Source organism: Rattus norvegicus, chromosome 18 (assembly GCF_021556685.1).
Source record: "Rattus norvegicus strain SHRSP/BbbUtx chromosome 18, alternate assembly SHRSP_T2T, whole genome shotgun sequence".
Lineage (NCBI taxonomy): Eukaryota > Metazoa > Chordata > Mammalia > Rodentia > Muridae > Rattus > Rattus norvegicus.
The window spans coordinates 36,625,936-36,698,024 of NC_141551.1; the positions used below are offsets into that span (position 1 = coordinate 36,625,936).

A 72,089-nucleotide genomic window follows, 5' to 3' on the forward strand; every position below is an offset into this window, starting at 1 on the left:
CATCTCATAGATGGATTTGAGGTTGACTAGATCACTTTTATCAATGTGATCACATTGAACATTTTTTCCTACTTTACACTTCTAGCCTTGTTAAGTAGCAGATAGGGGAACAATGACAGAGAACCCTGACTGTACATGCTAAAAGTCTGGTAACAATTTTAGCAGTCTTGGGACATTGTTATTCTTTATCAACAAATTTAAGCGAAGTCATTTGTTACATATTTAAGTCCTATTATGTAGGGTTCTGGGTCTCAAATCTGCTCTGCCACAGAGCATGGATAAGGGAAGTTTGACCGCACTTATGTGACGATATTGCCAGATAGGTGTTGGGCCATAGGGAATCCCTGGGACACCGCTCTGGAGGTGAAAAAGTCCAGTCTAAAGTGCAGGACAGCCAGAGCTGGCTTGGGAGTCCCTGGGCCTGCAAAGAGGCTGGAACCATGGAGTTCCCAAACATGTGGACACTCAGGAGCCCCTGGAAGTCAAGGAAGAGCTGAAAAGGAATCTGGGCCCCACAGGCTGAATCTAACCTGAGGCCTGGGTGGAAAGTGGGGAGTTCCTGCTGGTCCTGAGGGGTGAGTCCTTGGCTTGATGAGCAGCTGCTTAAGCTTGGTGGTGGTCATGGTAAGGAGTATAGAGAGGCCTTCTATGGGAGATTAGACTGTGGCTCTGTAGACAAAGGTCATCTTTGTGGCTCCCCACAGAGGATCCAGATGAAATAGAAAACAGACAGCCCATGGTTCTGAATTGTTTATTGTCGTGATGGAAAGTGGATGTGTAAAACCACACTCTACTTCTTAGAGTGTGCCTAAGATTAAATACTTTTTGCAGGGAAGAATGTCTTGGAAGGAAATTTTATTGGCTAAGCCCTCAAAGCCCCTAGGTATCTCATTAGAATGGCTCTGTCTTGAGCCTACATGACCAAAGGTCATGTCCTTTTCCTCATCTGAATGTGGAAGGGCTTTGAGTGTTTCCCTTATGTGACTAATGGCCACAAATCTAGGGGGATGGGGCTGTGGCTAGTGACAAGGGGCTGGTAACTGGGAGCAGGCAAAGCTCTTAACAGCCCTTCAGGGTCTCCTGGGCTTCTAGCCCAATGCCAGGACAATCCAATGGTCCATTGCACCACATCACTATTCTAAGCAGAACTCAGAGAATGCCCATTGTTTAAAAAAGTATTGACTTCCCATTTGGGCATCAAAGGTATCAAAGACAGAATAAAGTCTACTATCTCCACTTCCATGACTTATCTGTCTTCTCTTCCTTTTGGGACATTTTCTTACCTCTGTATGTAAGGTTAAGAATCTATAGTTGCTTCCCTCGGGGTTTCTTTGGCTATCAGAGATCTGAAGCATCCATGCTGTGATCTTAATACTATATCTTTCCCTAACAAAGCTACATTTTGGACCTGAAGACACTGCTCACAATGCACTTAAGCTTCCCACATCAATCATTATTTGAGGAAATGCCCACAGGCTTCCCTTTGGCTAAGTCTGATAGAGTCATTTCCTTTGTTCAGTTTTCCTCTTACTAAATGATTCAACTAGGCATTCCCCTTCCCTGGAACCTCAAGTCTCTTGAGGATTAGGTGCAGCTTCTCTCACTGAGGCTAGATGAGGTAGTCTTCTACTATATATGTGCCAGGGGCACGGGACCAGCCTGTGCATGTTGCCTGGTTGGTGCCTTGGTCTCTGGGAGTTCCCAGGGGTTCAGGTTAGTTGACATTAATGGTCTTCCTATTGGGTTGCTCTCCCCTTCAGCTCCTTCAATCCTTCTAATTCAACCATAGGGGTTCCCAACTTCAGACCAATGGTTGGATGTAAGCATCGGCATCTGTCTCAGTAAACTGCTGGTATGGCCTCTCAGAAGACAGCCATGCCAGTCTCCTGTTGGTTACCACATCGTAGTATCAGGAATACTGTCAGGCATTGGTTCCCCTCTATGAGATGGATCCCAAGTTTGACCCATCAGTGCAATGCCTTTTCTTCTGTCTTTTCTCCACTTTTGTCTCTGCAGTTCTTTTAAACAGGAACAATTCTGGGTAAGAAATTTTTACTGTGAATTGGTAACCCCTTCCCTCTACTTAAGGCCCTGTCTATCTATTGGAAGTGAGGTCTTTCAGTTTTCCTCTTCCCACTGTTGGGCCTTTTGATTCCTGAGAGGGACATTCTAGAAGGTCACCCTGCCTCCCACCCCAAAGGCTGCATATTTCAATTCATTCTTCTGGCCCTCTGATTTTCTCTCCTGTTTCCCCCACACACAAATTTTCCTTCTCCCCTTCCCTCCCTAACACCCAGGCCCCTCCCTCCCTTTACCTCCCATGATTGTATTATTCTCTTTCTAAGTGGGATTTAAGCATTAACTAATAATAATGCTGAATATAATATTTCAAGGGTTTGAAGCTGAATGAATAATTTTTATTGTGGCTCAACTATACAGCAAAGTATTATTTCCTTGAAATCAAAATTCATGTAACCCTGTCTGGCCACAACCTCAATACATTGCCAAAAAAGACCTCAAATTCCTGGTCTTCCTGTAACTATCTCTCAAGTACAGAGTATTACAGGCATGTACCATCAATTCTGTGTTAACACAGTACATTCTAGTGAATGACTTTGACATAAATTAATTCTAGGCAAGTATTTGATTAAGGAGGAACCACACGAATCACTATTTCAGATGATAAAATTTTTACTAATAAAGAAAATAAGCCTAAAATGTATATGTAACAGATTAGAAGTTATCATTTACTGTGAATATATTACTATTTCAGTAAGCTCAATTTTTTTGACATTTTTTCCTTTATTGGATATCTTTTTATTTATACTTCAAATGTTATTTCCTTTCCTGAGGTTCAGTTTCTTAACTAAAGATTTGGCAACCTGAGAAAATGCTTTTTTCTTCAATCAAAAAGCAACAACTTATGTGGAAAGAGCTCTGCTATCTCAAATAAAGCAGAGTTACCTGAATCTACAACTATTAGTACTTTCTATCTTCCTTGACTGATTCATAACAAATAAATAAAATGTAATTTTGTTTATGTAAGCTTTGAAGATGTTCTAGTGTTTTTGGAATAGGCAACACATCAATGAGAGACATTTGTTCCATATTTAGTCGTTATGATTCTTTACACTAAATTCCCAAAATTAACCCAGAGGTCTTTTCTAGAATTCAAGTTTCCAAATATCTTGCTACAGGTTCAGATTCTTAAGGGTGGAGAAGATCCCTACCATCATTTTAGTAAAAATTCAAGAATTTTATTTTATATTCATCATTTAAAATGCCTCAATTACAGCTATCAAAAGTATCAAATTGACCTTAATCAACAGCTCCCACAAGAAGGGATACTAAATAATATTGCAATTATTTAATATTTTATTGATTAGAAAATCTATGATTAAAATCACAGTTGATGTAATGTAAGACAAAAAACAAGAAAATAAGTATTCACATCATCATCATCATCAAATCATTGAAAATAAAATCATTCAATTCCAGGTTCACATTGGAAATATTCTTCAATCTTCTCTATTCCACATAATGAATCATATGAGACTTCATTTGTAGACTAAGAATTTAAGGCCCTGGTTGAGAACATTCCATTTGATTGGATGATCCACCATGAAACCATTATGTTGACTGACAAATACCATGATATTCATATTCAAGATCTTTCTCCCTGCAAACAAAAAAGTTAGAAGAAAAAATAAATATTTGAACTACCATTTCAATTTTATTGAGAATTATGTAATTACTTTTTAATGAAAAATTATTAATATGATTTGGTGTGGGGGTCTCTGGCCCTTCCGTATATGCAGCTGGGCCTCTCCTACTCCTGACATTGAAAGAAGTCCTTTGTCCAAAGTGGGAATAGTCAATAAATTCTATATGCTCAATCCTGATATAGACTTGTAATCTCCCTAATGTAAAGTGGAAAGAATTAGAAATTGCCTTAATTTTTCCTAGTAGAAAAATACAATTTGAAACTAACTGAACACAAATTGTTATAGATGGAAATACTTGACAGATAAAAAAAATGTGCAGGGTTGGGGATTTAGCTCAGTGGTAGAGCACTTGCCTAGGAAGCGCAAGGCCCTGGGTTCAGTCCCCAGCTCCGAAAAAAAGAATGTGCAGTGAGTAAAAATAAAGAGAATATATTTGTGATTTTGCTAGCATTAACAACACGATATTTAAACATATCCTATTTAATAAAAAGAGGATGCTATTGTCAGTGATGGAGAAGATAAGGATTTAGAAGGAAGGTGCCATAGACTGCTCTGGACTTGATGGCTTAGGTCTATCAACAAGTTGAACAGAAAAGGTAGATTAGCTACAGAAGTCCCTCCTTAGCTTTAAAGCCAATTGTAATAAATTTAAAAATTATTTACTTAAGTTTCTTGCTCAAGAGTGGGAATTAGCATTGAGCACCTATCTTAGCTATCTTCATGTGTCAACTTTCCTCAGCCGGAAATCACCTGATAGAGAAGTATCGATTTTTAAATGCACAAATCAGATGGATCTATGAACCTGTCTGGGGGGGAAATGTCTTGATTGTTATAGGATGTAGGAATCTGAAGCCCATTGTAGGTGGCATGATTCCCTGAGAAATTGAGCCTAGGATCTGTTACCCTAACATGAATCTGTGAATGATCCAGCAAGCTAGTTTTCTCTCTCGTTTCTGCTTCAAGGTCCTGCTTGATTTCCTGACTTGATTTCTCTCAATGATAGACTGTAACCTATTAACTAAAGTGGATCCTTCCTTTCTCTTAGTTATTTTTTTTATGACGATATTTGCCAGAGCAAAAGATGAAACTAGAATAGCTTCAAAGCTTGAACTTAAAGTATTACATTAGGTTAGTCTATTGGTTTCATCTCATAAAGATCAAGTAAAATTAATTGCTCAATACTGTGAAAGAGGATTCAGTAGAATAATGTTAATAAGTCAATGCAAAAACTACTCAACTCCAGAAGAACTATAAAGAAATTTACAAGTGGATGCTTGCGTTTTCTTTAGTGAAAGTGGTTATATTTTGGGTATGCTATATTTGTGTTATCAGAAATGGAATTTTTTCATCAGTTCCTGACAGTTTTCTCACTAATTTGAGAGAGTTAATACTAAATCATGTGTACTTACAGCACCATTTTGCAAAACTAACTGTCATTTGCATATGTAATTCTATCATTTGCACAAACTGGGTCCAGGGTTCTGGGGCATTCAAGATTTTTAAACATAGTGCAATTTGGCTGTGAAACATAAAAACAACATGAAACATATCAGATAATGATCTTTGAGAAAAATTCTACTTGATAAAATGATACAATATTAAGTATTGAAAATATGTATTGACTTACTACAATTCTACTTAAACATGCTATATTATGGTTATATATCTATAAGTCTGATATCCTGAGACAATGTAAATAAGTGTCTGTAATTCCATAGTTAAGCTATCATTCTTCAACTTCACCTTACACTCAGATAAAATCTTCTAAAATACTTTGAATTGAAAGAAATCATAAATCTTAGTGATTCATTTGTAATTTTCATATCCTTCTTATTAGCTTTACTGTATATGCTGTGACACACATGGGTGCTTTGCATATAACATACATATATATGTATACAGAGATAAAATTTATTATTGACAATTTTTTAGACACAGACAATATTGTGAAATTCAGATGAATTTGGCTTTTAAATTTTTATAAATATTATTTTTGGATTTTGTGAGAATGAAGGTTCTTAACTTTTATACAATATTTCAGTGTCCTACTTAATCAAAATTGATGTTTACACTAACTAGAAATGGATGTTTATTGCTTTCAGTCTTCTTTTCCAGAATGAATCATACTATTTTAAACATTTTAAAACACAAAATATAACTACGCACAATATGGACTTTGTTCATTAATATAATTTATGAATAATCAAATGTTTGACCTTGTCTATAACATTGAATAGTTTTACATTGTTTTCAAGACTATAGTCCAACCTTTTCTATAACAATTAAACAAATATTTTTGGTTCTTTTAATTGTTGCAGCATTGCCTTATACATTATGTTTGGTGACATTTCAAAATCCATGAGTTTACTTTTTACATTTTCATTTACCTTTGATTTAATATTGTGTGGACTTGACATGACAATCTCTGGAAACCCTGGATGGGGAAAAGAAAAGAAATCAGAAAAAATAGAGAAGTGTGATGATTTGGCTAAAAAGCCTGAGGACCTGAGTTCAGTGTCCCAATTCCCTCAAAGTGGAAAGAGAGAACCAACTCCCAAAAGTAGTTCTCTGACTTCACCATATACACTTTGGTATATGTGCACACATGCACACCTGCAAATTATATAAATAAACAACATAAAAATGTTTAAAGAGAAAATCAATAGACTATGGGAGAAAATATCCATAACACTTAGAAGTAAACTATGCCAATTTTTACTTTTGTTATATTGGAGGCAAGGAGGTGTTTGTCACAGTGCTAAAATAATAGATTCATAGAGAGACTTCAAGTATGGAAAGTGCAGTTATTGATTATTTATTATATCTGAACCCTACATTTAAAGACACCATAAACTTCTTTTCCTTTATATATCTGCTTGCTGGTACCTGAATGAACTTGCATTGGCTTGGCAGATATGTGAATATACAGGTAAAGAATATGAAAATAATCTGAATAAATTCCAAGAAACATTAATTAATTAATGACAGATTGAATTCAGAGTGCAAAAAGAGAAGTCTATAAAGACATCACTGAAAAAATAGACTTTAAACTAATATTTGTTTACATAGATTCTATTAAAGGTCACTTCTGATTAAGGGAAGTACTCATCAAGATAAAAACAAATCTCAGAAGTACACTAAATTGTAATTATTTTGTATACTCTGATTATAACTGATGAATCTAGAAATCAAGAACAAAGAAGCTACACACTAAAGAGAGGAGGCTTCCCTCTTGAGAAAGTACTTGTGACTCAAGAGGTCTGTTCTCTAGGGAAGGGAGGCTTGAATTTGAACAAGTATGAGATCATAAAAGTCAAATAAGGAGAAGTGCAGACAATCCTGACAGCACAGATGAAACCACCTCTTCTGCTCACATTCTTGGACAAAGAGGAACCAGCCTGGAGTCCTCTGGATGCGGGAACTGAGGATCAGGACAGGATCCTTTCAATTTCTGCCAGTGCCTGGAGCTGACCCTGTGACACACTTCAATGTACCCAGATCCTGCCAGGATCCTGAAAGCCAATTTCTAGGAGTGCTGATACACAGGTTTACAGGATGGTCCAGACACTTTCAGAGACAATAAGACCAGTTAACACCAGAGATAAGCAGATGGTAGGAGTCAAGGGCAAGAACCTAAGCAACAGAAACCAAGGCCACTTGGCATCATCAGAACCCAGTTCTCCCACCACAGCAAGCACTGAACAGCCCAAGACACCAAAAAAGCAAGATTAGGATTTAAAATCACAACACATGATAATGTTACAGGACTTTAAGAAGGCTATAATTAACACACTTAAAGAAATACAGGAAAACACGAGTAAACAGGGAGAAGTCCTAAATGAGGAAATACAAAAATCAATAATAGAATTACAGGAAAACACAACCCAATGGGTGAAGGAATTGAACAAAAGCATCCAGGATCTAAAAATGGAAATATAAACAATAAAGAAATCACAAAGGGAGACAATCCTGGAGATAGAAAACCTAGGAAACAGATCAGGAGTCACAAACACAAGCATTACCAACAGAGTACAAGAGATAGAAGAGAGGATCTCAAGGGCAGAAGATACCATAAAAAAAAATCGATACAACTGTCAAAGAAAATGCAAAATGCAAAAGGCTCCTAACCCAAAATATCCAGGAAATCCAGGACACAATGAGAAGATAAAACCTAAGGATAATAGGTATAGAAAAGAGCAAAGATCAAAAAGATAAAGCACCAATAAATATCTTCAAAAACTATAGAAGAAAACTTCCCTAGCCTATATAAAGAGGTGCTCATAATCATACAAGAAGTCTACAGAATTCCAAATAGATTGGATGAGAAAAGAAATTCCTCCCCTCACATAATAGTCAAAACACCAAATGCAAAAACAAAGAAAGAATATTAAAAGCAGTAAGAAAAAAGGTCAAATAACATATAAAGGCAGACCTATAAGAATTACACCAGACTTCTCACCAAAGACTATGAAAGCCAAAAGATCCTGGGCAGATGTCATTCAGACCCTAAGAAAACGCAAATGCCAGCCCAGGCTACTATATCCAACAAAACTCTCAATTAACATAGATAGAGAAACCAAATTTACACAATATTTTCCAGAAATTCAGCCCTACACAGGATAATAAATGGAAAACTCCAACACAAGAAGGAAAACTACACCCTGGAAAAAGCAAGAAAGTAATTTTAATGCAATAAACTGAAAAGATGAGTGCCACAAAACATAATTCCACCTCTAACAACAAAAATAACAGGAAAAAAACAATCACTGTTCCCTAATATCATCAAAATCAATGGACTCAATTCCCCACTAAAAAGACATAGACTAACAGATTAGATACATAAAGAGGACCCAGCATTTTGCTGCATACATGAAACACACCTCAGTGACAAAAACAGAAACTACCTCAGAGGAAAAAGTCTGGAAAACAATTTTCCAAGCAAATAGTCTCAAGAAACAAGCTGGAGTAGCCATTCTAATATCAAATAAAATCGACTTTGAACCAAAAGTTATCAAAAAAGATAAGGAAGGACACTTCATATTCATCACAGGAAAAATCCACCAAGATGAACTCTCAATCTGGAATATCTATGCTCCAAATGCAAGGGCACCTACATTCATAAAAGAAACCATACAAAAGGACAAAGCACATGTTGTACCTCACACAATAATATTGGATGAGACTTCACACCCCACTCTCATCAATGGACAGATCATGGAAAAACAAAACTAAACAGAGACACAGAGAAACTAACAAAAGTTATGAACCAAATGGATTTAACAGATATTCATAGAACATTTCAACCTAAAACAAAAAAAAAATATACCTTCTTCTCAGCAACTCATGGTATCTTCTAAAAAACTGACCATATAATCAGTCACAAAACAGGCCTCAACAAATACAAGAGGATTGAAATAATTCCATGCATCCCTATTAGATCACCAGGAACTAAGGCTGGTCTTCAATAACAACAGAAAGCCCATATACATATGGAAGCTGAACAATAATCTACTCAATGATAACTTAGTCAACGAAGAAAGAAAGAAATTAAAGACTTTTTAGAATTTAATGAAATTTAAATAACATACCCACACTTAATGGGACACAATGAAAGCAGTCCTAAGATGAAAACTCAGCTCTGAGTGTCTCCAAAAAGAAACTGGAGAGAGCATACACTAGCAGCTTGACAGGACACCTGAAAGCTCTAGAATAAAAGAAAGCAAATGCATCCAAAAGGAGTACATGGCAGGATATAATCAAACTCAGGGCTGAAATCAATGAAGCAGAAATAAAAAGAACTATACAAAGAATAAACAGAACCAGGTAATGGTTCTTTGAGAAAATGAACATGATTGATAAACCCTTAGCCAGACTAAGCATGAGGGCACAGAGACAGTATAAAAATTAACAAGATCAGAAAGAAAAGGGGAGACATAACAAGAAAACCTGAGGAAATTAAAAAAAATCATTAAATTCTACTAGAAAAGCCTATACTCAACAAAACTGGAAAATCTGGAGCAAATGGACAATTTTCTAGACAGATACGAGATACCAAAGTTAAACCAGGATCAGATAAACCATCTAAACAGTCCCATAACTTCTAAAGAAATAGAAGCAGTCATGAAAAGTCTCCCTACCAAAAAAAAGCTCAGGACAAGATGGATTCAATGAAGAATTCTATGAGACTTTCATAGAAGACCTAATACCACTACTGTCCAAACTGTTCCACAAAATAGAAACAGAAGGAGCAATACTCAATTCCTTTTATGAAGTCACAATTATGCTTATACCTAAACCACAAAAAGACCCAACAAAGAAAGAGAACTTCAGACCAATTTCCATTATGAATATTGACGCAAAAATAATCAATAAAATTTTTGCAAACTGAATCCAAGAACACATCAAAACTCTCATCCATCATGATCAAGTAGGCTTCATACCAGTGATTCAGGGATGGTTCAATATATACAAATCCATGAATATAATCCACTATATAAACAAAGTTAAAGAAAAATATCCCTTGACCATCTCATTAAATGCTGAGAAATCATTTGACAAAATTCAACACTGCTTCATGGTAAAGGTCAAGGAAAGTCAGGAATTCAAAGCCCATACCTAAAGATAGTAAAAACAATATACAACAAACCAGTAGACAACATTAAACTAAATGGAGAGAAACTTGAAGCAATCCTACTAAAATCAGGGACTAGACAAAGCTGTAAGACTAGACAAGTGATAGAAAATGTCTTTTAGAAAAATCATCTAGTTCTCACACTCAATAAAATAGATATATGCTCAATAATTAGTTTAAATTAATATCAAAAAGTAACTGGGAGTGTTTACTTATGAAAATGACGCCTTGTAATTCAATTGATTTGCCTAATTGAAAGTAATTCATGAAAATTAACACATTAATATTGTGAAGAGTATCTCAGGACTATCTAACACCTTGTAATTACTTTTTTTCACATTCACAGTATGTATTGAAGAGAATCAGTGAGCTATCTCTTTACAAAGAACTTGACATTAGAAGATTTAATTTGAAAACTATAAAGGAGATGGGGTCATAGAACAGAAGGGCTGAAAATTACTATTACTTATTGTTCATTACATTTAACCACTGCCTGAGCTGCAGCATGGGATGAGGAGAAAAATCTTCAATCTGTATAATAATGGCAACACTAATATCAAAATTCCATTGCATGTTTCTTTTTCATTTACTGTTTTAAGAGACTTCCTCTTACTACATTATATCAGCAGACTTTAACTTGTAAGCTCAAACAATCCTCATGGCTCAGTCTTTTAAGTAGGTAGCATTACAGTTACAGAACCTTGTGATGTTTATACCACCCATTCTAATTCAATTCTCATCCACAAGCTCCTTAAGAAAATGAACAGAGGCCATTAACTATGTAATTTTCACGGACTTTTGTACCAAGCTTTACTTCATTTAACTTCACAAATTTAATATTTAATATTCCCAACATCCATCCATTCTTAAATCTCAATGGATACTCTAATAAATTCCTATTTCAAATCTCATAGTAACCTAAGAGAAAATTTTACTATTCAAAATAAGGAAGTACCAAAGTCAGGATGAAAAGAAATTCGATCCACATTGAAGACATTTTATCAAATCTGTGGAATAAATATTTAAAACCATTTATAACACATTTCCAGTGAAAGCCTCTTATAGATAAATGAATGGCTCTCTGCCTTTTCCCAAGGTTGCTAACAGTGCTTGACTCTTCCCTTATTCTTCTTTGAATCCTCAGAATCAACAGGACACAATCTGAGCACAGAATGACTCTTAGAGAAAGGAAATGTTCATTGCACATCCGAGAACTTTTTCTCTCAACCCTTGCCTGATCCAGAGGGTATCAGATTTTTTGAGGGAAATATATATAATGGAATCTCAGATTTTTCTTTTAAAAATCATGAGTAGAGACTTCCTGTGTTTACCGGGAGTCCCACACCCGCGGATCCCGGCCCGCAGCAGCTCTCTGCTCCCAGACCCCGTGGGAGAGAGGCCTCACCTCCTGGTCAGGTGGGCACTCCTGAGGCTGCAGAGCGGAAGAGACCACCACACTGCCCACCCCTGCCCACATCCCTGGCCCAAGAGGAAACTGTATAAGGCCTCTGGGTTCCCGTGGGGGAGGGCCCAGGAGCGGCAGGACCCCTGCGCCTGAGACACCGCTGGAACCTGAAGGAATAGGCCGGATAAACAGTTCTCTGCATCCAAATCCCGTGGGAGGAAGAGCGAAAACTTCAGAGAGGCAGACACGCCTGGGAAACCAGAAGAGACTGCACTCTGCACACATCTCAGACGCCAGAGGAAAACACCAAATGCCATCTGGAACCCTGGGGCACTGAAGCTCCCGGAAACGGTTGCACAGATCTTCCTGGTTGCTGCGACCTCAGAGAGCTCGTGGTCAGCACCCTGCGAGCAAACTTGAGCCTCAGGTCCACAGGTAAGATCAACTTTTCTGCTGCAAGTGACCTGCCTGGTGAACTCAAGACACAGGCCCACAGGAACAGCTGAAGACCTGTAGAGAGGAAAAAATACACGCCCGAAAGCAGAACACTCTGTCCCCATAACTGGCTGAAAGAAAACAGGAAAACAGGTCTACAGCACTCCTGACACACAGGCTTATAGGACAGTCTAGCCACTGTCAGAAATAGCAGAACAAAGTAACACTAGAGATAATCTGATGGCGAGAGGCAAGTGCAGGACCCCAAGCAACAGAAACCAAGACTACATGGCATCATCGGAGCCCAATTCTCCCACCAAAGCAAACACGGAATATCCAAACACACCAGAAAAGCAAGATCTAGTTTCAAAATCATATTTGATCATGATGCTGGAGGACTTCAAGAAAGACGTGAAGAACTCCCTTAGGGAAACACAGGAAAACATTAATAAACAAGTAGAAGCCTACAGAGAGGAAACGCAAAAATCCCTGAAAGAATCGCAAAAATCCCTGAAAGAATTCCAGGAAAACACAATCAAACAGTTGAAGGAATTAAAAATGGAAATAGAAGAATCAAGAAAGAACACATGGAAACAACCCTGGATATAGAAAAACAAAAGAAGAGACAAGGAGCTGTAGATACAAGCTTCACCAACAGAATACAAGAGATGGAAGAGAGAATCTCAGGAGCAGAAGATTCCATAGAAATCATTGACTCAACTGTCAAAGATAATGTAAAGCGGAAAAAGCTACTGGTCCAAAACATACAGGAAATCCAGGACTCAATGAGAAGATCAAACCTAAGGATAATAGGTATAGAAGAGAATGAAGACTCCCAGCTCAAAGGACCAGTAAATATCTTCAACAAAATCATAGAAGAAAACTTCCCTAACCTAAAAAAAGAGATACCCATAGACATACAAGAAGCCTACAGAACTCCAAATACATTGGACCAGAAAAGAAACACCTCCCGTCACATAATTGTCAAAATACCAAACGCACAAAATAAAGAAAGAATATTAAAAGCAGTAAGGGAAAAAGGTCAAGTAACATATAAAGGCAGACGTATCAGAATCACACCAGACTTCTCGGCAGAAACTATGAAGGCTAGATCCTGGACTGATGTCATACAGACCCTAAGAGAACACAAATGCCAGCCCAGGTTACTGTATCCTGCAAAACTCTCAATTAACATAGATGGGGAAACCAAGATATTCCATGACAAAACCAAATTTACACAATATCTTTCTACAAATCCAGCACTACAAAGGATAATAAATGGTAAAGCCCAACATAAGGAGGCAAGCTATACCCTAGAAGAAGCAAGAAACTAATCGTCTTGGCAACAAAACAAAGAGAATGAAAGCACACAAACATAACCTCACATGCAAATATGAATATAACGGGAAGCAATAATCACTATTCCTTAATATCTCTCAACATCAATGGCCTCAACTCCCCAATAAAAAGACATAGATTAACAAACTGGATACGCAACGAGGACCCTGCATTCTGCTGCCTACAGGAAACACACCTCAGAGACAAAGACAGACACTACCTCAGAGTGAAAGGCTGGAAAACAACTTTCCAAGCAAATGGTTGGAAGAAGCAAGCAGGAGTAGCCATTTTAATATCAAATAAAATCAATTTTCAACTAAAAGTCATCAAAAAAGATAAGGAAGGACACTTCATATTCGTCAAAGGAAAAATCCACCAAGATGAACTCTCAATCCTAAATATCTATGCCCGAAATACAAGGGCAACTACATACGTAAAAGAAACCTTACTAAAGCTCAAAACACACATTGCACCTCACACAATAAGAGTGGGAGATTTCAACACCCCACTCTCATCAATGGACAGATCATGGAAACAGAAATTAAACAGTGATGTCGACAGACTAAGAGAAGTCATGAGCCAAATGGACTTAACGGATATTTATAGAACATTCTATCCTAAAGCAAAAGGATATACCTTCTTCTCAGCTCCTCATGGTACTTTCTCCAAAATTGACCATATAATTGGTCAAAAAACGGGCCTCAACAGGTACAGAAAGAAATAATCCCATGTGTGCTATCAGAACACCACGGCCTAAAACTGGTCTTCAATAACAATAAGGGAAGAATGACCACGTATACGTGGAAATTGAACAATGCTCTACTCAATGATAACCAGGTCAAGGAAGAAATAAAGAAAGAAATTAAAAACTTTTTAGAATTTAATGAAAATGAAGGTACAACATACCCAAACTTATGGGACACAATGAAAGCTGTGCTAAGAGGAAAACTCATAGCTCTGAGTGCCTGCAGAAAGAAACAGGAAAGAGCATATGTCAGCAGCTTGACAGCACACCTAAAAGCTCTAGAACAAAAAGAAGCAAATACACCCAGAAGGAGTAGAAGGCAGGAAATAATCAAACTCAGAGCTGAAATCAACCAAGTAGAAACAAAAAGGACCATAGAAAGAATCAACAGAGCCAAAAGTTGGTTCTTTGAGAAAATTAAAAAGATAGATAAACCCTTAGCCAGACTAATGAAAGGACATAGAGAGTGTGTCCAAATTAACAAAATCAGAAATGAAAACGGAGACATAACTACAGATTCTGAGGAAATTCAAAAAATCATCAGATCTTACTATAAAAGCCTATATTCAACAAAACCTGAAAATCTACCGGAAATGGACAATTTCCTAGACAGATACCAGGTACCGAAGTTAAATCAGGAACAGATAAACCAGTTAAACAACCCCATAACTCCTAAGGAAATAGAAGCAGTCATTAAAGGTCTCCCAACCAAAAGGAGCCCAGGTCCAGACGGATTAATGCAAAATTCTATCAGAACTTCATAGAAGACCTCATACCAATATTATCCAAACTATTCCACAAAATTGAAACAGATGGAGCACTACCGAATTCCTTCTATGAAGCCACAATTACTCTTATACCTAATCCACACAAAGACCCAACAAAGAAAGAGAACTTCAGACCAATTTCCCTTATTAATATCGACGCAAAAATACTCAATAAAATTCTGGCAAACTGAATCCAAGAGCACATCAAAACAATCAGCCACCATGATCAAGTAGGCTTCATCCCAATCATGCAGGGATGGTTTAATATACGGAAAACCATCAACGTGATCCATTATATAAACAAACTGAAAGAACAGAACAACATGATCATTTCATTAGATGCTGAGAAAGCATTTGACAAAATTCAACACCCCTTCATGATAAAAGTCCTGGAAAGAATAGGAAATCAAGGCCCATACCTAAACATAGTAAAAGCCATATAAAGCAAACCAGTTGCTAACATTAAACTAAATGGAGAGAAACTTGAAGCAATCCCACTAAAATCAGGGACTTGACAAGGCTGCCCACTTTCTCCCTACTTATTCAATATTGAAGTTCTAGCCAGAGCAATCAGACAACAAAAGGAGGTCAAGGGGATACAGATCGGTAAAGAAGAGGTCAAAATATCACTATTTGCAGACGACATGATAGTATATTTAAGTGATCCCAAAAGTTCCACCAGAGAACTACTAAAACTGATAAACAACTTCAGCAAAGTGGCTGGGTATAAAATTAACTCAAATAAATCAGTAGCCTTCCTCTACACAAAAGAGAAACAAGCCGAGAAAGAAATTAGGGAAACGACACCCTTCATAATAGACCCAAATAATATAAAGTACCTCGGTGTGACTTTAACCAAGCAAGTAAAATATTTGTACAATAAGAACTTCAAGACACTGAGGAAAGAAATTGAAGAAGACCTCAGAAGATGGAAAGATCTCCCATGCTCATGGATTGGCAGGATTAATATAGTAAAAATGGCCATTTTACCAAAAGCGATCTACAGATTCAATGCAATCCCCATCAAAATACCAATCCAATTCTTCAAAGAGTTAGACAGAACAATTTGCAAATTCATCTGGAATAACAAAAAACCCAGGATAGCTATAACTATCCTCAACAATAAAAGGACTTCAGGGGGAATCACTATCCCTGAACTCAAGCAGTATTACAGAGCAATAGTGATAAAAACTGCATGGTATTGGTACAGAGACAGACAGATAGACCAATGGAATAGAATTGAAGACTCAGAAATGAACCCACACACCTATGGTCACTTGATTTTTGACAAAGGAGCCAAAACCATCCAATGGAAAAAAGATAGCATTTTCAGCAAATGGTGCTGGTTCAACTGGAGGGCAACATGTAGAAGAATGCAGATCGATCCATGTTTATCACCCTGTACAAAGCTTAAGTCCAAGTGGATCAAGGACCTCCACATCAAACCAGACACACTCAAACTAATAGAAGAAAAACTAGGGAAGCATCTGGAACACATGGGCACTGGAAAAAATTTCCTGAACAAAACAACAATGGCTTATGCTCTAAGATCAAGAATCGACAAATGGGATCTCATAAAACTGCAAAGCTTCTGTAAGGCAAAGGACACTGTGGTTAGGACAAAACGGCAACCAACAGATTGGGAAAAGATCTTTACCAATCCTACAACAGATAGAGGCCTTATATCCAAAATATACAAAGAACTCAAGAAGTTGGACTGCAGGGAGACAAATAACCCTATTAAAAAATGGGGTTCAGAGCTAAACAAATAATTCACAGCTGAGGAATGCCGAATGGCTGAGAAACACCTAAAGAAATGTTCAACATCTTTAGTCATAAGGGAAATGCAAATCAAAACAACCCTGTGATTTCACCTCACACCAGTTAAGTCCATTGGATTTCCTGGAATTCTTTCAGGGATTTTTGCGATTCCTCTCTGTAGGCTTCTACTTGTTTTCTAAGGGAGTTCTTCACATCTTTCTTGAAGTCCTCCAGCATCATGATCAAATATGATTTTGAAACTAGATCTTGCTTTTCTGGTGTGTTTGGATATTCCATGTTTGTTTTGATGGGAGAATTGGGCTCCAATGGTGCCATGTAATCTTGGTTTCTGTTGCTTGGGGTCCTGCACTTGCCTCTCGCCATCAGATTATCTCTAGTGTTACTTTGTTCTGCTATTTCTGACAGTGGCTAGACTGTCCTATAAGCTTGTGTGTCAGGAGTGCTGTAGACCTGTTTTCCTCTCTTTCAGTCAGTTATGGGGACAGAGTGTTCTGCTTTCGGGTGTGTAGTTTTCCTCTCTACAGGTCTTCAGCTGTTCCTGTGAGCCTGTGTCTTGAGTTCACCAGGCAGCTTTCTTGCAGCAGAAAAGTTGGTCTTACCTGTGGTCCCAAGGCTCAAGTTCGCTCATGGGGTGCTGCCCAGGAGCGCTCTGCAGCGGCAGCAACCAGGAAGATATGCGCCGCCCCTTCCGGGAGCTTCAGTGCACCAGGGTTCCAGATGGCCTTTGGTGTTTTCCTCTGGCATCCGAGATGTATGTGCAGAGAGCAGTCTCTTCTGGTTTCCCAGGCTTCTCTGCCCCTCTGAAGGTTTAGCTCTCCCTCCCATGGGATTTGGATGCAGAGAACTGTTTATCCGGTCTGTTTCCTTCAGGTTCTGGCGGTGTCTCAGGCAGGGGTCCTGCCACTCCTGGGCCCTCCCCCACGGGAGCCCAGAGGCCTTAGACAGTTTCCTCTTGGGCCAGGGATGTGGGCAGGGGTGGGCAGTGTTGGTGGTCTCTTCTGCTCTGCAGCCTCAGGAGTGCCCACCTGACCAGGCGGTTGGGTCTCTCTCTCACGGGGTCTGGGAGCAGAGAGCTGCTGCGAGCCGGGATCCGCGCCCACCTACATGTTTTTAACATCAAAGGTTTCCACCTTTGATTTCTACTTCAGTTTTCTCATTAGTTTTAAATTTTAAGATATCCCATACATGCACATCACAATTATATTTTCCATTTATTCTAACCTACAATTTAAAGTAATGAAAAAACTTTTAATTTAGAAAAGGGTAAGGTTTGAGTTTAGCAATATTCTATGCAAGTGTAGTAGATGTGACATTTGGAATGAAATGACACAAATGCACCAACCTGCAATCCTTGGGAAGCCCTTTACCTCACATGGAACACCACCCATCTCCATTTCATTATGTGGAGACCTGATCATACTGTGTAGTGCAAGCTGTGTAGACTCACAATCTCTTTTTGCAACTTCTCAAGTTAACTGGAACTTCTTGATTTTACAAATGTATTCACAAGAAGAAATCACTAAAATATAAGCCAGCACAAGTAATATAGGACACATTTGCATATACACACATGTGAGTGTGTATTTCTATAAAAACATGAATAAATACATATTTACTTAATGTTAAAATTTTGAATGTTTTCAGTATGTATACTCTTTATTTATGTACTGTGTTGCATATGCACAATTTATTTAAGGTATATATTAGCTGTTGAGCATACTCGACCCATAATCCGTTAAATTCCCTCTTTCTACTTCTGTTGACATCAGTTCTCTGTGTTCCACAGACAATGTAAATTCTAATTTTTAATCTTTAATCTTTTTAAATTTGGTCTTAAGTTAGTGATACACTGAAACATGAAATTGTAAAAGTAATAAATGTTGTGTTTGGTTTTATATTTATCATGTAATTCATATAAATATGGAATAATTTTTTAAAACAAAGAAATATTTATATATTTATTGAAAGGACATTTCTTGATTTCATATGGAAAAACAAAGAAACAAAGATAACTAAAGTAATCTGGAATAAAGAAAGAGCATCTTGATGTATCACCATTCCTGATTTCAAGCTCTACTACAGAGGTGTAAAAATGAACCTGCAGGTAGTAGCATAAAGCAGACTTGTTGATCAATGAAATCAAATCAAAATTACCCAGACGTAAAATCACGTACCTACAGATATTTGAAGAAGCCAAAAATACATACTGGAAGACAGGAACCATCTTCCACAATTAGTGCTGGTATAGCTGGATATCTGCATTTAAAAGAATTCCAGTAGATTCACATTTATCACCCTGAGCAAAACTCAAGATTAACTAGATCAAAAATGTAAACACAAACCAGGTACAGTGAACTTGGTGGAAGAGAAAGTTGAAGTGGTATTTATAGTCTTGAGCACCTTGTCACAAGACACAATTTCCTGAACAGAACATATTAATGCAGGACTAAAATTATGAATTTTAAAATTCATAATTAATAAATGGGACATGGTGAAACTGAAAACTTCTGTAAGGCAAAGCAGACTGACAAAATAGCATTCTGAAGAATGAGAAAAGATTTTCACTCCATATCTGAGAGAAGGGCAGTATTGAAAATACACAAAGAACTCAAGAAACTAGACATTCCTTAATAATCCAGTTAGAAAATGGAACACAGATCTAAACAGAAATAGTCAACAGCAATTGCAAATAGCTGAGAAACACTTAGAGAAACGTCAGCCACGCCTAGTTATCAGGGGAATGCAAACCAAAATAACTTCGTGACTCCATCCTAAACCTGTAAAAATGACTAAGGTCAAAAACATGAGTTACAGGTCATGTATTTAGCATGTGGAGCCAGGAAAACACTCCACTATTGAAAGTGGGAGTGCAAACTTGTAATAACCACTATGAATATTGAGAATTGATTTACCACAAGACCTAGATATCCACTCTCAAGCATATATCTAAAAGATGCTACAGCCTATGACAAGAACACTTGCTCAAATATGCTCATAGCAGCTTTATTTGTAATAGCCAGAAGCTGGAAACAACCTAGATATATTCGTCAAAGAATGGATAATGAAAATGTGGTACATTTTCACAATGGAGTATTATTCAGCTGTTAAAAAGATGGTATCATAAATTTTTCAGACAAATGGATGTATTTAGAAAAAAAATCAATCTGAGTGAGGTAACCCAGACCCAAAAAGACAAATACGGCATGTACTCATTTATAAATAGATATGGGCTGTTAAGTAAATGACAGGCATGCTACAACCCATGAACCTAAAAAGTTAAACAACAGGAAGGGAAATGAGATACATGGAACTTGCTGTGTAAGAGAAATGTAATATATTTTGTGGGTTGAGAGGGGACTGGTGTCAACGTGGAGAATATAAAAAGACAACTGGAATTGGAAAGCATTTAGGAGGCAATGTGGAAATTATTTACAGTAGAAATCCCAGGATTCTATGAGGAGGATTCCTAGTAATAGAGGATATAAAGCCTAAATCATTCATCTTCTATAACCAGAAACATTCCAGTGGTGAGACTGGCACAACACCCAGATATAAAGCCTTTGATCTACAACCTGTCTTATTGCAAGATATACTGGGGCAATGGAGTTACAGAATTTGTGAGAGTTGTAAACCAATGACTGGCTTAACTTGAGATTTATACATGAGAGGAAGATCAGGCTCAAAGATGGATAGAGACCTAGAATATCACAAAGAACCAAAACTCAATAATTATGATTCCTAATGGCATCCTACTATGCTCATAGATAGGTACCTAGTCCAGTCGTCATAATATCAGCATCCTCCAGCTGCTGATGGGCGTGGATGTGGAGACTCACAGAAAACTGGTAGTGGGAGAGAACACAAATTGAAGACCTCAATCAGGTTCCTCCCTTGGAGCTTTGGGAAACCCTATGGAAGATGGGGTAGAAGTATTGTAGGAGCCAACGGGGTAGAGGACACGAAGAAAACATGGCTCACAGAATCAAATAACTGGGGCTCACAGGGGCTCACAGAGATGAGTCCACAATCACAGAATATTCAAGAGTCTGAGACAGGTCTTCAATACATGCTACGGTTTTTAGCTTGATGTTTAGAAGGAGTCCTACCAGTGGGAGAGGGAGTGCCTGTGATTCATTTTCCTCTTTTTGGGATACTCTTCCTCCTACTGTGATGTGTTGGTTTGTATCTAGTTTTATTGTATCTTCTTATACCATATTTGATTGATATCCCTGGGAGGCCTGTTTCTCTGTGAAGAAATGGAGTGATTTGGCTGTAGGAGACTGAGGGAAGTAAAGGGAAGGGAAACTCTGTTACATATGTATTGTATTAGAGAACAATATTTTTTAAATACATATATAACCCAGAAAAGAAAAGGAAATAAAGAAAATACTACTGAAAATAATCGAACCCAATAGATGATGAAAATGAAAAACACATGACGTCAAGTAAAAACTTCAATAAAAAGCTTCCATAGCCTGGACAAAATACAAGAGAAAATTAGGGAATGAAGACAAAATAGAGGAATTGGATCATCCCATCAAGAACCATGATAATTTCTTTTAGTGGATGAGGAAGACATTTAAGAACATTTTTATACCATGAAGGCAAAGGCTACTGAGTATAGATTTATAAAGAAGGGAATTTAATCCAACCCAATGAGTCTGTCTCACACTGCTCCTATTTGTCTGTATTTAGGACTAACCACAAAGCCAGTTATTTCTTACAGTTCTTCATTTGGTATTGGAAACTTCTGAGACTTCCCCTCTCCAAGTCATTCTGCCTACTGGCATTAGCACTGTGCATTGCTTCTTTAGGTGTCCATATTGTTGGGTTCTTGTTTGTGCTGTTTCTCTGCCATGTGCAAAATACAGTGTCTCAAAAAAGACCTCATGGTCCTCTTTGCCTTGCATTGCCTGCCTCCCTCTTCTGCAATATTCTCTAAGCAGTAAGTCTAGGGTTTATGTTATAGATGTATTAACTGAGATCTGTCAACCCACACGCTGACCTAAGAAATTTGAATAAATTTTAATAGTTCCAAATTTAATCATGAACACAGTTTCTTTTTAGTTTTTACTGTTTAACTAACTTTGTTCTGATACACCTTAGTTATTTTAGCTTTCTCCTTATCTTGTCCCGTTATTTTTTAAGAATCTTTTACATTTCAAAACTGATTTAAATTTAACTTTGCCTCATAAAGTGTGTATGTTCTCCTTTCAATTATTTATTTATTTACCAAATGCTGCCCCCTTTCAGTTCTTCCTTCATAGAGATCTTCCCTCATTCACCCTCCCCTTCTTTTCCTGTGCCCTGGCCTGTCAGTCCTCTGCCAGGTTAGATAGATCCTCTCTCACTGAGGGCAAACAAGACAGTTCTTTTGGGGAACAGATATCACAGTCAGGCTACTGCTGTATGGAGAGCCTCTGCTCCAATAGCTTGGGGTCCCACATGTAGACTGATTTGCATGTCTGCTACATATGTGTTGGGGGTCTCATTCCAGCCCCTGTGTGTTCTTTGGTTGGTGTCTTGGTCTCTGAGAGCTCTCAGAAGATGTGGTTAGTTGACTCTGTTGGTCCTCCTGTGGGGTTCCCATCTCCTTCAGGGCCTTCAATCCTTCCCTCAATTCTTCTGTAAGAGTCACAACCTCAGTCCAGTCTTTTGCTATGAGAATCTAAATCTGTTTCAGTCAGGTGCTAGGTACAGTCTCTCAAAGGACAGTTATGTTAGACTCCTGTCTGCAAGCATAGCAGAGTATCATTGGTACTTTCAGGGATTGGTGTTTGCCCATGGGATGGGTTTCAAATTGGAGCAGTTAATTAGCCCTGCCTTCAGTCTCTGTTCCATTTTTTCCCTGAATTTCTTTTAGACTGCACAAATTTTGCATTGAAAGTTTTGTGGCTGGGTTGGTATCTTTATACCTTCATTCAGGATCCATGCTGGATTTAGAAAGTGGCTACTTCAACTTCCATGCCCCCGCTGTTATGAATCTTGGCTAAGGTTACTGCCATTGACTCCTGTTGGACTTCCCTTCTCATGTCTCTGGAAATTCCTAAAGATCTGCCCCTGCACCCCCATGAACCTCTGGATGTCACAGATTTCCATTCATTCTCCTAGCACTTAAAGAGATGCTCAAGATCCTTAGTTATCAGGGAAATGCAAATCAAAATGACCCTGAAATACCACCTTATTATCAATCAGAGTGGCTAAGATTAAAAACTCAATCGAAAGCATATGCTGGCAAGGAGGTAGAGTAAGGGAAATATTTCTCCACTGCTGGTAGGATTGCAAACTTGTATAACCACTCTAGAAATCAATCTGGTGGTTTCTCTGAAAACTGGAAATAGTTTTACCTGTAGACCAAGCTGCTCCAGGGCATATACCAAAAATGCTCAGACATACCACAAGGACACATGTTTTACTACCTTCATAGCAGCTTCTTTCTTAATAGTCAAAAGCTGGAAACAACCCAGTTGTCCCTCTACTGAAGAGTGGATACAAAAAATCGTGCTTCATTTATACAATGGAATACTATTCAGTTATTAAAAACAAGGACATCATTAATGTTGTAGGCAAATGGATAGAACTAGAATACAGCATCCTGAGTGTGGTAACCCAAACCCAAAAGGATAAACATGGCATGTACTCATTGATAAGTCAATATTGGCCATAAAGCACAAAATACCCAGATACACCCCACAGATCCAAAGACATTAAAAAGAAGAAAGATCCAAGCAAGGATGTTTCAGTCACACTTAGAAAGGGTAGCAAAAAGTCATAGAGGGCAGAGGGAGGGAAGAAAGTGAGTGGGAGAGGGGATTGGGCTTGTAATTAGGGGTGCAGGTGTGGGAAGACAAAGGAGAAGTATCTTTTAAATTGTTTTACTAAAAGCATATTTCATGTCTGTAACTTTTCATTCTCCTTTGATATTTTATGAACACTTTTGCTCAACAAAATACAACTTTATATTTTTTTTAAATGAGAAGAACTGTTTGGAAGTGAAAAAGATGGTTGATTTGCCTAATTTTGTTTTTCCAACTAAATAACTTGATGTAGAAACAAATAATTAGCCCTCCTATTAACTCCAGAGAGTAAGCTGCTCAGGAACATAATAAAAAGAACTGTCATCAATATCATGATCATTATATGGAGTGCAAAATATTGACTTGCATCCATTTATAAGTTTGTAGCTAACTGTGGCTAATTTACACGGAATAATTTGTAGTTCTAATTTTTGGTCTCTTTTTTTCTCCCAACTAACTACAAGCTCAATTCTATATAATTACAGCTTTGAAAACATCATCCTCCCAGAATTCCAAAAATTTATTCACCTTGTACATTCTGAACAACATCTGGCAGATCTCCTGACAAGTCTTAGTTTCAAATTCTAACTTCAAAGTCAAGGAGGCACTCAGGCCTTGCAGGTTTCTACTATTAACCACTTCCTGTTTTAAACGTTCTATTTTCTCCTTTCCTTTGCTTTCAATGTCTGGTATGTCTTTCTTTTGTGCCTGAGTGTAGCATTTGCTCAGCTACTATATAGATTCTATGACTCACGTGAGAAGACATGTTATTTCCATTTTTTCCCATTGACAGTGGACTCTAATAGGGCTGCAGGGACATTACTATCTTCTCCTCTGAAGGTAGGCAAGTCATCCTCTCAGAGACTGCCTACTGATGAACTACTACCTTAAAAAAAAAGCTGTTGGAAGGAGCACAAGAAGAAACACCCAGATGCTTCTGTCAACTTGTCAGAGTTCTCCAAGAAGTGCTCAGAGAGATGGAAGACCATGTCTGCTAAAGAAAAGGGGAAATTTGAAGATATGGCAAAGGCTAACAAGGCTTGTTATGAAAGAGAAATGAAAACCTACATCTTCCCAAAGGGGAGACCAAAAAGTTCAAGGACCCCAATGTGCCAAAACGCCTACTTCAGCCTTCTTCTTGTTATGTTCTGTGTACCACCCAAAAAAATCAAAGGTAAGCATCCTGGCTTATCCACTGGTGATGTTGCAAAGAAACTAGAAAAGATGTAGAACAACACTGCTGCGGATGACAAACAGCCCTATGAGAAAAGGCTGACACGCTGAAGGAGAAGTATGAGACAGATATTGCTGCCTACAGAGTTAAAGGAAAGCCTGGTGCAGTGAAAAAGGGAGTGGTCAAGGCCAAAAAGAGGAAGAAAGAGAAGGAAGAGGAAGATGATGAGCAGGATGAAGAGGATGAGGAAGAGGAAGAAGAGAAAGACAATGATGACAACGACGATGACAATGATGATGATGATGAAGTTGGTTCTAGCACAGGTTTTTTTTTTCTATAAAGCATTTTACCCCCTTGTATACAACTCATTGCTTTTAAAGAATAATTGAAATGTAAGGCTGTTTAAGATTTGTTTTTATACTATACAGTGCCTTTTTTGTATAGTTAACACACTACCAAATGTGTCTTCAGTTAGCCCTGTCTTGGTGATATTTTCAATAGCCACTAACCTTGACTGGTATTCTCTGCGGGGTGTAAATTGGCATGGAAATTTAAAGCAGGTTCTTGTTGGTGCACAGCACAAATTAGTTATATATGGGGACAGTAGTTTGTTTTGTTTTGTTTTGTTTTTGTTTGGTTTTATTTTTCATCTTGGAATGTTTCTGATGCAGCTTATAGGAAGATAATTGTTGTTCTGTTAAATGAATACCACCCTATAATTGCAAAACAGCTCTTTTGCTGACATTCTGAACGCTTCTAAGTAAATGCAATTTTTAATTTAAAAAAATAATCAGGTGTGCAATGTACCTCCAACCTGCTGCTTATTTATTGTCCTATGGAGAAGAAATGGATACTTCTTTACATTTTAATGAAAAAAGCAACAAGGTGTATCAAAAAAAACCTGTTGGAATCTCCCTGATCAGACAGGAATTTTGTTTCTTAAAAGAGACAGAGAGAGAGAGAGAGAGAGAGGGAGAGAGAGAGAGAGAGAGAGAGAGAGAGAGAGAGAGAGAGAGAGAGAGCACTCACTGACTGGACAGGTGGGCACTCCTGAGACTGCAGAGCAGGAGAGAACACCAATACTGCCCACACTTGCCCACATCCCTGGCCCAAGAGGAAACTGTAAAGGGTGTCTGGGAACAGGAAGATAGGGGCAAACAAGCTGCAGGTCCCCTGCGGTCAAGACACCACTGGATCTGAAGGGACCCACTCAATATCTCCCTGCACCCAAATCCCAGGGGAGGCAGAGTTAAACCTTCAGAGGGGCAGACACGCCTGGGAAGCCAGAAGACACTACATTCTGCCCACATTTCTGACTCCAGAGGAAAACACTTAATGCCATCTGGGACCTCTGTGCACAGAGGCCCAGGAAAAGGCAGGGCAGGCCCGTCTGGTTGCCACCCTCAAGGAGACCTCAAATGCCCCCCAGGAGCAATTTCAGCCCTGGGACCAGAGGTAAGACCAACTTTTTTGCTCCAAGTGGCCTGCCTGGTGGACTCAGGACACATAGAGGCAAAATTCCTCTGGGACAGGACACTTCTGGTTTTTAGCTGGAGCCCGAACCTCGCTGATCCTGGCCCACAACTCCCTGCTCCAAACCCCTTGGGAGAGAGAGCTCACCGCCCAGACAGGTGGGCACTCCTGAGACTGCAGAGCCGGAGAGACCACTAATACTGCCCACCCATGACACATCCCTGGCCCAAGAGGAAACTGTAAAGGGTGTCTGGGAACAGGAAGATAGGGACACTCAAGCGGCAGGTCCCCTGTTGTCCAGACAACACCCTGGTTTGAAGGGACCCTGTCAAAAGCTCCCACACCCAAAATCTGTAGGAGGGAGAGCTAAACCTTCACAGGGGCAGACACGCCTGGGAAGCCAGAAGACACTACACTTTGCCCACATTTCTGACTCCAGAGGAAAACACCTAATGCCATCTGGGACCCCTGTGCACAGGGGCTGGGAAAACGCGGGGCAGACCATTCTGGTTGCTGCCCACATGGACAGCTCAAACTCAGCCCCCAAGGAGCAATGTCAGGCCTGGGACCACTAGAAAGACAAACTTTTGTGCTCCAAGTAACCTGCCTGGTGGACTCAGGACACATGACCACAGGAACAGCTGAAGACCAGTAGACAGGAAAGACTACACACCTGAGGGCAGAACACTTTGTTGCCATAACTGGCTGAAAGAAAACAGGATAACAGGTCGACAGCACTCCTGACACAGAGGCCTATAGGATGGCCTAACCACTGTCAGAAATAGCAGAACAAGGTAACACCAGAGATGACCTGATAGCGAGAGGCAAGCACAGGAACCCAAGCAACAGAAACCAAGACTACATGGCTTTATTGGAGCCCAATTTTCCCACCAAAGCAAACACTGAATATCCAAACACACGAGAAAAGCAAGATCTAGATTTAAAAACACATTTGATCATGATGCTAGAGGACTTGAAGAAAGACATGAACAACTCCATTAGAGAAACACAGGAAAACATAAACAAACAGGTAGAAGTCATTAGAGAAGAATCACAAAAATCCATGAAAGAATTCCAGGAAAACTCAATCAAGCAGGTGAAGGAATTAAAAATGCAAATAAAAGCAATAAAAAAAGTACAAAGGGAGAAACCCCTGGAAATAGAAAACCAAAGGAAGAGACAAGGAGCCATAGATACAAGCATCAGCAACAGAATACAAAATAGAAGGGAGAATCTCAGGAGCAGAAGATGCCATGGAAAGCATCGACACAACCGTCAAAGATAATGTAAAACAGAAAACGGTACTAGTCCAAAACATAGAAGAAATCTAGAACTCAATGAGAAGATCAAAAACCTAAGGGAAAGAGGTATAGAAGAGAGTGAAGACTCCCAGCTCAAAGGACCAGTGAATATCTTCAACAAAATCATACAAGAAAACTTCCCTAACCTAAAGAAAGAGATGCCCATAAACATACAAGAAGCCTAAAAAACTCCAAATAGATTGGAACAGAAAAGAAACTACTCCCAACCAATAATAGTCAAAATAGCAAATGCAGAAAATAAAGAAAGAATATTAAAAGCAGTAAGGGAAAAATATCAATTAACATATAAAGGCAGACCTATTAGAATCACACCAGACTTCTCACCAGATACTATGAAATGCAGAAGATACTGGAAAGACGTCATATAGACCCTAAGAGAACACAAATGCCAGCCCAGGTTACTGTATCCAACAAAACTCTCAATTAACATAGATGGAGAAACCAAGATATTCCATGACAAAGCCAAAGTTACACAATATCTTTCTACAAATCCAGCACTACAAAGGATAATAAATGGTAAAGCCCAAAATAAGGAGGCAAGCTACACCCTAGAAAAAGCAAGAAACTAATCATCTTGGCAACAAAACAAAGAGAAGAAAAGCACACAAACATAATCTCACATTCAAATATGAATATAACAGGAAGGAATAATCACTATTCCTTAATATCCCTCAACATCGATGGCCTCAACTCCCCAATAAAAAGACATAGATTAACAAACTGGATAGGCAATAAGGACCCTGAATTCTGCTCCCTGCAGGAAACACACCTCAGAGACAAAGACAGACACTACCTAAGAGTAAAAGGCTGGAAAAAAACTTTCCAAGCAAATGGTCTGAAGAAGCAAGCTGGAGTAGCCATTCTGATATAAAATAAAATTGATTTTTTCAACCAAAAGACATAAAAAATACAAGGAAGGACACTTGACATCCATCAAAGGAAAAATCCACCACGATGAACTCTCAATCCTAAATATCTATGTTCCAAGTACAAGGGCACCTACATACATAAAAGAAACCTTATTAAAGCTCAAAGCACACATTGCATCTCACAGAATAATAGTACAATATTTCAACAACCCACTCTACTCAATGGATTGATCATGGAAACAGAAATTGAACAGAGACATAGACAGGCTAAGAGAAGTAATGAACCAAATGGACTTAACAAGTATTTATAGAACATTCTATCCTAAAACAAAAGGATATACCTTCTTCTCACCACCTCATGGTACTTTTTCAAAAATTGACCATATAATTGGTCATAAAACATGCCTCAACAGATACAGAAATATAGAAATAATCCCATGCGTCCTATCAGACCACCATGGGTTAAAGCTGGTCTTCAATAACAATAAGGGAAGAACGCCCACAAATACATGGAAGTTGAACAATGCTCTACTCAATGATAACATGGTAAAGGAAGAAATAAAGAAAGAAATTAAAGCCTTCTCAGAATTTAATGAAAATGAAGGTACAACGTACACAAACTTATGGGGCACAATGAAAGCTGTGCTAAGAGGAAAACTCATAGCTCTGAGTGCCTGCAGAAAGAAACAGGAGAGAGCATATAACAGCAGCTTGACAGCACACCTAAAAGCTCTAGAACAAAAAGAAGTATATACACCCAGGAGCAGTAGAAGGCAAGAAATAATCAAACTCAGAGCTGAAGTCAACCAAGTAGAAACAAAAAGGACCACAGAAAGAATCAACAGAACCAAAAGTTGGTACTTTGAGAAAGTCAACAAGATAGATAAACCCTTAGCCAGATTAACGAGAGGACACAGAGAGTGTGTCCAAATTAACAAAATCAGAAATGAAAAGGGAGACATAACTACAGAATCAGAGGAAATTCAAAAAATCATCAGATCTTACTACAAAAGCCTATATTCAACAAAACTTGAAAATCTACAGGAAATAGACAATTTCCTAGACAGATACCAGGTACCGAAGTTAAATCAGGAACAGATAAAACATTTAAACAACCCCATAACTCCTAACTAAATAGAAGCAGTCATTAAAGGTCTCCCAACGAAAAAGAGCCCAGGTCCAGACGGGTTCAGTGCAGAATTCTATCAGACCTTCATAGAATACCTCATGCCAATACTATCCAGACTATTCCACAAAATTGAAACACATGAAGCACTACCGAATTCCTTCTATGAACCCACAATTTCTCTTATACCTAAATCACACAAAGACACAACAAAGAAAGAGAGCTTCAGACCAATTTCCCTTATGAATATCGATGCAAAAATACTCAATAAAATTCTGGCAAATTGAATCCAAGAGCACATCAAAACAATCATCCACCATGATCAAGTAGGCTTCATCCCACACATGCAGGGATGGTTTAATATATGGAAAACCATCAACGTAATCCACGAAATAAACAAACTGTCAGATAAAAAGCACATGATCATTTCATTATGTTCTGAGAAAGCATTTGACAAAATTCAACACAGCTTCATGATAAAAGTCCTGGAAAGAATAGGAAGTCAAGGCCCATACCTAAACGTAGTAAAATCCATATGCAGCAAACCAGTAGCTAATATTAAACTAAATGGAGAGAAACTTGAAGCAATCCCATTAAAATCAGGGACAAGAAAAGGCTGCCCAATCTCTCCCTACTTATTCAATATAGTTCTTGAAGTTCTAGCCAGAGCAATCAGACAACAAAAGGAGATCAAGGGGATACAGATTGGAAAATAAGAAGTCAAAATATCACTATTTGCAGATGATATGATAGTATATTTAAGTGATCCCAAAAGTTCCACCACAGAACTACTAAACCTGATAAACACCTTCAGCAAAGGGGCTGGGTATAAAATTAACTCAAATAAATCAGTAGCCTTCCTCTAAATGCTCGAATTACCCTAGATGCACAGAACACATGAAACTCAAGAAAGAAGACCAAAATGCAAATGCTTCATTCCTTCTTTAAAAGGGGAACAAGAATATCCTTGGCAGGGAATAGGGAGGCAGTTTAGAACAGAGGCAGAAGGAACACCCATTCAGAGCCTGCCCCACATGTGGCCCATACATATACAGCCACCAAACTAGGTATGATGGATGAAGCAAAGAAGCACAGGCTGACAGGTACTGGGTGTAGATCTCTCCTGAGAGACACACTCAGAATATAGCAAATACATAGGCGTATGCCATCATTAAACCACTGAACTGAGAAGAGGACCCCATTGAAAGAATCAGAGAAAAGACTTGAAGAGCTTGAATGGGCTCGAGATCCCATATGAACAACAATGCCAACCAACCAGAGCTTCCAGGGACTAAGCCACTACCCAAAGACTATACATGGACTGACCCTGGACTCCAACCTCATAGGTAGCAATGAATAGCCTAGTAAGAACAACAGTGGAAGGGGAAGCCCTTGATCCTGCCAAGACTGAACCCCCAGTGAACATGATTATTGGAGGGAGGGCAGTAATGGGGTAGGATGCGGAGGGGAGCACTCATAGAGAAGGGGAGGGGTAGGGGTTAGGGGGATGTTGGCCCGGAAAATGGGAAAGTTAACAATCGAAATGTAAATGAGAAATACCCAAGTTAATAAAGATGAAAAAAAAAAAGAAAGAAAAAAGTTTATAACCCTCCCTTTCAACATCAAACTTGGGAAACCATGAACCTCAAAGGACTCAAAAATTTCCAACAAATGCTTTGTATGGGAAGGATGATGCTTAATTCTGGAGAAAACTACAGAGAATAATTTGTTTTAATAATGATTGAAGGGATTTCACACAATTCTAACAGTTTGTGGCTCTGCCATTTGGAACAGAATACATAGGAGGAAGTGATGGTAGAGATATGAATCTTCTTTGTTTCACATACCTCTGGCTTCTTTTGAAATCTAACCTTTATATCACCATTTCATAGGTAGGTTTGAGATTGACAAGATGCCTTTATTTAAACATTTTATCAATGTGATAAGACTGAATTAATTTTTTCAATTTCTGTGCTTTATTCTTTTAGTCTCTTTCAATTGCTTGTAGGAGAACAATGACCAGAGCCCAGGTTGTTTATTCTAAATGACTGGTAAAAATAGTAAGTCTTGAGATACTGCTATTCGCTCTTTATCAACAAATTTATTTTTTTATTTTTTTTATTAACTTGAGTATTTCTTATATACATTTCGAGTGTTATTCCCTTTCCCGATTTCCGGGCAAACATCCCCCTCCCCCTTCCCCTTCTTTATGGGCATTCCCCTCCCGATCCTCCCCCGCTTGCCGCCCTCCCCCCAACAATCTAGTTCACTGGGAGTTCAGTCTTAGCAGGACCTAGAGCTTCCCCTTCCACTGGTGCTCTTACTAGGATATTTATTGCTTGCTACCTATGAGGTCAGAGTCCAGGGTCAGTCCATGTTTAGTCTTTAGGTAGTGGCTTAGTCCCTGGAAGCTCTGGTTGCTTGGCATTGTTGTACATATGGGGTCTCGAGCCCCTTCAAGCTCTTCCAGTTCTTTCTCTGATTCCTTCAACGGGGGTCCTATTCTCAATTCAGTGGTTTGCTGCTGGCATATGCCTCTGTATCCCTTGATCTCCTTTTGTTGTCTGATTGCTCTGGCTAGAACTTCAAGAACTATATTGAATAAGTAGGGAGAGAGTGGGCAGCTTGTTTAGTCCCTGATTTTAGTGGGATTGCTTCAAGTTTCTCTCCATTTATTTTAATGTTAGCAACTGGTCTGCTGTATATGGCTTTTACTATGTTTAGGTATGGGCCTTGACTTCCTATTCTTTCCAGGACTTTTATCATGAAGGGGTGTTGAATTTTGTCAAACGCTTTCTCAGCATCTAATGAAATGATCATGTGGTTTTGTTCTTTCAGTTTGTTTATATAATGGATCACGTTGATGGTTTTCCATATATTAAACCATCCCTGCATGCCTGGGATGAAGCCTACTTGATCATAGTGGATGACTGTTTTGATGTGCTCTTGGATTCGGTTTGCCAGAATTTTATTGAGTATTTTTGCATCGATATTCATAAGTTCTCTTTCTTTTTTTGGTGTTTGTGTGGTTTAGGTATAAGAGTAATTGTGGCTTCATAGAAGGAATTCGGTAGTGCTCCATCTGTTTCAATTTTGTGGAATAGTTTGGATAGTATTGGTATGAGGTCTTCTATGAAGGTCTGATAGACTTCTGCACCAAACCTGTCTGGACCTGGGCTCTTTTTGGTTTGGAGACCTTTAATGACTGCTTCTATTTCCTTAGGAGGTATGGGGTTGTTTAACTGGTTTTTCTGTTCCTGATTTAACTTCGGTACCTGGTATCTGTCTAGGAAATTGTCCATTTCCGGTAGATTTTCAAGTTTTCTTGAATATAGGCTTTTATAGTAAGATCTGATGATTTTTTGAATTTCCTCTGATTCTGTAGTTGTCTCCCTTTTCATTTCTGATTTTGTTAATTTGGACACACTCTCTGTGTCCTCTCATTAGTCTGGCTAAGGGTTTATCTATCTTTTTGATTTTCTCAAAGAACCAACTTTTGGTTCTGTTGATTCTTTCTATGGTCCTTTTTGTTTCTACTTGGTTGATTTCGGCTCTGAGTTTGATTATTTCCTGCTTTCTACTCCTCCTGGGTGTATTTGCTTCTTTTTGTTCTAGAGCTTTTAGGTGTGCTGTCAAGCTGGGGACATATGCTCTCTCCTGTTTCTTTCTGCAGGCACTCAGAGCTATGAGTTTTCCTCTTAGCACAGCTTTCATTGTGCCCCATAAGTTTGGGTATGTTGTAACTTCGTTTTCATTAAAATCTATGAATTCTTTAATTTCCTCCTTTATTTCTTCCTTGACCAGGTTATCGTTGAGTCGAGCATTGTTCAACTTCCATGTATATATGGGTGTTCTTCCCTTATTGTTATTGAAGACCAGCTTTAGGCCATGGTGGTCTGATAGCACGCATGGGATTATTTCTATCTTTCTGTACCTGTTGAGGCCCGTTTTTTGACCAATTATATGGTCAATTTTGGAGAAAGTACCATGAGGAGCTGACAAGAATGCTTTAGGATAGAATGTTCTATAAATATCTGTTAAGTCCATTTGGTTCATGACTTCTCTTAATCTGTCTATGTCTCTGTTTAATTTCTGTTTCCATGATCTGTCCATTTTTGAGAGTGGGGTGTTGAAATCTCCTACTATTATTGTGTGAGGTGCAATGTGTGTTTTGAGCTTTAGTAAGGTTTCTTTTATGTATGTAGGTGCCCTTGTATTTGGGGCATAGATATTTAGGATTGAGAGTTCATCGTGGTGGATTTTTCCTTTGATGAATATGAAGTGTCTTTCCTTATCAATGCTTTTTTTTTAAAGCATTGACTTTACCTTGGGCATTAAAGGTAATCAAAGACTTCCATGCTGTATTTGTCTTCTCTTCCTTTGTGTTACTTTCTTATCTCTGTATATAAGAAGGTTAAGTATCTAAGTACTTTCTATAGTTGTTCTCCTCAGGGATGCTATTGCTCTTTGGCATTTAAAGAATCCATGTAAATTTTATTTTTTCAAGATCTTAATTTTGGCAGTCAGTGGTCTTGATACTATATCTTTCCCTAACAAAGCTACTCTTCGGACCTGAAAACACTACTCCCAGTGTACTTAGCCTTCCCCCATCAATCATGTTTTTCAAGAAAAAGCCCCAGAGTCTTGACTACTGCTCAACTAATAGAGTCATATTCTCGGGTCAGGTTCCCTCTTATGAAATAACTCTACTTTGTATCAAGTAGTCATATATTAACCAGTACACTTCTCTTTTTTCTGTACATGGCACAGCCTACAATGTTCTTTTTTGTTTGTTTGATTGCATTCCAAATATTGCCCCCTTTCCCAGTTCCCTCTCCAAGAGTTCCTCATCCCATCCCCCTTGTCCTTTGCCTGTGCAATGGTGCTGCCCAAACCATTATGATTAATACTAAGCATGTAAGTGAATAAGGAAATCCCATGCTGATTACTATTTCAGATGATAAAGTATTTTACTAACAAAGAAAACAAGCCTAACATGTATATGTAACAGATTGAAAGTTACCTTTTACTTTGAATATATGTTTCTACCTGTAGATTGAATTTCATTTGACAGACTAAGAAAACCTGTTCTTATTGGAGCAGAGTAGAAGTTGTAGCTCCATGTTGCTCTGCTTCCCTTTGATAGCAGATTCCATCCAAGTTGATGTTTCTCTAGCAAGAATGTATTCATGATACAAAAACAAAATATAATGTTTTCTCTAAGCTTTGGAGATATTCTAGTGTCTTTGGAAATTTCAATGTATTGGATAAGAGACATTTGTTTCATATTGCCTATGATTCCTTATACTAAATTCCCAAAATTGATCCTGAGTTACTTTCTGGGAAGTGTCCAAATAGCTCACTATAAGTTCAGATTCTTTAAGGATAGAGGAGATGCTTACCAATTTCTAGATGAACACTCAATATTATATTACATATTGATCATATCAAATGCCTCAATTATAATTGTCAAAGAATCCATATAACTTAACCAACAGCTCTCACAAAAGGAATCCTTAAAACTATTGAAATATTTAAATTTTATTAATTATAATATGTATGACTAGAATTCACACTTCATGTCATAGAAAAAAATTAAGAAAACAGTTTTTCTCATCACCATCAAATAAGTGAAAATAAAATCATTCAGTCACAGATTCACATTGGAAAGATTCTTCATATTCTGTATTTCATATTAAGATTCATAGAACACTTCATTTGTTGATTAGGAATTTAGGGCCCCAGTTGAGAACATTCCACTTAATTGTATGAACCACCATGAAACCATTATTCTTCAGCACAAATACTATGATATTTATATTCAAGGTTTTTCTTTCTGTAAACAAAAAAGTTAGAAGAAAAATAAATATATGAACAACTATTTTCAATTAGTTACGGATCATATAGTTACTTTTTAATGAAAATTTATGATCATTATTTGATGCAGAGGGTTTATGCCACCCTCTACCTATGGAGCTGGGCCTCTCCTACTCCTCACTCTTAAAAGGAGTCCTATGTCCAGACATTCTATATGTTCAACCTGACTCAGACTTGGGATCTGCTCAACTCAAAAGAGAAAAAGGTTAGAAATCATCTTATATTTTCCTCGAAGAAAAGTCCAATTTGGAACTAAATGAACACAAATGTTTATGGAGGAAATCATTTGAGAAGCTAAAAAAATGTGAAGGGAATCAAATTAAAGATAATATATGTGTGATTTTACTAGCATTACATGCGTGCTATTTAAACATGCACTGAGTAATAAAAAGGGTGAAATGACTGTCAGTGATAGAACAGAAAGAGTTTGGAAGGAAGCTTCTGAGACTGCTTTGGAATTGAAAGCTTAGGTCTGTCAACAAGTAGAAGAGAAAAAGTAGATCTCTACAGCTGTGTCAGGTTGACATATAAAGCCTAAAACCACCTGATTAGCAAGTCTCAATTGAGGAATTGCCCAAATCAGATTGGCTTATGAACATGTCTCAGGGGAGATTATCTTTATTGTTAATTGATGTAGGAGAGCAGAGCCCACCATAGGTGTCACAATTCCCTTCTCAGGGGGTCTTAGGACCTGTGTGAAACTAACCTAAATATGAGCCTGTGATTGAGCCTGCAAGCAATATTCATCTCATTTTCTTCTTCAAGTTCCTACTTGATTTCCTGGTCTGATTTCTCCCAATGATAGACCTTTAACCTTTAAACTGAAATAAATCTTTTCTTCTTCTTTATTGTTTCTTATGATGATATTGCAATAAATAGTAACAGAATAAAACTACAACAGTACTTTGAACTTACATTATATAATACTTGAACCTTCAGTATTATATTAGGTTAGTCTACTGCTTTCATTTCATAAAATCAATTAAATTAATTGATTAACACTTTGGAAGCCAATTCAGTAGACTACTCCTAATAAATCAATACAAAAACTATTAACTAAAATAAAAAATTTAAGGAAATTTAGAAATGGACTCTTGTGTTTTCATTAGTGAAAGGGGTTATATTCTGGGTGTGTCATATTTATGTTATTAGAAACAGGATTTTTTTCATCAGTTCATGATGGTTTCCCCATTAATTTGGAAGAGATAATATCAAACCATGTGTTCTTACAACTTTTCAATGCAGAAGTGGCATGAATTAACATAAGTAAGTCCGTCGTCTGCACAGATTGGTTCTTCTTCATTGGAGCAATGAGATACATATATAAACCCTGTACAATTTATCTGTTAATCATAAAAAGGACAACATAACATCTTTCATATAATGATCTTTGGTATAAAAATTCCACTGGATAAAATGACTCGTTGTTAAGTATTAAATATAAATACTGACATACTACAATACTACTTAAACTTGATATATGTATTTTAAGTCTGATATTCTAAGGAATGTAAATAAGTGACTGTAATTTTATAATTAGGCTATCATTCTCCAACTTTATTTAAAAATCTCCTTCATTATGTTGTACTAAGATAAGCCATAAAGCTGAATGATTTATTTGTGGTTTCTTTATCTGTATCTGACTTCATGAAAATTGATGTTTAACCAACTTGAAATGGATTTTTTTAGTGCTTTCATTCTTCTTCTTTACTAGAATAAATCATTATACTTTACATATAATTTTAAATATGAAACATTCCTATATAATAATAAGGATTTTGTTCATTAATGGAATATTTGAATAATGGAATGTTCTATCTTGTCAATCAAATCACATAAGGTAGATTTTTATTGTTTGCAAGACCATTTCTCAACGTTTGTATGATCATAAAATGATTAATTTTGTTTTTTAGGTTTTACATGTTTTCAATATTGTCATGTACATTTCGTCTGGTGATACTTACAAATCCTAAAGTTTAGCTTTTAATTTTCCACATTAGTCTGAATTCACTTACATTTTGTTTGGAATTCTCTATACCTAGAACAACAGGTTCTGCAACATGTGGAGAAGGAAAAGAGAAAAAAATCAGAAGAAGAGAGAAAAGTACAATGGTTTGGCCAACAAGTCTGAGGACCTGAGTTAAATATCATCAAAGTAGAAGGAAAGAACCAACTCCCAAGCATAGTCCTATGACTTCAACATGTGCACTGTGGCATATGTGATCATATGCACACCTACAAATTATATGAATATTGATGTAAAATTTTTCAAAATAAAATCAATAGTCTATAGTGGGATACATTTATAATACTTAGAAGTGACCTATGCCAATTCCTGACTCTTGTGATATTGGAAGAAAGTAGGTATTTGTCACATTACTAAAATAATGCAGATGTTTCAGGCCTGCTTAGAAGGAGGAACAAAAACATTCATAGGAGGAAATACAGAGACAAAGTTTGGAGAAGAGATTGAAGGAAAGGCCATCCATCTGGGGATCCAGCCCAAATACAACCACCAAACCTAGACAGTATTGCTGATGCCAAGAAGTACATGCTGACAGGAGCCTGATATAGCTGTCTCCTGAGAGGCTCTGCCAAAGCATAACAAATACAGAGGTGATTGCTCTGAGAATGCGGTCCCCAGTGGAGGAGTTAGAGAAAGAATTAAAGGAGCTAAAGGGGTTTGCAACCCCATACAAACAACAATGCCAAGCAACCAGAGCTCCCAGGGACTAAAACTCCATCCAAAGAGTAAACCTGGACAGACTCATGGCATCAGCTGCATATGTAGCAGAGGATGACATTGTAGGGCATCAATGGGAAGAGAAGCCCTTGGTCCTGCAAAGATTTGATAATGCAGTGTAGGGGAATGTCAGGGCAGGGAGGTGGGAAGGGGTGGGTGGGTGGGTGCATGGGGGAATACCTTCATAGATGCAGGAGGAAGGGAGATGGGATGGGGGTTTATGGACAGGGAAAGGGGATAACATTTGAAATGTAAATTTTAAAATATCCAATAAAATAATATATTCATAGAATGACTTCAAATACAGATATGATGTTTATTGGTTGTTTATTTTATCTCAATCCTTTTTTTTAAAGATACCATCATTTACTTTTTTATAATACAACCTCTTGCTTGTATCCATTTGTGCTTGCATTGTGTGGCAGAGGTGAATATACAGTTATAGACTATGAGGATAATTTGAATAAACTATAAGAGAACATAAATAATAACTGAATGAACTAAAATAGATTCAAGGCACAAAAAGAGAAGTATATAAAGAGATGACTGACTAGATAGACTTCAAACTAATATTTTGTCTACATAAATTGTATTAAAGGTCACTTCTTACTGACTAAAGAAACTATCCATCAAGAGAATACTATGATTCTAAGGATATATTCACAAAGTACAGGTGTGCACATCTTCAGAATAAAAAATACTGCTAAATAAAAATTTACAGATTAACTTCAACACAGTAATAACAGGTGACCTTCATAACCCACTAACTCCAAGAGACAAGTCAATCAGATAAAAGATAAACAGAGAAACATTAGAGCTATGCAAAACACAGAGCAAATCTATCCAATGTATATCAACAGAACATTTCCCTTGGTAACTATAAAATAAACATTTTTATCAAGGGTACTTGGACTCTCACTAAAATAGTTAATCTCATAATAAGACAAAAAATCTCAAAGATAAACAAATTATTTCATATATTCTCTCTGAACACAAGTGAATAAATCTAGAAATCAACAGTCAAAGAAGCTATACATTAAAGAGAGGAGAAAGCTACACACTCTGTAGAGAAAGTGCTTGCAAGTTAGCTGGTCTGTTCTCTAAGAAAGTGAAATTTGATTTTGAACAAGTGTGAGTTCTACAAGTCAATTGAGGGTTAGATAGAGTCAAACATTAGGTTTGAGGTTATAGCACTGTTGCCATCCATTCAGTTTATACCTGTCAGTAATTCATTTGCTGTTCCCTCCTGTCAACTATCGTAGAAACCATGGTTGGGGTAGTTATTACTAACTCATTTAGATATAATGACAGCATTCATAAAGAATGGATTTCTGTTTTGCTTTCAACATTCTAACATTGACTTTATCAAAATGTAGAAAAGAAGTCATGGACTTCTCTGTGAATAATGTGTGTGTGTGTGTGTGTGTGTGTGTGTGAGAGAGAGAGAGAGAGAGAGAGAGAGAGAGAGAGAGAGAGAGAGAGAGAGAGAGAGAACAGACAGGAACACTTTAGGTGTTATTTCTCAAATGTCATGCACCTTTTATGTGTGTTGGAGTGTGCTTGTGAGATACAATCCTTAAATTTCCCACATAGGCTAGTATAGCAGGCCAGTGAGTCCCCAGAAATGCTTCTGTCTCTAAGTTCCCTGAATTAGGACAATTAAAGTCTCATGTCATTATGCTAATTTACGAATGGAATTTGGGCCCTTATGTTTTCAAGGCAAGCACCATATTGACTGATCCTTTCCCTGAAACCCCACCAAATGGATTTTTTAATGTGTATCCATGTATGATCTCTTTGATAAACCTCTATAAATTCTGAGTATTTTAAAAGAGTTCACATGATTTTTGAAAACTATGATTGTATATGAAAATAACAAAAAACTTTGCCCTCAATAGTTATAAATATGATTTTTATTCATTGTATAATTGGAAGAAGATATACAACAATGGTCTACAAGTGGAATAAGACATCTTAAAGAAAAATCATCAAGTTCTCACCCTAAAAAAAAGTAGATATACCCTCAATAAATAGTTCTAAATTAATGTCAAAAATACTTGGGATTTCTGACTTACAGAAATGACCACTTATACATCAAATGATTTGTATCATATAAAGTAATAGATAAATATTGTGAAGACAATATCTTAGGTTTATCTAATAACTCACAATTTATTTTCTTTTTCTCTTCTTTCTTTTTTCATTTTTTATTGGATATTTTCTTTATCTACATTTCAAATATCCCTTTTCCCAGTTTCCCTTCCAGAAATCCCCTATCTGGTCCCCCCACCCCTGCCTCCTTGAGGGTGCTCCCCCATGCACCCAGACACTCCTTCCTGCTCTCTACCCTGGCACTCCCCTACACTGGGACATCCAGCCTTCACAGGACCCAGGGCCTCTCCTCCCACTGATCCTGGACAAGGCCATCCTCTGCTACATATGGGGCTAGAGCTCCAGGTGTACTCTTTAGTTGGTGGTTTAGTCCCTGGAAGCTCTGGGGAGTCTGGTTGGTTGATATTGTTGTTCTTCCTGTTGGGTTGCAAATCCCCTCAGGGGCTTCAGTCCATTCTCTAGCTCCTCCACTGGGAAACCTGTTCTCAGTTCAACAGAGACTGTGAGCATTTGCCTCTGTATTTGTCAGGTTCTGGCAGAGCCTCACAAAAGAACACAAATGATATGCACTCACTGATAAGTGGATATTAACCCAAAAGCTCTGATTACCTAAAATACAATTTACAGACCATATGAAGCTCAAGAAGAAGAAAGACCAAAGTGTGGATGCTTCAGTACTTCTTAGAAGGGGCAACAAAATAGGAGGAAATACAGAGACAGTGTGGAACAGAGACTGAAGGAAAGGCCATCCAGAGTCTGCCACGCATGGGGATCGATCCCACATGCAGTTAGTTTATTTTCATATTCAGGATTTATATGCTGAATAATCAGTGAGCTATCTTTTTATAACAGAACTTGACATAAGAAGATTCAGTTTGAAAACTACAAATGACATAGTGTCATGGAACACTAGAGCTGGAAGATTCTATTCTTTTCCATTCCTTATATTTAACCACTACCTAAGCTTTTAAATGAGATTTAAATGCTCATCCTCAACCAATCCATAATAATGGTAATAAGAGCATTTATTGTTTTAAGAGAATTCCTTTCACTACATTATCCCAGCAGATTTTAATGTTTAAACAATCCTCATGCCTCTGTCTTGTAAGTAGCTGCTAGCATTATAGCCACAGAACACTGTTCTGCTTAATTCCCTCATTCTAATTCAAATTCTTATTTTCAAGTTCTCTGTGAAGAAAATATGAAAGGGCCATTTATAATATAATTTTCAAAGTCTTTGTTAACATGATTTGTTTCATTTCATCTTAATATTCCTAATGTCCATTCATTCTTGAATTGTAGTGGATGGCTCCAACATTACCTGACTTCTGGGGAGAAAGCATAATAGAAAATTTAACTCACCAAAATAAGGAAGAAGTATGAAGTTCAGAATAAAAGAAAATTTGATTGAAGACATTTTATCGAAGCTGTGTAATAAACATTTAATAGTATTTATAACAGATTTCCAGTGAAAGCCTATTGTACAGTATCCTGTAGAGATCTATTTATCCTGTTCTGTGGGTTGCTAAATGTGCTGAACCCTTCCCTTATTTTTCCTCGAATCCTCAGAATCAACAAGACACAATCTGAGCACAGAGGACTCTTAGAGACTGGCAATGCTCTCCTTACAAATCAAAGGATCTATTTATTCTCCCAATTGTCTTATCCAAGAGGCACCCAGCTTCTTTGAAGGAAATATCCATAATGGAATCTCACATTACTCTACAACTAAAAGCCCTAGAAAACTCCTTATGACAATTTTAGATAGTAGTATAACCTCAGAGTATCTCTACACACCCACCAGAAATTTTAAATGGAGAAATATGAGCAGTTCTGCTGATACTCTCTGTTTTGCTTCTTTTACCTTCTCACACATGATCACCCATCTCTTGAAGCTTTTAATTATTATTTCAGTGGGGAACTTAGTTGGGGGTAAAAGAAATGACCAAACACAGTAAAGCACTCGTATGCTGTGTTCCCATTAAGCAGAGCAATGTGCCTACTTCGTAAGATTCATCAACTGCTGTAAAGAAAAACTTGTCCTGATTTGGACATTTTACGACTTATCTGGATTAATCTGGAACAATGAGAAAGGAGAGGGAAATGAATAGTAAGAGACCCTGAGATAATGAAGTCTGGAAGCTTTCCAGGCAATTGGATTGAAAACTACAAGAAAATAGAAGCAAACAGTTTACATACTTATACTTGGTAATCTGCAAAGCCAGATACATTAGACTTTGTTGGATATTTCGTGTTTATCATATATTTTGTTTGAAGTGCCTATAAAGTCACATGAAATTATAGATACGTACTCAGAGTGCTACTTGGTCATTTAACCAGTTTCACAACTAGAGCATCTGTGGTTCTATACCACAATTTAAGGTGTAGACATCAAATAGGAATAGACTCCAGCTGAGGAGTCCTGATTCGCCACCAAGATTCTGTGTCTATTGTGCATACAAGCATTGACTTTAGTATGTTTGAACAGCTCCCAAAAAAGTCTCTGGCAACAAAAAGCAAGGAATCCTTATGAAAAGGCCAAAGCAGGATGCAGAAAGAAAGGAAGAAGCTTTGGAAAGAAGTTAAGGTCACCATAGAGAAAGTCCTAAAATAAAGGCTAATAGTTTGATCCACCTCTTAAAGTGGAGTAGAAGACATGATGGGATTTGAAGTAGGAATTCACTGGGGATTTTTAGTTAAAACCCTTAGGAGTCTGATTTCTTGAAAGAACTTTGGCATTGAGCACCACAATTCAAATCCTATCTAGGACCAAATGACTTTGAAAAAAATATTCAGGCTTTATTGTCCACAGATTTTCTACTTCAAAGGTAGCAATAATTTCTACTTCAGTTTTCTCATTAAGTTTAGAATTTTCAGACATGTACACCACAATCATATTTCTTCCCTATTCTAACTTCTTTTAAGTAGTGATTAAAGTCTTAATTTAGAAAAGAGAAATATTTAAGTTCAGCAATATTCGATACAAATGTGGTATATATGACATTTGAGATAATATTAGACAAAAGAATGAATCTGAAATTACTGGGAAGTAATTTTGCCTCACATATTAAATGCCACTCACCTCCATTCCATAACACATGATCATACCGTGTAGTGTAAGCTGACTAGACTTACAGTCTTCTTTTGCCAGCCTCCTGAGTTTACTGGCATCCTCTTGAAGATTACTGGTACCATTATGAGCAGCCTTGGTATTATTCAAATGTGTTCATCAGGAGAAATCACTAATAAAATGAATGAATTTCCTCAAGTAATAGTAGGTCACATTTATATATGTAAATAAATATAAATATATGTATATATGTATATGTTTATATAAACATAAATATATATTTACTTATTATTAAAAGTAAGCCAAACTCATCCTATTAGGCCACAGTCACTCTGATACCTAAACCAATAAGGATTCAACAAAGAAAGAGTATGTCAGACAAATCTGCTTTATGAACATTGATGAAAAATAACAAAATAATTGCAAACTAAATCCAAGAACACATCAAAGATGTCATCTACCATAATCAAGTACAATTCATCCCAGGCATTCAGTGGTGATTCAAAAAGGAAAATTTCATCAACATAATCAACCATATAAACAAACTGAAAAAAAAATACATGATCATCTCACTAGACATTTGTTCCATATTGCCTATCATTCCTTACACTAAATTCCCAAATTGACTGGGAATTATGTTCTAGAATTCAAGTTTCCAAATATCTTGCTACAGGTTCAGATTCTTAAGGATAGAGAGGGTCCCTGCCATCATTTTGATGAACATTCAAATATTATACTATGCATTCATCATTAAAAATGTCTCAGTTGTAACAATCAGAATATCCATTTACCTTAACCAACAGCTCCCACAAGAAAGAATCCTTAAATTAATTAACATTTCATTGATTATTATATCTATGATTCAAATTCACATCATCATATAAAAGAAAAATTAAGAAAACTGTTTTTCACATCACAATCAAATAATTGAAAATAAAGTCATTCAATCTCAGGTTCATGTTCGAAAGGTTCTTCAATCTTCTGTATTCCACATTTTGAATCATAGAAGACTTCCTTTGTTGATTAGGAATTTAAGGCTCTGCTTGAGAACATACCATTTGATTGTATGAGCCACCTTGAAACTGTTATTCTTAAGTACAAATGCCAAGATGTTTATATGAAAGATTTTTCCTACTGCAAATAAAAAAGATAAAAGAAAAGTAAAATTTTAAACTAATGTTTTTAATTAATTGAGGATTATATAATTACTTTTAATCAATAATCATGAACATGATTTGGTGTGGGGTGTGCACTCTATATGCACCTGAGTTTCTCCTACCCTCACCCCCTTAAAATGAGTCCTTTGTCTAAACTTGGAAAAGTCAGTTCATTATACAGGCTCAAGCCTGACTCATACCTGGAATCTGCCAAACTGAAAAGAGAAATTGTCTAAATTTTTTCCTAAAATAAAACTAAAATTTGGAACTAAATGACCACAAATGTTTATGGAGGGAATTGCTCAAGACAGAAAAAGGTGAAATGAATCAAATTAAAGAGAATATAGTGTGAATTTACTAGCATTTGCAACATAATGTTTAAATGTGTCCTAAGTAATAAAAGGGGATCCAAAAGCAGAAAGGGAGTTTGGAAGGAAGTGGCCTAGACTGCTCTAAACTTGAAGACTTAGGTCTGTCAACAAGTTGAAGATTAAAAAGTAGATTTCTACAAAAAATTTCTCCTTACTTTTAGAGTAAATTTTGATAAATCATAATTCTGTACTTGTTTCCTGCTTAAGTGGGAGGATTATCTTTGAGCACTTGTCTTAGTTAGCTTTATATGTCAACCTGACACAGCTTAAAATCACCTGATTAGGAAATTTCAATTGGTGAAATGCTCAGATCAGACTGATCTATGAACAAGTCTTAGTGGAAATTGACTTCATTCTTAATTGATGTAGGGAGGCACAGCCTACTTTAGGTGGCATAATTCCCTGGTCAAGGGGTTCATCAAGCAATGTTCTACATGGTATTTGCTTCATCTCCTGACCTGACTTCTCTCAATGATAAACTGTAATCTGTAAATTAAAACAAATTCTTTCTTTCTCTTAATTGTTTTTATGATGACATTTTCAATAGCAAGAAAATAAATTTACAACTGTACCCATGTTTGAACTTATAGTGTTATATTGGGTTAGTCTATTGCTGTCATTTCATAAGAATCAATTTAATTAATTGATCAACACTTTGGAGATCTATTCAAATAATAAATCAATACAAAACTTCTATAGTCAAGGAGAACTTTAAGAAAATTTCCAAATGGACATTGTGAGGGGTTTTTTTTGTAAAATAACTTTTTTCTGGGTATGACATATCAGTTATATCAGAAACAGTATTCTATCATCATTTCCCAACCTTTTTCTAATAATTTAGAAGAATTAATATTGAATTGTGTTCTTACAAAGTCTCAGTGCAGAAGTAACATTGATTGTCATAAGACTTTCCATCATCTCCACAAATTGGATTCAGTGTGTCTAAACAGTCTGTTACGTTTCTATATGGCTCACAATATGGCTGCTAAATATAAAAAAACAACATAAAATCTATCAGAAAATGATCTTGGATATAAAAATTCTACTTAATAAAGTGATTCAAAATTAACTATTAAATATAAATACTGACATACAACAATTCTACTTAAACATGATATTTTAGTGATATATTTCTTTAAGTCTCATATTAAAGACAATGTGAATAAATGACTATGATTTCATAATTAGGTTATCATTCTCCATCTTCATTTATATTTGACTAAAATCTCCTTTATTGTTTTATACTGAAATAAAAAAAAATGGAACAATTTGTGGTCCTCTTACCGTTCTCAATATTTTCACTATGCATGTTATGACACATATGAGTGTCTATGTGTGAGTGTGTGTGTGTTGCATATATAATCTTATATATACAGAGCCAAAAATTATTATACATAATTTTTATAGACACAATATTGTGGAATTCAGATGAAACTGCTTTTCAAATCTCTGTAAATTTATCTTTGTTTTTATTGAGAATGATAGTTCTTTTATATAATGTTCCAGTGTCTGCATTCATTGATGGTTGACATACACTGAAGTCTATTTTTTGTATTGCTTCTTCTTTTCTAAGATAATTCATTCTACTTTAACCGGATTACACAATGGAAAGCATACCTGTATACAATAAGGATTTTTGTTCCTAGTGGAATTTATGAATAATGGAAACTTCTATTATGGTATATAATATTAAGTATTTTTATATTGTTGGTAAAACTACTCTTCAACCTTAGTATAATAATAAAACAAATGTTTTTTATTTTGTTTAAGCTGTTTGCAAGGTTGTTATATTGTACATTTTGTTTGGTGACATTTAAAATCAAAAGTTATACTTTTAAATTTGCATATTAATTAGTATACATTACCTGTGGTATAGTATTTCCTGGATGTGCAACAACAGTCTCTGCAACCAATGGAGGGGTGGAGGAGAGAAAAAATATAAGAAGACAGGAAAGTGTGATAATTTTGACATTGGCCTGAGTAGCTGAGTTCAATGTCCTAGTTTCCTCATAGTTGAAAGAGAAAACCAGCTCCCAAAAGTAGTCCTCCAACTTCAACATATACACTGTGGAATATGTGAACACATCCATCTCTACAAATTATGTGAATAAACAATATAAAAATTGTGAAGAGTGATGGGAAATATTCATCGTACCTAGAAGTAACACATGCCAATTCCTTTCTCTTGTGATGTTAGAAACAAAGGTGTTTGGTCAGATTATTAAAATATAGTATTCATAGAGTGAATTCAAATAAAAAACAATGGCATTTTTGGTTGTTTATTGCATCACAGTCCTTCTTTTAAAGACATCATCATTTTGTTTTCCTCGTGCATCCTCTTCCTGCACCTGTATGTAACTGTTTTGGCCTGGCACAAGTGTGAATATTCAGTTAAAGAGTATGAAAATAATTTGAATAAACCACAAGAGAGCATAAATAAGAACAGAATGAACTAGAATCAATTCTAGGTACAGAAAGAGAATTCTATAAAGAGATTAGTGGGGGACAGGACCCTTCTGGTCTCCATCTGTGCCCAGAACTAAGGCTGTCTGTCCTACAGTCTTCCAGACTCAAAACCTGCCCAGAGAGCTGGCCTTCCAGGAGTACTCTCACTCCTAAGCCCACAGGTGAGACCCTTCTTTGCCTCCAATAACTATCAAAAGAGGGACCCATTAGGAGCACACAGGACACAGGAACCACAGAGCAGCCTGGGATAGAACCCTCTGGCCACCATCTGCACCGAGAGCTAAGGCTGTCCCACAACCTTCTGGACCCAAAACCTGCTGGAAGGGACATGGTCTCCAAGGAGTGTTTCCACTCCTAAGATGAAAGGCTGACAGGCCCACAGGAGGGACAAGCTTCAGTCAGAGACACAAAGGCCAACTAACATCAGAGATAACCAGATGGCAAGAGGCAAGCATAAGAACCTAAGCAACAGAAACCAAGAATAGTGACATCATCAGAACCCAGTTCTCCCACCACAGCAAGTACTGGATACCCTTACACACTAGAAAAACAAGATTAGCATTTAAAATCACATCTCATGATGATGGTATAGGACTTTATGGAGGACATAAATCACTCCCTTAAAGAAATATTGGAGAACACAGGTAAACAAGTAGACTACACTTAAAGAGGAAACATCAAGCCTGCCCCCTAAGCTGACCCTGGAACACAGCTCTCTGTACACAGAGCCCACGAGGAGAAAGCTGGATTCTCAGAAGTTCAGACAATCCTGAGAGCACAGGTGAGACTACCTCTTCTGGTCATATGCCTGGCCCAAGAGGAACCAGCTTGGAGCCATCTGGACACAGGAACTGAGGAGCACACTGGCACAGGATCCATCCAGTTTCTGCCTGCATTAGGAGCTGACCCTGTGACAGAGCTCTCTGTATACAGATCCTGCTCAGAGAAAGCTGGTCTCCAGGAGTGCTGACAAACAGGCTTACAGGAGGGTCAAGCCACTGAAAGAAACAGAAGGACCAGCTAACACCAGAGATAAACAGATGGTAAGAGGCACAAGCAAAAACCTAAGCGACAGAACCCAGTTCCCCCAACACAGCAAATACTGGATACCCCCAACATACAGGAAAAGCAAGATTCACATTTAAAATCACAATTCATGATGATGTTAGAGGACTTTAAGAAGGGCATAAATAACTCCCTTAAAAAAATACAGGACAACACGGGTAAACAAGTATAAGCCCTTAAAGAGGAAACATAAAAATCCCTTAAAGAATGCAGGAAAGCACAAAAAAAGGTGAAGAAATTGAAAAAACCATCCAGGATTTAAAAATGGAAATAGACACAATAAAGAAATCACAAAAGGAGACAACCCTGGAGATAGAAAAACTAGGAAAGAGATCCGGAGTCATAGACGCAAGCGTTACCAACAGAAAACAAAAGATAGAAGAGAAAATCTCAAGTGCAGAAGATACCATAGAAAACATTGACAAATAATCAAATAAAACAAAGAATGCAAAAATCTCCTAACCAGAAACATCCAGGAAATCCAGGACACAATGAGAAGATCAAACCCAAGGGTAATACATATAGAAGAGAGTGAAGAATACCCACTTAAAGGGCCAGTAAATATCTTCAACAAAATTATAGAAGAAATTTTTCCTAACCTAAAGAAATAGATGCCCATAAAAACACAAGAAGCCTACTGAACTCCAAATAGATTGGACCAGAAAAGAAATTTCTCCCATCACATAATAGTCAACACACCAAATGCACAAAACAAAGAATATTAGAAACAGTAAGGGAAAAAGTCAAGTAATATATAAAGGCAGACCTATAAGAATTACACCAGAATTCTCACCAGAGACAGTGAAAGCTAGAAGATTCTGGGCAGATGTCATACAGATTCTAAGAGAACACAAATGCCAGCCCAGGCTACTACATCCAGCAAAACTCTCAATTAACATAGATGAAAAAACCAAGATATTCCATGACAAAATCAAATTTATACACTATCTTCCTACAAATCCAGTCCTAGAAAGGATAATAGATGGAAAAGTCCAACACAAGGAGGGAAACTACACCCTGGAAATAGCAAGAAAGTAATCAAATTTCAACTAACACAAAAGAAGATAGTCACGCAAACATAATTCCACCTCTAACACAAAAATAACCGGAATCTACAATCACTATTCCTTAATATATCTCAACATCAGTGGACTCAATTCCCCAATAAAAAATACATGGACTAACTGATTGGATATGTAAAGAGAACTCCACATTTTGCTGCATACAGGAAACATACCTCAGTGACAAAAACAGATACTACCTCAGAGTAAATGAGCAATTTTTTGAGCAAATGATCCCAAGAAACAACCTGGGGTAGCCATTCTAATATGAAATAAAATCAACTTGAAACAGTTATCAAAAAAAGATAAGGAAGGACACTTCATATCTATGAAAGGAAAAATCCGCCAAGATTAACTCTCAATTCTGAATATCTATGCTTCAAATAAAAGGGCACATACATTTATACAGAAACCTTTCCAAAGCTCAAAGCACACATTGCATCTCACGGAATAATAGTGTGAGATTTCAACACCCCACTCTCAGCAGTGGACAGATCATAGAAACAAAAACTAAAGAGACAACGAGAAAATAAGAGAAGTTATGAATCAAATAGATTTAACTGATATCTATAGACTATATTTCATTGTAAAACAAAAGAATATACCTTCTTCTCAGCACCTCACGTACCTTTTCCAAAATTGACCATATAATCTGTCACAAAACAAGCCTCAACAGATACACGAAGATTGAAATAATCTCATGCATCCAATCAGATCACCATGGACTAAGGCTGGTTTTCAATAACAAACAAAATGACAGAAAGCCCACCTTCATTAGGAAGCTGAACAACGTTCTACTCAATGTTAACCTGGTCAAGGAAGAAATAAAGAAAGAAATTAAAGACTTTTTAGAATGTAATGAAAATGAAGGCACAGCATATGAAACTTATGGGTTACAATGAAAGCAGTGCTAACAGGACAATTCATACCTCTGAGTGCCTCCAAAAAGTAACTGGAGAAAGCATACACTAGCAGCTTGGGAGCAGAGCTAAAAGCACTAGAGTAAAAGGAAGCAAATAAACCCAAGAGCATACGGCAGGAAATAATCAAACTCAGGGCTGAAATCAACTAATTAAAAACAAAATGAGCTATACAGGGGCTGGGGATTTAGCTCAGTGGTAGAGCGCTTACCTAGGAAGCGCAAGGCCCTGGGTTCGGTCCCCAGCTCCGAAAAAAAAAAAAAAAAGAACCAAAAAAAAAAAAAAAACAAAATGAACTATACAAAAAAATCAACAAAACCAGGAAGTGGTTCTTAGAGAAAATCAACAAGACAGATGGAGAGGGTACAGAGAGAGTATCCAAATTAGCAAAATCAGAAATAAAAATAGGGACATAACAACAAAAACCAAGGAAATTCAAAAAGTCATCAGATCATTCTAAAAAAGCCTATACTCAAGAAAACTGGAAAATCTGGATGAAATGGACACTTTTCTAGATAGATATCACATACCAAACTTAAATCAGGATCAGATAAACCATCTAAACAGTCCCATAACTCCTAAAGAAATAGAAGCTGTCGTTAGAAGTCTCGCAACCAAAAAAGCATAGGACCAGAAGGGTTGACTGCAGAATACTATCAAACCTTCATAGAAGGCCTAATACCTAGAACAATGCAAATCAATCCATGCTTACCACCCTATACAAAACTGAAGACCAAGTGGATCAAGGACCTCCACATAAAACCAGATACACTCAAACTAATAGAAGAAAAAGTGGGGAAGAGCCTCAAACACATGGGCACTGGGGAAAATTCCCTGAAAAAAACACCAACGGCTTATGTTCTAAGATCAAAAATCGACAAATGTGATCTCATAAAATTGCAAAGCTTCTGTAAGGGAAAGAACATGGTCATTAGGACAAAACGGCAACCAATAGATTGGAAAAAGATCTTTACCAATCCTACATCTGATAGAGTGCTAATATTCAATATATACAAAGAACTCAAAAAGTTAGACTCCAGAGAGCCAAATAACCCTATTGAAAAATGGGGTACAGAAGTAAACAAAGAATTCTCATTTGAGAAGTATCTAAAGAAATGTTCAGCATCCTTAGTCATCAGGGAAATGTAATTCAAACAACCCTGAAATTCCACCACAAAACAGTCAGAATGGCTAGGATTAAAAAACTCAGGTGACAAGAGATTCTGGTGAGGATGTAGAGAAAGCAGAACACTCCTCTACTGTTAGCAGAAGTACAAGCTAGTACAACAACTTAAAATTCTACCTGGAGGTTCCTCAGAAAATTGGACATAGTATTACCAGAGAACCCAGCTATACCACTCCTGACCATATACCCAAAATATGCTCCACTATGTTCATAGCAGCCTTATTTATAATAGCCAGAAGCTGGGACTAACCCAGATATCCTTCAACAGAGGAATGGATACAGAAAATGTGGTACATTTATACACTGGAGTACTACTCAGCTAATAAAAACAATGATGTCATGAAATTCATAGTCAAAGGAATGGAACTAGAATATATCATCCTGAGTGAGATAACCTAGTCACAAAAAAAATGGTATATACTCACTGATAAGAGGATATTAGCCCAGAATACCCAAGAATATGATGCTCAAGGAGAAGGAAAACCAAAATGTGGATACATCAGTCATTCTCAGAAGGGTGAACAAAATACTCACAGAAGGAAATACAGTGACAAAGAGTGGAGCAGGGACTAAAGGAAAGGTCATCCACAGACTGCCCTGCCTGTGGATCCATCCCATATGCAGCCACCAAATCCACTATTGCTGATGCCAAGAAGTGCTAGCTAACAGGAGCTTGATACGGATGTTTCCTGAGAGGCTATGCTAGAGCTTTACTGATACAGATGAGGATGCTTGCATCTAACCATAAAACCAAGCATGGGAACCCCAATGTAAGAGGGGTTATAGAAAGGACTGAATGAACTGAAGGGATTTATAACTCCACAGGAAGAACAACACTGTCAACCAACCAGACACCCCATAGTTCCTTGGGACTAAACCACCAACCAAAGAGTATACATGGAGACCCCTGGCTACAGTCACATATGCAGCAGAGGATAGTATTGTCTGGTATCAAAAGGAGGAGAAGCCGTTGGTCCTGTGAAGGCTCATTTCCCCAGTGTAGAGGAATGCCAGGGTACTGAGGTGGGAGTGGATGGGTGGGAGTGGGGACATCTTCATAGAAGCAGGGGGAGGGGGAATGAGGTTATGGGCAAACAGGAAAAGAGGATAACAGTTGAAATGTTAATACATAAAATATCCAATAAAAAGTTAAAATTAAAATTAAAAAGAGATGACTGACAAAATAGACATCAACCTAGTATTTGTCAAATGGAATTTTTTAAAGTCACTTCTTATTGATTATGAGAACTACCCATCAAATGGATACTCTAAATCTTATCATGTATTCATATAGCACAAGTGTACCCAACTCCAGAATAAAAAAATATTGCTAATTACAAAGTCACAGATTCACCTTTACATAGTAATAACAGGTGACTTTAATACCCCATTCGCACCAAGAGACAAGTTGTCCAGATAAAAGATTAGGTAAGTTAAAGCTATTTCTCTTTTATGTTATGATAGAATTAGTAAAGAATCCATTTACGGTTTGTTTTCAGCATTGTAACATTGATATTATCAACATGTAAAAAAATGCATGAATTTACTTGGGAATAGTGTGTGTGTGTGTGTGTGTGTGTGTGTGCACCCATTTGCACATGGTTCTTTTTATGCAGTTGCATATGCATTTGTGTGCCTGTAGAGAACAGATAAAACTTTACATGTTATTTCTCAAATGTCATAAAACAACTTTTGTGTGTATTGGGAGTGTAAAGTACAGTGATGAAATTCCTCAAATAGGGGAAGAAAGCAGGCCAGTGTGTCCTAGGTATCCTTCTTTCTCTGCCTCCCCTGAACTAGCATTACAGGTTCATGCCATCATGCTAATTTAGGAAGGAACTTGGGTCCTTGTGTTAGTAAGTCAAGCAGTTTACTGACTGTACCTTCTCCAGAACCCAACTGAATGGATTTCTTAATGTTTATCCATACATGGTCCATATGTTAAACTTTTCTGTGTTTATATAAGGAAATGACCAATTTCGAATCAGTTGATTAGTATTATATAAAGTAATATGAAAATTTTAACGTATCAATATTGTGAAGACAATACTTTAGGTCTATCTAATACCTTGCAACTACTTTATTTTCACATTCAGTATTTGTTTTTGAAAGAATCAGTGAGCTATCTCTTTATAACAGAACATGACATAAGAAGACTGAATCTGAAAACTAGTCTCATGGAACACTAGGGATGGAAGATACTACTACTTTCCACTCTTTCATTTAACTACTACCTGAGCTCCAACATGGGATGAGGATAAAAATCATCAGTCAGTGTATAATAATGGCAGCAACAATATTAATGTCCACTACCTGTTTATTTTGCATTTACTGTTTTGAGAGTATCTTTCTCTACATTATCTCAGCTGACTTTAACTTCCTAAGCTCAAACAATCCGCATGGCTCAGTCTTGTAAGTACCTGGCATTATAGTTACAGAACCTTGTGATGTTTATACTACCCATTCTAATTCAATTCCAATCCTCAAGGTCTCTAAGAAGAAGAATGAATAGAAGCTATTCGCAATGTCATTTTTCAAAGACTTTATAACACACTTTGCTTCATTTTACAAGTTCAATATTCCCAAAGTCCATCCATTCTTGAATTGCAATAGATGTCTGACTCCCTCATTACCCGACTTATAGTTTTAGGGCATAATAGAAAACATTACTCACCAAAATAAGGAGGAAGTACCAAGTTCAAGATAAAAAGGGATTTGACCCATATTGGAAACATTTTATCAAATCTGTGGGATAAACATTTAAAGCCATTTATAACACATTCCCAGTAAAAGTCTCTTGTAGAGCAAGGAACTATTCTAAGACTTCTGCTTGAGTTGCTTACTGTGCTGGAATCTTCCCATATTCTTCTTTGAACCCTCAGAATCAACAAGACTCAATCTGGGCTTAGCAGGACTCTTGGAGACTGGAAATGTATTCATTCCTAATATAAGGACTTATATTTTTCCCAGTCCTTTGTTTATCCAGTAGACTCCCTGGTCTATTAAAGGAAATACTTAGATTTTTTTCCTTTTAAAAACCAGAAAAATTACTCTACAAATAAAGGACTTGGAAAAGTTCAATATGGCATACTAGAGAGTAGTATAACCTCAGAGTACCTCTTCCCTCCTACCTGAAAACAGAAACGGAGAACTATCAGCAGCTCTCACAGTACTTTTCGGTTTTCGACGTTTAATTGCTCTGACATGGTCTTTCAGGTTGGGAGCCTTTTTAATCATCATTTTAGTGAGGAACTTGGTTGGAGGTAGTACAAATAGCCAAGGACAGATAAAACACAGGTATTCTGTGTTCTCATTCAGACAGTGATGTATTATAAGACACATCAACCCTTGTCCAAAAAACAGGCCCTGATCTAGAAACTTATCTGGATTTATCTGGAACATTGAGAATGGAGAAGGCAATGAGTATTAAGATAGCCTGAGATGCAGAATTTTTCCAGGCAATTGGATTAAAAGCTACAAGAAATGGAATCAAAAGGCTTACTTACTTGGTGGTCTGCAAATGCAGACACATTAGACTTAACAGGCTATTTGGTATCAATCATATGTTTTCTTTGAGGTGCCTATAGAGTCAAACAGAGTTAAAGGCACCTACACAGAGTACTGCTGTGACTACCTTAACCAGTTTCCCAACTAGAATATCTATACATCTATAGGACAAATTTAAGACCAGGAGTAGACATTAAGGAGGAATAGACTGCAGCTGAGGTGTTTTTTTCCCAAAGTCCTGATTTGTCTATTGTGCTTACACGCTTGAGATTCAAGATGTTTGTAAAGCTCCCAAAAGAGTTGCTGGCAACAAAAAGTAGGGAAATCCTGACTAGAAGGAAGAGCAGATTGCAAAGAGCAGTAAGAGAGGAAGAAGTTCATGAAAGAAGCTGAGGCCACAATGGAGAGAGTAACTGAGAATGTCGAATGAGAATAAGAATTGTCCATTGACCTAAATTTTTAAGATACTCCATACATGTACATCAAAATTATATTTTCCCCTTATTCTATGCTATCTTTCAGCTGTTTCGGATCCCATTACAGATGGTTGTGAGCCACCATGTGGTTGCTGGGATTTGAACTCAGGACCTCTGGAAGAGCAGTCAGTGCTCTTAACCACTGAGCCATCTCTCCAGCCCTATGCTATCTTTTAAAGTAATGATCAAAGATTGAATTAGAAAGGGAAAGATTTTCGTTTAGCAATACTCTATGAAGTGCAGTACATGAGACATTTGGAGTGAAATGACACAAATGCACAAACCTACAAGCCCTGGAAGCCCTCTTGCCCCACACATTCAACACTACCCACCTCCATGTCATTATGTAGAGACATGATCATGTTGTGTAGTACAAGCTATCTAGACTCACAATCTTCTTCTTCTTCTTTTTTTTTTTTCGCAGCTTCTTGAGTTTACTGGCATCATCTTAAATGTTACTAGGACCATAAGAAATACCTTGCTATTTCACGAATGTATTCAGCAGTAAAAATCATATTAAAAAAAACACAAGTAATAGTAGGTCAGTGACAAAGACAGACACTTCCTCATAATAAAAGATTGGAAAAAAATTTTCTTAGAAAATGTTCCCTAGAAATTCATAGGCAAATGGATGGAACTGGAAAATTTCATGCTGAGTCAGGTAACCCAATCACAGAAAAACACAAATGGTATGCACTCATTGATAAGTGCTAGCCCAAATGCTTGAATTACTCTAGATGCACAGAACACATGAAGGATGACCAAAATGTGAATGTTTCACTCCTTCTTTAAAAGGGGAACAAGAAAACCCTTGGCAGGGAGTAAGGAGGCAAAGTTTAAAACAGAGGCAGAAGGAACACCCATTCAGAGCCTGCCCCACATGTGGCCCATACATATACAGCCACCCAATTAGATAAGATGGATGAAGCAAAAACGTGCAGGCTAACAGGAACCGGATGTTTCAGATCTCTCCTGAGAGACACAGCCAGAATACAGCAAATACATAGGCGAATGCCAGCAGCAAACCACTGAACTGAGTACGGGACCCCCGTTGAAGGAATCAGAGAAAGAACTGGAAGAGCTTGAAGGGGCTCGAGACCCCATATGAACAACAATGTCAACCAACCAGAACTTCCAGGGACTAAGCCACTATCCAAAGACTATACATGGACTGACCCTGGACTCTGACCTCATAGGTAGCAATGAATATCCTAGTAAGAGCACCAGTGGAAGGGGAAGCCCTTGGTCCTGCCAAGACTGAACCCCCAGTGAACGTGATTGTTGGGGGAGGGCAGTAATGGGGGGAGGGTGGGGAGGGGAAGACCCATAGAGAAAGGGAGGGGTAGGGGTCAGGGGGATGTTGGCCCGGAAACTAGGAAAGGGAATAACAATAGAAATGTAAATAAGAAATACTCAAGTTAATAAAGATGGAAGAAGATAAAGAAGAAGAAAATGTTCCCTAGAAACAAGCTGGAGTCAACATTCTAATATCGAATAAAATCGACTTTCAACAAAAAGTTATCAAAAAAGATAAGGAATGACACTTCATATTCATGAAAGGAAAAGCACACCAAGATGAACTCTCAATTCTGAATATCTATGCTCCAAATACAGGGGCATGCATATTTATAAGAGAAATTTTACTAAAACATAAAGCACACATTGTATTTCACACAATAATAGTGGGAGACCTCAACACCCCACTCTCAGCAATGAACAGATCATGGAAACAGAGATTAAATAGAGACAGAGAGAAACTAACAGAAGTTATGAACCAAATGAATTTTAAAGATATCTATAGAGCATTTCATCCTAAAACAAAAGAATATACCTTCTCAGCACCACATGGTATCTTCTCCAAAATTGACCATATAATCGGCCACAAAAATGATAGATACAAGAAGATTGAAATAATTCCATGTATCCTATCAGATCACCAGAGAGTAAGGATGCTCTTCAATAACAGCAAAATGGCAGAAAGCCCACCTACATATGGAAGCTGAACAATGCTCTACTCAATGTTAATTTGGTCAAGGAAGATATAAAGAAAGAAATTAAAGACTTTTTAGAATTTAATAACATACCCAAATTTATGGGACACAATGAAAGCAGTGATAAGAGGAAAACTCATAGCTCTGAGTGCCTCCTAAAGGAAACTGGAGAGAGCATACATTAGCAGCTTCACAACACACCTAAAAGCTCTACAACAAAAATAAGCAAATACACCCAAGAGGAGCACATGGCAGGAAATAATCAAGCTCAGGACTGAAATCAATCAAGAGGAAACAAAAAGAGCTATACAAAAAAAAAAAATCAAGAAAACTAGGAGCTGATTCTTTGAGAAAAATCAACAATATAGATAAACCCTTAGCCAGACTAACCAGAGGACACAGAGAGTGTATCCAAATTAACAAAATCAGAAATGAAAAGGGAAACATAACAACAGAATCTGAGGAAATTTAAAAAAAATCATCAGATCCTACTACAGAAGTCTATATGAAACAAAACCAGAAAATCTATATGAAATGGACAATTTTATAGAAAGATACCTGGCACCAAAAGATAATCAGAATCAGATAAACCATCTAAACTGTCCCATAATTCCTAAAGAAATAAAAGGAGTTATTAAAAGTTTCCCAACCAAAAAAAGTCCAGGACTAGATGGGTTTAGTGCAGAATTCTATCAAACCTTCACAGAAGATCTAATACCAATACTGTCCAAACTATTGCACAAAATAGAATCAGAAGGAACACTACCCAATTCCTCCTATGAAGCCACAATTATGCTTATACCTAGACCACACAAAGACCCAACAGAGAAAGAGAAATTCAGAAAAATTTTCCCTTATGAATATCAATGCAAAAATCCAAGAACACATGAAAACGATCATCCATCATGATAAAGTAGGCTTGATCCCAGGGATGCAGGAATAGTTCAATATACAGAAATACATCAACATAATTCACTATGTAAACAAACTCAAAGAATAAAACCACATGATCATCTCATTAGATGCTGAGAAAACATTTGAAAAAATTCAACACCAATTCATGATTAAAATCTTGGAAAGATTAGGAATTCAAGGCCAATATCGAAACATCATAAAAGCAATATAAAGCAAACCATTAGCCAACATCAAACTTAATGGAGAGAAACTTGAAGCAATCCCACTAAAATTAGGACTAGACAAGGCTGCCCACTCTCCCCCTACTTATTCAATATAGTATTCGAAGTCCCAGCCAGAGTAATCCGACAACAAAAGGAGGTCAAATGGATAGAAATTCAAAATATCACTATTTGCAGCTGAATTCCACCAGAGAACTCCTACACCTGATAAACAACTTCAGCAAAGTAGCTGGATATAAAAATGAACTCAAACAAATCAGTAGCCTTCCTCTACACAAAGGATAAACAGGCTGTAAAAGAAATTATGAAAATGACACTCTTCAAAATAGTCACAAATAACATAAAATACTTTGTTGTGACTCTAATCAAGCAAGTGAAAGATCTATATGACAAGATCTTTAAGTTTCTGAAGAAAGAAATTGAAGAAGATTTCAGATGAAAAACCTGCCATACTCATGAATTGGCAGGATTAATATAAATTAAAATGGCCATCTTGCCAAAAGCAACCTATAGATTCAAAGAAATCCACATCAAAATTCCAACTCATTTCTTGATCGAGTTAAAATGAGCAATTTAAAATTCATTTAGAAAAATGAAAAACACAGGATAGTGAAAACTATCCTCAACAATAAAAGAACTTCTGGGGGAATCATCATCCCTGACCTCAAGAAGTTTTACAGAGTAATAGTGATAAAAACTGTATGGTATTTGTACAGCGACAGGCAGGTAGATCAATGGAATAGAATTGAAGTCCCAGAAATGAATCCACACATCTATGGTCACTTGATCTTCGACAAAGGAACTAAACCCATCCAGTAGAAAAAGACAGCATTTTTCAACAAATAGTGCTGTTTCAACTGGAGGTCAGCATGTAGAAGAATGCAAATTGATTCATTTTCATCATCCTGTACAAAGCTTAAGTCCAAGTAGATCAGAGACATCCACATAAAACCTGATATACTCAAACTAATAGAAGAAAAAGTGGGGAAGATCCTCGAAAACATGGGCACTGGAAAAAAATTCCTGAATAAAACACCAGTGGCTTATGCTCTAGATCAAGAATCAACAAATGCAATCTCATAAAATTGCAAAGTTCATGTAAGCCAAAGACACTGTCATTAGGACAAAACAGCAACCAACAGATTGGGAAAAGATCTTTACCAATCCTACATCTAATAGAGGGCTAATTTCCAATATATATAAAAAACTCAAGAAGTTAGAATCCAGAGAGTCAAATAGCTCTATTTAAAAATGTGGTAGAGAGCTAAACAAAGAATTCTCAGCTGAGGAATACTGAATGGCTGAGAAGTGCCTAAAGAAATGTCCAACATCCTTAGTCATCTGAGAAATGCAAATCAAAACAACCCTGAGATTCCACCTCACACCAGTCAGAATGGCTAAGATCAAAAACTCAGGTGACAACAGATGCTGGTGAGGATGTGGAGAAAGAGGAACACTCCTCCATCGTTGGTGGGATCGAAATCTAGTACAACCTCTCTGGAAATCAGTCTGGAGGTTTCTCAAAAAATTGGACATAGTACTAACTGAGGACCCTGCTATACCACTCCTGGGCATATACCCAAAAGACACTCCAACATATAACAAGAACACATGCTCCACTATGTTCATAGCAGCCTTATTTATAATAGCCAGAATCTAGAAAGTACCCAGATGTCCTTCAACTGAGGAATGGATACAGAAATTATGGTACATCTACACAATGGAGTACTACTCAGCTACCAAAAACAATGACTTCATGAAATTCATAGGCAAATGGATGTAACTAGAAAATATCATCCTGTATGAGGTAACTCAATCACAAAAAAAGCACATGTTATATGATCACTGATAAGTGGATATTAGCCCAAAAGCTCAAATTACCCAAGATACAATACACAGACCACATGAAGCTCAACAAGAAGGACAAACAATGTATGCATGCTTCAGTCCTTAAAAGGGAGAACAAAAATATTCATAGGAGAAGATAGAGAAAATTTGGAGCAGAGATTGAAGGAATGGCCATTCAAGCCTGCCCCAACAGGGGATATAGCCCACATACATCCAGCCACCAAACCCAGACAGTATTGCTGATGTTAACAAGTATATGCTGATAGGACCCTGATCTAGCTGTTTCCTGAGAAGCTCTGCCAGAGCATGACAAATGCAGAGGTGAATGCTAGCAGCACACCTTTGAACTGAGAATGGGGTCCCAATTGGAGGAGTTAGAAAAAAAATTGAAGGAGCTGAAGGGGCTTGCAACCCTATGAGGACAATAGCAACCAACCATTGCTCCCAGGGACTAAATCACTACCCAAAGAGTATACATGTATGGACCCATGGCTCAAGCTGTATATGTAGCAGAGGATGGGCTTGTTGGGTACCAATGGGAGGAGAAGCCTTTTTTTCTGCAAAGGTTAGACCACCGAATGTAGAGGAATGTCAGGGCATGGAGGCAGGGGAAGGGGTGAGTGTTTGGGGAGATGGAAAACCCTCAAAGAAGAGGGGGGAGGGGGTATGGGATAGGGGACTTATGGACAGGAAACTGGGAAAGGGGATAACTTTTGAAATGTAAATAAAAAATCCAATAAAAAAGAGTATTATAAAAAAATAAATAAATAAGTTGGCTTGGTTTTTATCACAGCAGTAGAAAAGTAACTAAGACAGTTACCTGAATCAAAAACTCTTTTTTTCTTGGTACTCTTTTGATAAAACGATAAAAACAAAAATAAATTACAGAATTTAAAAAGGACAAAAATGATGTGGAGAATTGAATCTAAGAGAACATACAAACAACTGAATGTGAAAAATAATGTATAAAATAAAGATATTCAATAAAAATACAGTACAGAAGAAATAACAAAATAAAAGAATGGACTGAACCAGTCAATTCAAAAGCTAAGGGCTCCCTCACTTCTAGTATGATGTCCTGTGGAGGTCAGAATTGCTAGGTGATAAAGAATGAAGACTTGAATTATGCAGTAAAGAGTGATAGAAAAAATTTAGGTTCATCCATTACCAAATTACAGTATATAAATCCAGCAGGAGGGGTGAGGGTAGAAAATTTACTTACCAAAATTAAATGCCAAAGCCAGAATGAAAATGACTTTGATCCATAAGGAAGAAGACATTTTACCAGATCTGTAGAGCAAACATTTAAAGCAGTTTATAATATCTACAAAGGGAAGCTTCTTTTACTGAGACCAAGGGGGGGGGAACTACCCACATCACTTGTCCAGATTCCAAATTATACATTTCTTCTCCTTTTAGTCTTAGAATTGATAAGGTACAAGAGCACAGAAAGTCTTCTGAAGACTTGAAATGCCCTTCCATTAACATTAGAGGACTTATTTCCTCCCAACCCTCGGCATAGCCCAGCAGAAGCATGGCAAACTTGAAAGAAATATCAATATCAAGATCTCTGGTTTTCTCTTATAAAAATAAAATGATACTGTTATTTACAGAAGAAAGTACCTAGACAAGTTCTTATATCAATTGAATACAGCAGAGAGTGCCCCACTGTCTACTTGAAAATAGGTCAAGAAATGGAAACACATTCTTTTAATTCTCAAAGTTCTCTTTAATAAGCCCATCTGTGTTATCAACCACTGGCTCTAGTTCAAGGTTCTGAATTGGCCTTTTGGTCGAAATCATGGTTGGGAATAAGACCAATATCCAAGCATAGATAAAGAAACACTCATCTAGGACACTTCAAAACAATTAAAGCCACACTTCCTAGATGAATGGGGAAAAAGAAAACAATCAATACTGAGATATCCAGAGATGGAGCTACAGGATAGTTTTCAGAGACGTTAGACTGGAAAGTATAAGATATTAAAAGAGAAACCAGATCATTTAGAGAATTATAAATACCCCCATGTTTACATCTCTGGGGCTCTTCAACACTTAAGACACATTAGATTTAATTGGAAACTTGATATTAACTGACACTTTGTTAATTTAGGTGCCTACAGATTCTCCTGATGTTTCAAGTACTTAAGCAGAGTGATCACTTCAATCAGTTTCCGAAGTGGGGAATTTATAAACCTATAGCAAAAAATTTGCAGCCAAGAATAAAAATTAATAAGAAACCATTTGCAAAAAGTTCCATCTGCTACCAAAATGGTAAATGTGTTGTTTCTATCATAGAAAGCTTGGGCAATAATTTATTTAAAATCTCCCTGATAAGTTTCTGGTGACTAGCAGTAGAAAATCCTGATGAGAGAACAAGTGCAGGATGGAAAGAGTAGAAAGAGGGGAAGAAAGCTAAGGGGGAGCGGGAAAAGGCCTAAAGTTATCCTAATAGGTTGGTCTATGTCTTAGAGTTGGGTAGGAGATGCTTTGCGGTTTGAAGGAAGAATTCATCGAATCTTATCACTAAAAGCTCTTCAGAGTCTGACCTCCTGAAAGAACTTTGGAACTAAAACCCCAAGTTCAAATCTTATCTAAGAACAAATGACCTTTACAGAATATTCACCCTTCACATTCTACAACTAACTTCAAATGTGAGAATATGCATCTCATGGCTTTGTCAGAAACATTAGAATTTTAAAAGGATCTATACTTTTAAACCATTGTTAATAAATCCAATAAATTTTCTCTCATATTGAAATACACTATTGTATTCTTATCCAGAGAAACCCCAGCTAGTACAGTTGCACTTAAAACCTGTTTTCTGGGTTCTCCAAAAATTCAACATGCATTTACCCTGTGAGCCATCCATTCTCCCCCTAGACTCACAAATCTTTTCTGAACTGTGCAAGAATTGTAACAAAGTTTTACTAGAGGTTGATTTTCTCTGTACTTCTTTCAAAGTATATTTATACTATATCAAAAACATTGACATTTGGTATTAAAATTTCCTTCAGTAGGCTTATTCTTAGAGAAAATAAAGTGTCAGGATTCCTACTTAAATTATAGTTTATTACTATAATCTCACGTTTAAAATACCAATAAAATTCTTTTAGTTCTTTTTTTCATTTTACCTAAATATGGAGTTAATGGCTAATGAGATTTTGCTCATACAAACTAAGTTGTCATTTAGAAATTCTTTTAAAAAAGATTTTGTGGAGATCAGTCAAAAATGTTGGAGAATTTGCATTCATTAGCACATAATAATTTAACTAGTAGACTTAATTCTCTAGAGAGCCATGACAAATTCAGTCCTATTCACTATCTTGGCATTGGCACTAGATACAGTCTAACATGTCATAAGCCTTTATTTAACACACTTACCTCTTAAAAAGTATATACACTGGAGGGTCAGTGAGATAGACTAATGGATAAATGGATGTGCCATGAGTCTGATGACTTAACTTCCATACTCTATACTTACAGGATAGAAGCAAATCACTGCCTCTAGCAAGTTGTTCTGACTGCCACACATGAACTGTGATGCAAGCGTACACACATATGCAAAATGAATAAACAAATAAATTAATTAATTAATTAATAAAAACATAAATGAAATATGATAAAATTATATATAATAAATCAATGCTCATTGAAGACTGTTATATACAAGTCAAATATTTTAAATATATAATTAATTCAATATATTCCATAGTATTTCTTTACAACTTAATATTTTATTGTATTTACAGAAATATTAGATGTATTAAAAAATTGGTAGTTTCCAGTCATGTTGTCCTTTAACAGGTAAAAACAGTAGGTGGAAAAATAGCATTCCCTATTACCTTGTAACAGATATCCAACAGTTATCTTCCAACAGTCAGGAAATATTGTTATCAGCGCAATCATTGTTTAAATTTTTACTTAAAATCTCTCCCACAAAGGGTTGTGACAAAGTATCAACACTGTAAAATCTATTTCTGGGGGACTAGTTTTCTCTATGAGGAGAACAAGGCTTCAGCCTTTTCCTTCTCTCACTATGAGATTCCTGGGGAAGACTCCAATAGCCTTAAGTTCCTTGTTTTTCTCTTCCCCATATCATGACTGGGATTTATACAAGTATCTCTTCTAAACATCCTCATTGCTTTTCCACATGATATTTTTTTATATTTCTCCAGTCTTTGTTTTAATTCTTCACTCTTGAAGTGAAGTATGTATATGTTAGAAGTAAAAGCACAGACAGAACACATGTTAGAATACATTGTGTATTCAGACAGCATGTAGAAGAACCATTTCATAATGACAGCAACTTCAGTTGCTTTGGAAGAACCAGTAAAGTAAGTGCGTTAGGTTGTTGCTTTGAGACAGGTTGTCAACATGAGACTTAGCTAGATTTAAACTTATAATCTTCCTACTTGAGCTTCCCTGGGATTATAAGAAAGTGTCACTACACTCACCTTCATTTCTAGTCTGAAAACACAGCACCTTCACCCCCTGGTGTCAACAGTATTTCTGAAGACATTGCTGATTAGCTTTTGGCAGTTTCGTTCTGTGGTAAGATTTGTCCCATTGGGTTTGTTTTGTGGAGATAAGTGGAATTACCATGGTGCTGGTGTCAATAAGCCAACTTTTCACAACAGAGAGGTCTAGAAAAATGGTTTTTAGGCTAGACACAACTGGAATCCACTCTTGTGCAGGATGTGATAAATTCTCTTGTTCAGTTAATAGAAGTGATATTTCATCAGATCATCAACAAGTTAAGGGATCAAGAGACTACATGTTCAGTTAGCCAAGAAAAAAGAAAGCTGACTTTGATTGCCCTTCAGGAGATTATTAGGAGAGAGACTTTACATTATTAGTTGGACTTTGAAGTGGAGAGCAATTAAACATTAATTAAGATGGTTAGAGCATCCTATGAGTGACAACATGAAGGACCTTTAAAGGAAAGAGATGTTTCCTTTTAATATTCAGAGAGGAGCTTCCCTAAGAGAGATTGCTTAAAGAAATAAGGAAAGACATCTATCCTGGACATAAAGAGGGAAGCCTAAAGAGAGATGGGTGGGTTAGGGGAGCAAAACAGGGAAGCAGGGAGGAAGAAAGAGACAGACAAAGAGAGATAAAAAAAAGATAGAGAGATTGTGGTAAGAGTAAGTTAGGGGCAGGAATCCTATACTTATATCAAATTTCCCTGAGGCTGGTTGGAAAGTCTGGTCCTATCTCAAAGCTACCTTCCTGGAAGATTTTAGAATTGTTTGGAATGATAAAGATAAGGGTTACTTCTGTCTCTGTAGGAGGTATCATTGAAAGCCAGAGATAAGAAAATATATTTGTTTACAAATCTTGGTCCCTTCCCTAAAAGTTAAGAACCAGAGATAGAGGTTCAGTATAGCAAATGCCTTAAAATGCAGCTCTATGATCTAACAGGACAGCTTTACCGGGAGCATAGCTTTACAGAATGTTCATAGACAATAGTTATAAAGCTTTACAAAAACACAGTTAACAAGAGTGAACATTTAAAAATTAAGTACTCATCGTCATATTTGCAATGTCCATTTACCCTTTTAATTATCAGAAAGCACACATACTTCTTTTCTTAATTTGTAACAATTCCTTTAACAAGTATTAGGATAGAAAGTCAACAGGGAATTATAGTTGGATTAAGTCTTTCCACTGCTCCATTTAAGGAAAATTTAAGGCTTTAAATTTAACTGCAGATTATAAAATCAAAGCAAAGGGCAAAAATGAAGATGAACACTGTTTCTATAAGGCTCAAAGTTAGTCTTAACTACCGGGAGACCCCCTTTAGTGAGACACGAGAATGGAGTTCGATGCAAATGCAAGAGGTTTATTTTTTCTGGTGCCTCGGGATCAACCTTCAATCAGCCCCTTGTGGCAAGTGACTAGAAGATGACCCCAATGGCTTTAACAAGCAATTTTCCCCCTCCCTCAACTCTTTTTTTTAATTGGATATATTTCTTTACTTATATTTCAAATGTTATTTCCTTTCCTAGTTTCCTGTCCATAAGCCCCCATCCCCTTCTCCTTCCCCATATGGGTATTCCCCCCATCCATCTCCCTTACTGAGCCCCATATTCCCCTGGACTGGGGGTCCAACCTTGGCAGGACCAAGGGCTTCCCCTTCCACTGGTGCTTTTTAGGGGTACAGGTTGCATCGACAAGGTTACAGTTTAAACTTATTGGCTAAGCATATTGGCCTTTAAATTTATTGGCTAGCAAGCATATGACATACATTCGAACTCTATCTGGGACCAGAGGATCAGGTGACTATCAGTACATTCTGGGATTTTTTAAGAATGCCCCTGCTCCTCCTGAGAACTATGGGTGGAGAATGGGACTTGGCCAAGCCTTGACCCAAGGCTACTTACCTACTTTCTACCAGACCAAGCCCGTTAATAGCTCTTATACTTCAGTAAGAACAAGGGTCCTTCATTTCTATCCTCTAAACATATTAATCCCTTTCTACTAAAGGAATAATGCACACAATCATATTAGAACCCCCTCTTGAGAGTCCAACATCACAGTTTAAAACATACTGCATAATAACCACAGATTTTTCAGTTCACCAGTTTTCTATTTAAAGAAAGTAGAAAATGGAATAAATGCTCATACAAGAATGGAGAAGAAAGGGGCACTCAAGTGGCAGGCCCCTGCAGTCCAGACACTGCCTGGATCTAAAGGGACCTGGTCAATAGCTCCCTGCCTCCAAATCCCGGGGGAGGGAGAGTTAAACCATCAGAGGGGCAGACACACTTGAAAAGTCAGAAGAGACTATACTCTGCCCACATTTCTGACTCCAGAGGAAAACACCTAATGCCATCTCGGACCCCCATGCACCGGGGCCCCAGTAAAGGCAGGGCAGGCCCTCACGGAGAGCTCAAAAGCAGTCCCTCAGGAACAACTTTAGCCTCGGGACCAGAGGTAAGATCAACTTTTCTGCTCCAAGTGACCTGCCTGGTGGACTCAGGACACACAGAGGCAAAATTCCTCTGGGACAGGACATTTCTGGTTTTTAGCTGGAGCCCGAACCTCACTGATCCCGGCCCACAGCTCCCTGCTCCCTAACCCCATGGGAGAGCGAGCTCACCCCCGGGACACATGGGCAATCTTAAGACTGCAGACCAGGAGAGACCACAAATACTGCCCACCCCTGCCCACATCCCTGACCCAAGAGGAAAGCTTATAGGGCCTCTGGGAACAGAAAGATAGGGGCATTCAAGTGGCAGGTCCCCTGCAGTTCAGACACCACACCACCCTGCTCTAAAGGGACTCGGTCAACAGCTCTCTGAACACAAATCCCATGGGAGGGAGAGCTAAACCTTCAGAGGGTCAGACATGCCTAGAAGCCAGAAAACACTACACTCTGCCCACATTTCTGACTCCACAGGAAAACACCTAATGCCATCTGGGACCCTGGTGCACCGGGGCCACGGGAAAAGGAACTGCAGGCCCTTCTGGTTGCCTCCCTCATGGAGAGCTGAAAAGCAGTCCCCCAGGAGCAAATTAAGCTGTGGGACCACAGGAAAGACCAACTTTTCTGCTCCAAGCTACCTGCCTGGTGGACTCAGGACACAGGCCAACAGGAAAACCTGAAGACCAGTAGACAGGAAAGACTACAAGCTTGAAAGGAGAACACTGTGTTCCCATAACTGGCTGAAAGAAAACAGGAAAACAGGTCTATAGCACTCCTGACACACACACCTATAGGAGAGTCTAGCCACTGTCAGAAATAGCAGAACAAGGTAACACCAGAGACAACCTGATGTCGAGAGGCAAGCAACCAACAGGAAGCCAAGCAACAGAAACCAAGACTACATGGCACCATTGGAGCCCAATTCCCCCCAAAAAGCAAACAATGAATATCCAAACAAACCAGAAAAGCAAGATCTTGATTTTAAATCACATTTCATCATGATGATGGAGGATTTCAAGAAAGACATGAAGAACTCCCTTAGAGAAATGCAGGAAAACACAAATAAACAAACAGAAGCCTATAGAGAAAAAAATGCAAAAATCCCTGAAAGATTTCCAGGAAAACACAATCAAACAGGTGAAGAAATTAAAAATGGAAAAAGAAGCAATAAATAAAGCACAAACGGAGACAACCCTGGATACAGAAAACCAAAGGAAGAGAAAAGGAGCCATAGATACAAGCATCATCAAAAGAATATAAAAGATAGAAGAGAGAATCTCAGAAGCAGAAGATTCCATAGAAATCATCGAAATAACTGTCAAAAATAATGTAAAACATAAAAAGCTACTGGTCCAAAACATACAAGAATTCCAGGATTCAGAGAAAAGATCAAACCTAAGGATAATAGCTATAGAAGAGAGAGAAGACTCCCAGCTCAAAGAACCAGTAAATATCTTCAACAAAATCATATAAGAAAACTTCCCTAACATAAAGAAAGAGATGCCCACAAACATAAAAAAAGCCTACAGAATTCCAAATAGATTGGACCAGTAAAGAAAGTCCTCCCATCACATAATAGTCAAAACACCAAAAACACAAAACAAAGAAAGAATATTAAAAGCAGTAAGAGAAAAAGGTCAAGTAACATATAAAGGCAGACCTATCAGAATCACACCAGACTTCTCACCAGAGATTATGAAAGCCAGAAGATCTTGAACAGGTGTCAAAAGGACCCTAAGAGAACAAAAATGCCAGCCCAGGTTACTGTATCCAGCAAAACTCAATTAACATAGGTGGAAAAGCCAATATATTCCACAACAAAACCAAATTTACACAATATCTTTCTACAAATTCAGCACTACCTAGGATAATAAATGGTAAAGCCCAACATAAGGAGGCAAGCTACACCCTAGAAAACGCAAGAAACTAATCGTCTTGCAACAAAACAAAGAGAAGAAATGCACACAAACATAACCTCACATCCAAATACGAATATAAGAGGAAGCAAAAATCACTATTCCTTAATATCTCTCAAAATCAATGGACTCAATTCCCCAATAAAAAGACATACATTAACAAACTAGATACGCAATGAGGACCCTGAATTCTGCTGCCTACAGGAAATACACGTCAGAGACAAAGACACTACCTCAGAGTAAAAGGCTGGAAAACAATTTTCCAAGCAAATGGTCTGAAGAAGCAAGCTGGAGTAGGAAGTCTAATAGCAAATAAAATCGATTTTCAACCAAAAGTCATCAAAAAAGAAAAGAAAGGACACTTCATATTCATCAAAGGAAAAATCCACCAAGATGCACTCTCAATCCTAAATATCTATGCTTCAAATAGAGCACCTACATACATAAAAGAAACCTTACTAAACCTGAAAGCACACATTGCACCTCACACAATAATAGTAGGAGATTTCAACACCCCACTCTCGTCATTGGACATATACTGGAACAGAAATTAAACAGAGACATAGACAGACTAAGATAAGTCATGAAACAATTGGACTTAACAGATATTTACATAATATCCTATCCTAAAACAAAAGGATATACCTTCTTCTGACCACTTCATAGTTTTATGTCCAGAATTGACCATATAACTGGTCATACAACAGGCCTCAATAGATACAGAAGTATAGAAATAATCCCATGCATCCTATCAGACCACCACGGGCTAAAGCTGGTCTTCAACAACAATAAAGGAAGAACACCGGGCTGGAGAGATGGCTCAGTGGTTAAGAGCACTGACTGCTCTTCCAGAGGTCCTGAGTTCAAATCCCAGCAACCACATGGTGGCTCATAATCATCTGTAATGAGATCTGATGCCCTCTTCTGGTGTGTCTGAAGAGAGCTACACTGTACTTATACATAATAAATAAATAAATTTTTTAAAAAAGGAAGAACACCAAAATATACATGGAAGTTGAACAATGATCTACTCAATGATAACCTGGTCAAGGAAGAAATAAAGAAAGAAATTAAAGACTTCTTAGAAATTAATGAAAATGAAGGTACAACATACACAAACTTATGGGACACAATGAAAGCTGTGCTAAGAGAAAAACTCATAGCTCTGAGTGCCTGCAGAAAGAAACAGGAGAGAGCATATATCAGCAGCTTGAAAACAAACCTAAAAGTTGTAGAACAAAAAGAAGCAAATACACCCAGAAGGAATAGAAGGCAGGCAATAATCAAACTCAGAGCTGAAATCAGCCAACTAGAAACAAAAAGGACCATAGAAAGAATCAACAGAAACAAAAGTTGGTTCTTTGAGAAAATCAACAAGATAGATAAACCCTTAGCCAGACTAATGAGAGGACACAGAGTGTGTGTCCAAATTAACAAACTCAGAAATAAAGTACAGATTCAGAGGAAATTCAAAAAATCATCAGATCTTACTATAAAATCCTATATTCAACAAAACTTGAAACTCTGCAGGAAATGGACAATTTCCTAGACAGATACCAGTTACTGAAGTTAAATCAGGAACAGATAAACCAGTTAAACAACCCCATAACTCCTAAGGAAATAGAACCAGTCATTAAAGGTCTCCCAACCAAAAAGAACCCAGACAGGCTTAGTGCAGAATTCTATCAGACCTTCTAGAAGACCTCATACCAATACTATCCAAACTATTCCACAAAATTGAAACAGATGGAGCACTACAGAATTCCTTCAATGAAGCCACAATTACTTTATACCTAAACCACACAAAAACCCAAAATAGATAAAGAACTTCAGACCAATTTCCCTTATGAATATCGATGAAAAATACTCAATAAAATTCTGGCAAACTGAATCCAAGAGCACATCAAGACAAACATCCACCATGATCAAGTAGGCTTCATCCCAGGCATGCAGAGATGGTTTAATATACGGAAAAAACATCAACGAGATCCATTATGTAAACAAACTGAAAGAACAAAACCACATGATCATTTCATTTGATGCTAAGAAAGCATTTGACAAAATTCAACACCCCTTCATGATAAAAGTCCTGGAAAGAATAGGAATTCAAGGCCCATACCTAATCATAGTAACAGCTATATACAGCAAACCAGTTGCTAACATTAAACTAAATGGAGAGAAACTTGAAGCAAACCCATTTAAAATAGGGACTAAACAAGGCTGCCCACTCTCTCCCTACTTATTCAATATAGTTCTTGGAGTTCTAGCCGGAGCAATCAGACAACAAAAGGAGATCAAGGGGATACAGATTGGTAAAGAAGAAGTCAAAATATCACTATTTGCAGATGATATGATAGTATATTTAAGTGATCCCAAAAGTTCCACCAGAGAACTACTAAAGCTGATAAACAACTTCAGCAAAGTAGCTGGGTATAAAATTAACGAAAATAAATCCTTAGCCTTCCTCTACACAAAAGAGAAACAAGCCGAGAAAGAAATTAGGGAAATGACAACCTTCATAATAGACCCAAATAATATAAAGTACTTCGGCGTGACTTTAACCAAGCAAGTAAAAGATCTGTACAATAAGAACTTCAAGACGCGGAAGAAAGAAATTGAAGAAGACCTCAGAAGACGGAAAGATCTCCCATGCTCATGGATTGGCAG

General features: G+C 37.4%; 2 protein-coding genes across 13 annotated transcripts; both read right to left on the reverse strand.

Annotated features, from left to right (window-relative positions):
- Positions 1-5,151: 5,151 nt before the first annotated feature.
- On the reverse strand, positions 5,152-11,353 carry LOC103694484 (serine protease inhibitor Kazal-type 11-like). Its single transcript, XM_087593650.1, has 4 exons — positions 11,292-11,353; positions 7,100-7,146; positions 6,113-6,159; positions 5,152-5,244 (listed from the first exon to the last, which is right to left on the reverse strand). The coding sequence occupies exons 1-4, from the start codon at positions 11,351-11,353 to the stop codon at positions 5,152-5,154; spliced, it is 249 nt and encodes an 82-aa protein (XP_087449776.1).
- Positions 11,354-35,110: 23,757 nt separating this feature from the next.
- LOC147999766 (serine protease inhibitor Kazal-type 11-like) lies at positions 35,111-54,890 on the reverse strand. 12 transcript variants are annotated; one of them, XR_015642937.1, is made up of 8 exons: positions 54,749-54,890; positions 46,785-46,822; positions 45,789-45,904; positions 44,447-44,525; positions 43,404-43,563; positions 41,684-41,748; positions 37,431-37,519; positions 35,111-35,425 (listed from the first exon to the last, which is right to left on the reverse strand). XR_015642937.1 is itself a non-coding variant. In XM_087593676.1 (4 exons), exons 1-4 carry the CDS (start codon positions 54,855-54,857, stop codon positions 44,483-44,485), a joined length of 306 nt encoding a protein of 101 aa, XP_087449802.1. In that variant the 5' UTR covers positions 54,858-54,890; the 3' UTR covers positions 43,762-44,482. The 12 variants fall into 12 exon arrangements, 1 of the variants encoding a protein (XP_087449802.1); XR_015642938.1 differs by lacking the exon at positions 37,431-37,519; XR_015642936.1 differs by having other exon boundaries at positions 37,431-41,748.
- Positions 54,891-72,089: the final 17,199 nt, after the last annotated feature.

Coding starts and splice junctions, on each gene's coding strand:
- LOC147999766 (XM_087593676.1), bottom strand. CDS start 54,857: ATGATGATTAAAAAGGCTCCCAACCTGAAAGACCATGTCAGAGCAATT. Junction 46,823..54,748: donor TTCTCCGTTTCTGTTTTCAG/GTAGGAGGGAAG, acceptor CATTGGTTGCAG/AGACTGTTGTTGCACATCCA. Junction 45,905..46,784: donor CAGGAAATACTATACCACAG/GTAATGTATACT, acceptor TTTTATATTTAG/CAGCCATATTGTGAGCCATA.
- LOC103694484 (XM_087593650.1), bottom strand. CDS start 11,353: ATGTCTTCAATGTGGATCGAATTTCTTTTCATCCTGACTTTGGTACTT. Junction 7,147..11,291: donor GTACTTCCTTATTTTGAATA/GTAAAATTTTCT, acceptor CCTGATCCTCAG/TTCCCGCATCCAGAGGACTC. Junction 5,245..6,112: donor CACACAATATTAAATCAAAG/GTAAATGAAAAT, acceptor TATGTTTCACAG/CCAAATTGCACTATGTTTAA.